We start from the raw sequence: 72,089 nt of genomic DNA, 5'->3' as shown, positions 1-72,089 counted from the left end.
GTATTGGTATTGTGAGTTATGAAATATTTTAATCTATGGCTTTGAGCCAAGTGGGGGAGTCTGCTATTGACAATTTGATTTCATAGTTAGGTGTTAAATTTTAATTTTGGTCTGAGGCATACTTGTGGGTTAGCTATGACTCGCAAAAGTTGAGATCGAAGATGACTCGAATAAGGAAATTCCTGGTTAAGGATTATATTGCACGTATGAGTATATGCAATTCGTGGGATGAGTGAGTTGTTATTGGTGAATGATGTAGTGCACACGGAGTATGAATTTGATATGTGGTGTTAAAGTAGAGTTACTTCTTTGAGTGTTGTGGTGCTAATGGGGCATGTGTTTTTGGCCCATTTGGGCGGTGCAATTGTGAATTTATTTGTGATTTGGGACTACGAGGCGGTATTTCGGGAGTACCCTTGTTGACATTGATTTATGGTCGCAGTTGCCTTTGATTATTTGTTGTGATTTTCTTAAAGTTGAAAGGAAATTTGTTTTGATTCCACGAGATATTATTTGCCATTATTTTGTGTAATTAAATGGTGACATGCTACTTGATTCATTTTCATTGTCATTTTATTTTATTATATTGTTAAACATTTTACCATGAAATTATTATTTTCCAGTAGGGCCTGACCTGACCTCGTCACTACTCTACCGAGGTTAGGCTTGGCACTTACTGGGTACCGCTATGCTGTACTCATACTACACTTCTGCACATCTTTTTGTGCAGATCCAGGTACTCCTTACCAGCCCCGACATCAGTGAGTTACCCGTACACGGAGACTTCGAGGTATATCTGCCAGCGTACGCAGACTCTGGAGTCCCCTTCTATCATTATTATGTTGCTTCCTTATTTTCTTCATACCTTGATATATATAGAGACATTGTAGGATAAAATTGTTAGAAGCTTGTGACTTATCTCTACCAGGTTTTGGGAGTTGCAATTATTTAAAGTTTCAGATTTCTATTTTTATTCCGCATTGATAGGCTTACCTAGTCTTAGAGACTAGGTGCCATCACGACATCCTATGGAGGGAATTTGGGGTCATGACAAGTTGGTATCAGAGATCTGGGTACATAGGTGTTATGAGTCACAAGCAGGTTTAGTAGAGTCTTGCGGATCGGTACGGAGACGTCTGTACTTATCTTCGGGAGGCTATGGAATTGTTAGGAAAATATTCACTTCTTTGATTCCTTATCGTGCGCATTTGTTGATTTCAAAGTTCTAAACCATTGTCTTTCTATTCTCTCACAGATGGTGAGGACACGCACAACTGAATCCGATGATCAGACACTTGCGCCCCCTGTTGGAGCCGCAAGAGGTCGGGGTCAGGGCAGAGGCCGAGGAAGACCACGTGGTGCAGCCAGAGCACCTGCACTAGCTGCTGCACTAGAGCCACCAGTAGCTCCCGTTGGAAAGCAGGCACCTGAGACGCCTGTTACTACTCCTGCACTTCAGGAGACTCTTGCCTAGATTTTGAGCATGTTTGGCACTCTAGCTCAGGCAGGGTTAATTCCACTTGCTCCTGCCATATCTCAAGCCGGGGGAGGAGCACAGGCTCCCACAGCCCGTACTCCAGAGCCACTGGCCCGAGTTGACCATGCCCCAGAGGTTATACCAGTGCAGCCAATTGTCCCAGTTCGGCCTGAGATTAGGACAGCAGTTTCAGAGGGGGAGCAACTCTGGCTCGAGAGGTACAAGAAGTACCACCCTCCCACTCTCAGCGGTTTAGCTTCAGAGGATGCTCAGGGTTTTCTGGAGAAATGTCACTGTATCCTTCGTACTATGGGTATTGTGGATTCCAGTGGGGTTTCTTTCACGACATTCCAGTTTAGAGGAGCACCTTACCAGTGGTGGCGGGCATATGAGTTGGATAGTCCCGCTGAGGCATCTTCACTCACTTGGACTCAATTTTTAGATATGTTCTTAAGGGAGTATGTTCCTCAGAGTCATAGACATGCATGTCGCGCAGATTTTGAGCAACTGCGCCAGGGTTCTATGACCGTGTCAAAGTATACGGTCCGATTTGGTGAGTTGGCTAGGCATACACTAGCCCTAGTTGCTACTGTTCGAGAGTGGGTTTGCAGATTTATTGAGGGTTTCCACCCTAGTATCAGATTCAATATGGCCCGAGAGCTAGATATGGACATCACATACCAACAGGTGGTGTCAATTGCTAGGAGATTGGAAGGTATGCAGACTCGGGAGAGGGAAGAGAGGGAAGCTAAGAGACCCCGAAATTCTGGCACATATAATAATTCTCGTGCCTCAATTGCAGCCCGTCATGGTAGAGGTTATGTGAGCCGTCCTATTCATTCAGCACTTCCAGCTTCCAGTGGTATTTCGGTTACTCCCAGACCTCAGGTTCCATATTATGCACTGCCAGTGTCTACTGTACCTCATGTACGGGGTGCTTTCAGTAGGCAGTCTAGTCGATCAGGCCCGAACCAGTCCCAGCAGCCAAGACCTCCGAGGGCTTATTTTGAGTGTGGTGACACTCGTCATATTATGAGGGATTGCCCCAGATTTAGGAGGGGTGCACCTCCACAGATTTCTCAAGCCATACCTATACCACAGGGCCTTCAGGCTTCTCAGGCTATGATTACTGCACCAGTTTCCACTCCACCTACATAGCCAGCTAGAGGTGGAGGTCAGACAGGTAGAGGTCACCCTAGAGGGGGAGGCCATGCCAGATATTATGTCATTCCTGCTAGGACAGAGGCTGTTGCATCCGATTCTATTATCACAAGTTTTATTCCGGTCTGTCATAGAGATACATCGGTCTTTTTTGATCCAGGCTCCACTTATTCTTATGTGTCATCTTATTTTGCCCCGTATTTGGGCATATCACGTGATTCCTTGAGTTCTTCTATTTATGTATCTACACCCGTAGGTGAATTTATTATTGTGGACCGCGTGTATCAGTCGTGTTTAATCGTTATCAGTGGTTTTAAGACCAGAGCTGATTTATTATTGCTCAGTATGGTAGATGTCGATATTATTTTAGGCATGGACTAGTTATCTCTCTATCATGCTATTCTTGATTGTTACGTCAAGATGGTGACGTTGGCTATGCCAGGTCTACCGCGGCTAGAGTGGAGAGGTACCTCGGATCATATTCCTGCTGGGTTGTTTCATTTCTTAAAGCTCAACGAATGGTTGAGAAGGGGTGTGATGCGTATCTGGCCTATGTGAGAGATGTTAGTGTTGATAATCCTACCATGGAGTCAGTTCCTGTAATAAGGGATTTTCCTGATGTATTTCTAGCGGATCTCCCGGGTATGCCAACCGACAGAGATATTGATTTTGGTATTGATTTGTTACCGGACACTCGGCCATTTCTATTCCACAATATCGTATGGCCCCAGCAGAGTTGAAAGAATTAAAAGAGAAGTTACAAGAGTTGCTTGATAAGGGCTTCATTTGGCCCAGTGTATCGCCTTGGGGTGCTCATGTCTTATTTGTAAAGAAGAAGGATGGTTCTATGCGAATGTGTATTGATTACCGCCAGCTGAACAAGGTTATAGTGAATAACATGTATCCATTACCACATATTGATGACCTATTTGATCAGCTTCAGGGTGCCAGAGTATTTTCTAAGATCGACTTTTGTTCAGGCTATCATCAGTTGAAGATTCGGGATCCAGATATCCTAAAGACTGCTTTTAGGACTCGGTACGATCATTACAAGTTCCTTGTGATGTCTTTTGGACTGACCAATACCCCAGCAGCATTTATGCACTTAATGAATAGTGTATTTCAGCCATATCTTGATTCTTTCATCATTGTATTTATTGATGACACTCTAGTGTATTTCCGGAGTCGGGAAGATCATGAACAGCACCTGAGGACTATGCTTCACACTTTGAGAGAAAAGAAGTTATATGAAAAATTTTCAAAGTGTGAATTCTGGCTTGATTCAGTGGGATTTTTGGGTCATATAGTTTCGTGCGAGGGGATCAAGGTAGATCCGAAGAAGATTGAGGCAATGCAGAGTTGGTCCAGACCGTCCTCAGCTACGGAGATCCGGAGTTTCCTTGGTTTGGCAGGGTATTATCACCGATTTGTAGAGGGTTTCTCTTCTATTGCTGCACCTATGACCAAATTGACCCAAAAGGGTGCTCCGTTCAGGTGGACCGAGGAATGTGAGGAGAGCTTCCAAAAGCTCAAGACAGCTTTGACTACAGCCCTAGTGTTAGTATTACCTATAGGTTCAGGGTCTTATAGTGTGTATTGTGACGCGTCGCATATTGGTCTCGGTGCAGTGTTGATGCAAGATGGTATGGTGATTGCCTACGCGTCCAGACAGTTAAAGGTACATGAGAATAGTTATCCGGTCCATGACCTTGAGTGAGCAACTATTGTTCATGCCTTAAACATTTGGCAGCATTATTTGTACGGTGTCCATTGTGAGGTCTACACCGATCACCGGAGTCTACCGCATCTGTTTAAACAGAAGGATTTTAATTTGCGGCAGCGGAGATGGTTGGAGTTGCTTAAGGATTATGATATCATCATTCTCTATCATCCCGGGAAGGCCAATATAGTGGCCGATGCTCTTGAGTCATAAGGCGGAGAGTTTGGGCATCTTAGCATATTTACCGGTAGCAGAGAGGCCTTTAGCCTTGGATGTTCAGGCCTTGGCCAATCAGTTTGTTAGATTGGATGTTTCCGAGCCGAATCGAATTTTGGCTTGTGTGGTTTTCCAGTCTTCTCTGTATGATCGTATCAGGGAGTGTCAGTACGATGACCCCCATCTGCTTATCCTTAAGGACACAGTTCAGCACGGTGATGCCAAGGAAGTCACTATTGGAGATGACAATGTATTACGGATGCAGGGCAGGCTATGTATGCCTAATGTAAATGGTTTGCGTGAGTTAATTCTCCAGGAGGCTCACAGTCCGCGGTATTCCATTCATTCGGGTGCTGCAAAGATGTATCAGGACTTGAGACAACAATATTGATAGAGGCGGATGAAGAAAGACATAGTGGAGTATGTAGCTCGGTCTAAATTGTCAACAGGTGAAATATGAGCACCAACGGCGGTGGATTGCTTTAGAAGTTAGAGATTCCAGAATGGAAATGGGAGCGAATCACTATGAATTTCGTTGTTGGGCTTCCACGGACTCAGCGAAAGTTTGATGCAGTTTGGGTGATTGTGGATAGGCTGACCAAGTCAGCTCATTTCGTTCTTGTGATGATTACCTACTCTTCCGAGCAGTTGGCTCGAATCTATATTCGCGAGATTGTCAAACTTCACGGCGTACCGATATCTATCATCTCTGACCGGGGTACACAGTTTACATCACGATTTTGGAGGGCAGTACAACGAAAGTTAGGTACTCGGGTAGATTTGAGTACAACATTTCACCCTCAGACGGACGGGCAGTCCGAACGCACTATTCAGATACTGGAGGATATGCTTCGTGCGTATGAGATAGATTTTGGGGGTGCTTGGGACCAATTTTTACCACTTGCGGAGTTTTCTTACAACAATAGTTACCAGTCGAGCATTCAGATGGCTCCGTATGAGGCCTTGTATGGTAGGTGGTACCGGGTAGGTGGTACCGGTCTCCAGTGGGTTGGTTCGAACCGGGTGAAGCTAGGCTATTGGGTACAGACTTGGTTCAGGATGCCTTGGAAAAGGTTAAGTTGATTTAGGATCGATTTCGTATAGCCCAATCTAGATAGAACAATTATGCAGATCGGAAGGTTCGTGATGTTGCATTAATGGTTGGTGAGCGGGTCCTGCTCCAGATTTTGCCTATGAAGGGGGTGATGAGGTTCGGGAAGAAGGGCAAGTTGAGCCCTAGGTATATTGGACCTTTTGAGATTCTTGAGAGAGTTGGAGAGGTGGCTTACAGACTTGCACTACCACCTAGTCTCTCTGCAGTTCATCCGGTATTCCATATTTTTATTCTTCGGAAATATCACGGCGATCCGTCTCATGTGTTAGACTTCAGTTCGGTTCAGTTGGACAAGGATCTATCTTATGTTGAGGAACCAGTGGTCATTTTAGATAGGCAAGTTCGAAAGCTGAGGTCAAAGAACATTGCTTCCGTGAAGGTTCAGTAGAGGGGTCATCCGGTCGAGGAGGCGACTTGGGAGACCAGCATGATATGCGCAACTGTTATCCACACTTATTCACCGGCTCATGTACTTTTTCTAACTCCGTTCGAGGACGAACGTTTGTTTTAGAGGTGGAGAATGTGATGATCCAAACTATAATTTTTAAAGTTAATAATTAATTATGTATTCTAAGACCTCAAAAAGTACTATTTATCATTACTCGACTTGCGTGCATAGCCCGTAAAGTTTTTTGGAAAGTTTTTATGTGAAAAATGAATTAAAATGTGAATTAGAGCTTTAAAACTCAACCGAGTTGACTTTGGTCAATATATTGAGCAAACGAACTCGGATCAGTGTTTTGACAGTTTCGGTAGGTCCATATCGTGATTTAGGACTTGGGCATATTCCCGAAATCAAATTTCGAGGTCCCTAGCCCGAGATATAGAATTTTGATTAAAAAAACTAAAGGTTTTAAAAGCTTAAGTCAAATAGTGACCGGATGTCGAATTATGTGCAAACGACCCCGGAATAGAATTTTGATGATTCCAACAGCTCCGTACGGTAATTTTGGACTTAGGAGCATGATCGGAACTTTATTTGGAAGTCCGTAGAGAAATTAGGCTTGAAATGGCTAAAACGGGAATTTAAGTTTGAAAGTTTGACCGGGGAGTTAACTTTTTGATACTGGAGTCAGAATCCAGTTCCAAAAAATTTTATGGTTCCGTTATGTCATTTATGACTTGTGTGCAAAATTTGAGGTCAATCGGGCTTGATTTGATAGGTTCCGGCGTCGTTTGTAGAAATTGAAAGTTTCAAGTTCATTAGGCTTGAATCTGTGTGATTCGTGTTTTTAGTGTTGTTGGATGTGATTTGAAGACTCGACTAAGTTCGTATGATATTTTAGGACTTGTTGGTATATTTGGTTGAGGTCCCGTGGGGCTCGGATGAGTTTCGGATGGTTAACGGATCAAATCCGGACTTAGAAGAAAAATTTGAAGTTGCTGCCTTCTGGTGTAATCGCTCTTGCGGAACTTAGCTCGCAGGTGCGACCACGTAGAAGCGCAATGGACCTCGCAGGTGCGCAAGGTTCGCAGAAGCAGACATGAAACTCGCACAAGCGAGCTCGCAGGTGCGAGCTGAGATGTGCAAAAGCGGAGGCTGGGCCGGTAACTGTGGAGCGCAGATGCGAAAGGCATCTCACAGGTGCGGACACGCACCTGCGCGTGGGTGATCGCAGAAGAAAAAATTTCACATAAGAGAGGGAAACATCCGCAGAAGCGGTTCAAATTCCGTAGGTGCTAGACTCCTGGACATAATATTAAAAAGTGAGGAGTCCGAGATTTTGTCATTTTTGACATTTCCAAAAGCGGGTGAGGCGATGTTTGAGCGAGAAATCACGAAACATTTTGAGTTAAGTCCCTTATGAGCTTTTCTACTCCATAATATTGAATTATCATCGAATAATCCGACTAGATTACATATTTTTGGGGTGTAAAACCGGGAGTTTGAACTTAAGGATTTGAAAATAAGATTTAAAGATTTGGAGGTTGAGTTGAGGTCGGATTTTGGTAAAATTAGTATGGATAGACTCGTGGTTGAATGGGCGTTCATATTTCGTAACTTTCGCCGGATTTCGAGACATGGGACCCACGGGTCATTTTTGAGTTAATTTCGGATTTTTATTAAAAAATATAGTATTTTCTTATGGAATTGATTCTATAACTTTTGTTGACTGTATCGAATTAATTATGACTAGATTCGAGTCGATCGGAGTCGGAAAGTCGAGTAAAAGGCATACTACTTGGTTAAATTGGAGCAAGTCGAGGTAAGTGACTTGTGTAACCTTGTGTGGGGGAAATCTCCCCTAGGATTGGTATTGAAGTGCTAAATTATAATATGTTGAAAGTCGTGTGCACGAGGTGACGAGTGTGTACACGGGCTAAATGTGAAAGATTATGTTTTAAATTGTGTAGATCACTATTGCGCATTAATTAAACTATTTTATTCTGATATATTCTTCATCATTGATTAAATGTTTATATTTTAAAGTTGCTTGACCTTTTCCTGCTAATTATTTTACCTGTTTAGTTGAAACTTGATTTCTTTTATTCAGTGCATTATTTGAAGTTGATTTTCTTTAAATTAAATATTATTAATATGAAGTATTTGATATTTTTAAAATCTGGTATTTAAGCAACGTATTAAAGTTTTTGAAATATTATTTTGCTGAATTATTTATTCTTGAATATTTTTGTAAGATTTTTGTACTCATTGTGATGGAGCCGTGAGCTCTTTATTGTAGAAAAATATTGTTATTGAAGTATTTTGGCAAGTTAAATTATTTGAACACTTGAGGTACAAATTGTGATATATTGTGATGTTGATACGCATGCGGTGGTATAAGGTCTGGGTATTGAAACGCATGCGGTGAGATAAGGGTGGCTTGATACGCGTGGCTAGTAGGGGGAACTACTAGAAGTCATGCGGTGTGATAAGGATGGCTAAAACGCGGGATGCTATTTCGGGAAGAATATTTTCTTTAAAATAAATTATGAAGACTCCCACTGTGAGTGAAAAAAATGAGATATTGTGAATTTATTTAGAATTTGGGACTACGAGGCGGTACCTCGGGAGTGCCCTTGTTGACATTGATTTATGGCCGCAGTTGCCTTTGATTATTTGTTGTGATTTTCTTAAAGTTTAAAGGAAATTCTGTTTTGATTCCACGAGATATTATTTGCCATTATTTTGTGTAATTAATTGGTGACATGCTACTTGATTCATTTCCATTGTCATTTTATTTTATTTTATTGTTAAACATTTTACCATGAAATTATTATTTTCCAGTAGGGCCTGACCTGACCTTGTCACTACTCTACCGAGGTTAGGCTTGGCACTTACTGGGTACCGCTGTGGTGTACTCATACTACGCTTCTGTACATATTTTTGTGCAGATCCAGGTACTCCTTACCAGCCCCGACATCAGTGAGTTACCTGTACACGGAGACTTCGAGGTATATCTGTCAGCGTCCTCAGACTTCGGAGTCCCATTCTATCATTATTATATTGCTTCCTTATTTTCTTCAGACCTTGATATATATAGAGACATTGGGGATAAAATTCTTAGAAACTTGTGACTTATCTCTACCAGGTTTTGGGAGTTGTAATTATTTAAAGTTTCAGATTTCTATTTTTATTCCATATTGATAGGCTTACCTAGTCTTAGAGACTAGGTGCCATCACGATATCCTACGGAGGGAATTTGGGGTCGTGACAGAGAATATATTAAAAATAGAGGTAGTGTGAGGATACTTATTATTATATCTCGTACTTTATTATTAGGATGAGTCGTAGTAATCCATATGAGCTTGAAGGGATTAAGACCATTCATGAGGTTATAGAGGATTTGTGACTATGTTATTATAAGACCCCGTAAGTTTAACAACCTTGATACTGTTATATACATTTGATATGGTATTTTGAATTGAACATTTTTTGTAAAAGAAGGTTTGAAAAATATGATTTTATATAGTTATTAATATTACTACTTTCGAATATGCTTTAAATTATACACATAATATAAAAGTTTATGAGATTTTCTTTATTGTAAAGATAGAAATTATTTTCTTACAAGAAAAGAAGGTTATCTTTTACCATTTTAAGAATTAAGCGTACAAAAATTTGTACTCTTTATATGAGATTAGGAAACTTAGAAGTTGAGAAAATATGTATTTTTACACAGATGTTTTAATGAAATAATAGTATATGTATTGATTTTATATGGTACCGCATGACCATGATAGTAGGATACATAAAGTGTGTTAAAAGTGAGTAGTATTTTAAGTAATTTAAGATAATTCTTAATTGTATGGATAATTGGATAATTATTGGATTAGTGGGGGATTAATAAGTTAATTAAGGAAAAGGGATGAAAGTTTGGATATGTTTAAGGAGGCTTAACGTGGCACCCTCCCCCCCCTCCCAATTCAAAACAATTACACTTAAGTCTTGCATATATGTCACATTTTGGAGGATTTAAAGTGGCTTAGTCATCCACTAAGTGGGCCACACCCACTAAAGATTTCTTAAAACTAGTGAGATGCTTATTCCTTAGTAACAAAGGACTAAACATCAAGAATTGAAATGAATCTCTTAGGGAGTGGGCTGATCGTGAGTTGCCATCTTGCTACAATTGGTTTGCTTCAGGTTTCTTCAATAGGAATTCATGTGTGCCTTAAAACCCAATTGAATCTCTTATAGAGAGTGGTTGGTCGTGAGTTCTTTAAAGAGCAAAACAATTCCATACCAAATATAGATAACGTTGGTTATTGATTCTGTAAAGCGTGAATTGCAAATTCTAAGAGAATCGATTCAGGTATGTTAAGGTTGTCCCTTTTTTTTTTTGGCATGATCCAAGTAACGATACATAAACATACTGCTATTCCATAAGTGGTTCTACTCTTAGCAGTTAAGGATGTTTATATTATTCATTCCTGTAAAGTTATATTCAAGTATGTCTAATTACTTTCCTAAGTCTCTATTGAGGTATATGATAAAGACGGTAATGTTTATAATATAGTGATACATGCATTTACCCCCGTGCTACGGCCGGTTGGGCAGACATGCATATTCATTTACCACGGTGCTATGGCCGGTTAGGCAGTTACGTATTTACCATCATGCTACGGCCGGTTGGGCAGACATACATATTCATTTACCACTATATTACGGCCGGTTGGGCAGTTACGCATTTACCACCGTGCTACAGACGGTTGGGTAGACATGCATATTCATTTACCATTGTGCTACGGCCGGTTGGGCAGTCATGCATATTCATTTACCACCGTTCTACGGCCGGTTGGGCAGTCATGCATTTACCACCGAGCTACGGCCGGTTGGGCAGTTACTCATTTACCACCGAGCTATAGCCGGTCGGGCAGTCATGTATTTACCACCGCGCTACGGTCGGTCGGGCAGTTACCATTGATCAGTTGGGTAGTCAGGCATCATACGATATGGATAATAGAAATAGTCTAAAAGAGAAGCACTATATATGTAAGTATAATAAGTATGCATATACGATGGCACTTCAGAAATTCAGGTTGATGCTTATATGTCTTTAGTTAATGTCAAATTATTGTTATGTTTCAGTTCCGTCTTACATACTTAGTATATTATTCGTACTGACGTCATTTTGTTGGGGACGCTGCATTCATGCCTGCAGGTATAGATAATCAGATTGACGAGCTCTCGTAGTAGATGAGGTTAGCATTCAGCGAAGGATCGGTAAGACTCCACCTCATTCGGAGTGCAGCCGAGTCTATCAGTCATCGTGTTAGAGTTTTACTACAGACTTATGGGTAGGCCGGTACCCTATCCCAATTGATGTCAAATAATCTTATAGGCTTTGTAGACAAAGGTTCATTTTGTACAGTATGTCAGAGGCCTTGATGGCCCATATGTATTCATGTTTTAAGAACGATGGTTCATTGATACAAGCTTGCCCACTTACAGTTGTACATTATGAGTTGTGGTCATGTTGGCCCATGATAGTTAGAAAAGGAATGAGTTCGACCAACTCGACCTATGTATGTTCTAGTTTTGGTCGAATGATCATGAGTTACAGAGTGGTTCGCTCGGGCCAGTGCGGCACCGAGTGCCAGCCACGCCTCCCTAGGTTTGGGGTATGACAAAGTGGTATCAGAGCTGGTCGTGTCCTAGAAAGTCTATAAAGGTATGCCTAGTAGAGTCTCAGTTGTGGGTGTGTTGCACGCCATATTTATAATTGAGAGGCTATAGGGCATTTGGTAAATGTTACCCTTCTTTTGTTTCCAGATCGTGCCATAGAGATGAGTCGTAAGAAGTCAGTATGAAGCTTTCACCAGATTTTGTATGCACTAGAGGTGCAGGTATCACAGTAGAGCTTTAAGGCGTAATTTCCACATATGTGGAAGGAAGGTTATGAAAGAAACAAAAGATACGATGCGATATTGAAAAGTAAGTAAGGTAAAGGTAAAGAAAATACGAGATACTCAAGTACAAAAGGTTGTGAATAGTCGAGACTTTAGACAGAGGTTGGGTTTTAGTTTAATTTATAGAGGAGGCCCTAGCGAAAGTTTTATAAATCTCTAAGAGTTAACATTCGAGGACGAATGTTTCTAAAGGGGGGAAGGATATTACATCTTGTACTTTATTATTAGGATGAGTCGTAGTAATCCATATGTGCTTGAAGGGATTAAAACCATTCATGAGGTTATAGAGGATTTGTGACTATGTTATTGTAAGACCCCGTAAGTTTAACAACCTTGATACCGTTATATACATTTGATATGGTATTTTGAATGGAACATTTTTGTAAAAGAAGGTTTGAAAAATATGATTTTATATAGTTATTAATATTACTACTTTTGAATATGCTTTAAATTATACACAGAATATAAGAAGTTTATGAGATTTTCTTTATTGTAAAGATAGAAATTATTTTCTTTCAAGAAAAGAAGGTTATCTTTTACCATTTTAAGAATTAAGCGTACGAAAATTTGTACTCTTTATATGAGATCTAGAAAATTAGAAGTTGAGAAAATATATATTTTTACATAGATGTTTTAATAAAATAATAGTGTATGTATTGATTTTATATGGTACGACATGACCATGATAGTAGGGTACATAAAGTGTGTTAAAAGTGAATAGTATTTTAAGTAATTTGAGATAATTCTTAATTATGTGGATAATTGGATAATTACTGGATTAATGGGGGATTAATAAGTTAATTAAGGAAAAGGAGTGAAAATTTAGATATGTTTAAGGAGGCTTAACGTCCCCCCCCCCCCCCCCCATAATTTCAAAACAATGACACTTAAGTCTTGCATAGATGTCACATTTTGGAGGATTTAAAGTGGCTTAGTCATCCACTAAGTGGGCCACACCCACTAAAGATTTCTTTAACTCTAGTGAGATGCTTATTCCTTAGTAACAAAGGACTAAAGATCAAGAATTGAATTGAATCTCTTAGGGAATGGGCTTATCGTGAGTTGCCATCTTACTACAATTAATTTGCTTCAGGTTTCTTCAATAGGAATTCATGTGTGCCTTAAAACCCAATTGAATCTCTTATAAAGAGTGGCTGGTCGTGAGTTCTTCAAAGAGCAAAACAATTCCATACCAAATATAGATAACATTAGTTATTGATTCTGTAAAGCGTGAATTGCAAATTCTAAGAGAATCGGTTCAGGTATGTTAAGGCTATCCCTTTTTTTCTTTTTGGCATGATCTAAGTAACAATACGTAAATGTACTGCTATTCCATAAGTGGTTCTACTCTTAGCAGTTAAGGATGCTTATGTTATTCATTCATGTAAAGTTATATTCAAGTATGTCTAATTACTTTTCTAAGTCTCTATTGAGGTATATGATAAAGATGTTAATGTTTATAATATAGTGATACATGAATCTTCATGCATTTACCACCGTGCTACGGCCGGTTGGGCAGACATGCATATTTATTTACCACTGTGCTACGGCCGGTTGGGCAGTTATGCATTTACCATCGTGCTACGGTCAGTTGGGTAGATATGCATATTCATTTACCACCGTGCTACGGCCAGTTAGGCAGTCATGCATATTCATTTACCACAGTGCTACGGCCGGTCGGGCAGTCATGCATTTATTACCGAGCTACAGCTGGTAGGGCAGTTACACATTTACCACCGAGCTACGGCCGGTCGGGCAGTCATGCATCATACGATATGGATAATCTAAATAGTCTAAAATATTAAATAAAATAATTAAATTATATTTAAAAATATTACTGATAAATTTAAATGATTAAAATATTCTTAATAAAAGGATACAAGCATAAAAATATACCAAATTTCAAGAATAAAATATTTATATCTATTAAATACTATTAAAAGGATAATAAGCAAGACATTAATTTAATTATAAGCTAATAAAAAATTATATGATAGTATAATAATATTAAATAATAAATAATTCAATAACTATAAGAAAAGAACAAAAAGAAAAAAGAATTTACGTAAAAATGATGTGATGAATAGACATATTTGACTTTCAGATAAAAATAAAGTGATAGGAAAATATTTGTTAAAATAATATGATCTAATGTGCCCGAACTAGACAGATCACAATATGACATGTTTAGTATTCTTTAATATTGACAGCAAAACGAAATGCAAGTACTAAAATCAAGGGGATAGGTTGCTACAAATATAAATTAAAAAGAAAGTTGTCTACTACGAGATTTGAATAATAATTTTATATCCTGCTTCATAATTAAATTCTCATTATATATATTTTTTATCTGTAAGGTTTATATTTTAAGGTTATTTGCACATGATTCAAACAACCTACATCGCACTTTGACATGATTTGTTCGCGCATCGCGTGGGTACTAATACTAGTCTATATTATATTAAAAGGAGGGTAGTATGCATTGTGGTTAAGCCAAGTGGCAAGCTGAAAAGAAGTCATTTCGCAATTTTAGGACAACATTAATAATTAGGAATTATAAATGGAACATAATTAATAGAAGCAGTTGAATGAAAAAGATCTTAGACATAATCTAAATATATCTTGTACAAATCTAATATATATATATATATATATATATATATATATATATATATATATATATATATATATATATATATATATATATATATATATATATATATATATATTTATCTATATATTGATCCACTCATAGATATTTTTCTATATTAGCTAGAAATATAGAGGTAACGAATTAACTAAAAAATTATAATAGAAAAAAATAAAAAAATATAGAAAGATGTAAATTGAGATAAACTATGACTATTTATACTTTGGAGTAAGTTAAAATATAAAATAAAACTAAAATTTTCTTAAGATATTAAAGATTTGGTAACTTTAAAATATAAAAACTTCAAGCACCAAAATAAGATCTTACATAAACTATACAAATTATTTATAAGGTACAAAAAAAATTAAATAATCATTAAAAATATTTTAATAACAAAAATAATAATGTCATATTAATATTGAAAAATCAAGCAAATGAATATTTTATACGTAAATAAATATTTTTATATAATTAAAATATCTAAACTAATGATTCTAACAAGAATTAATTTTTGGGGTAAGAAAAAATCTTAACCACTCGGAAAAATGGCAAATGGATTACTATGCGAAAGAATATACATAAAGTATAACTAATTTCGCTTCTTATATATATGCTTAAATTTAAATTTAAATAGTGAGAGAATATAAATATCTATATCTATATCTATATTATATTAAAAGGAGGGTAGTCAATATTAAGCTAAGTGGATTACTAAAAAAAATGACTTGGTACTTTTAGGACAAAATGTAAAAATATTTAGACAAAATTTAATAAGAATTAAGGCAAATCAATTTAATTTAAAGTTGTAAATCAATTTAGATTCACTCCTATTTTTATTGTAAATAGATTCCAAAACTTAAAAAATAAGAATTTCTATTTTAATAATTATTTACTAACTACATGATTTGTTTTCTTCCATTTCATAATTTGTTTTATTTTTAGAAACATTATGTAAAAAGAATGATAGTGGAACTATTGTTGTAAATATTTGAGATAATACCTTTTTCTAAAAATGATTATGATAAGAAAAATCATACTTTGAAATTTGAGTTGTTGAGTCAAAGTGACTATTGATATAATTTTTATTTTTATTTTTATTTATTTGTATTAGAATGAGTATGATAAAAATGAATATTAAATTTAAACAAGCTAATGAAACGTCACATGATGATATAATAATATTAAGTGTTTTGAATAATATAATAGCAACACCAAGGAACAAATAGAGAACAAAATCAAAAATTTCATCATACAAAAGAAGAAGGATAAAACTTATTTAAATTTGATATGAGAAAATTTTGTTTAAATATGATAATAAATGACATGCATGTGGATAGTTTAAAAATGAAATAAATATTGAATAATAAAATAAATTAGATATAATGTGAGGATATTTATACTAAGAATTACTTTTGAAAATAAAATAAATTAGTATACACAACTTAACAATATTATTAAAATTTTAAGTAATTTAAGAATTTCAATCAATAGTTTAAAAATGAAATAAATATTTAATTTAATGTTACAAAATTACATATCTATCTATATTATATTAAAAATAGTAGTAGATAAAAATATTAAATAAAGTCAAAAGTTAATAAAAACTCATATGAAAACATAATAATTACATATTAAAGTTATCTATCTATTTGGACTTGCGATTATAAAGTTTTTAAAGTTATGATGAGAATGCTCAAAATACAGATATGACAACAAAATTAAAGTCTTGATAGATAAAGAAAAATAAAAAATTGATACCATATTAAAAATTTAAGTATACTAAATAAATATAGCATGTAGGTAATTTTACTAATGGAAAAAAGCCAAATTTATTTCTAAAAACTAAAGAGAAAAATAATTAATTATATGTATTACAAAAAATAATTATAAGACATTTCAATAGATTTGAAACATTATAAAATAGCTTATGTATTAATTTTTAGACTAATTCAAAGTTATATTTTAAAATAAAACGTGATATTATTTTGAGTATAGGTAAAATATTTATGTAAAAAGCTAATTAAAATTTCTTAGTAGGGAAAAGAATGTATAAAGAGGAAAATAGAGATAGTACATACTTATATTTTAAATTTATTTAAAAATAAATAAATTAAATTATTGATAATATTCAAAAATATTATTGGTAGATTTAATGATAAAAGAGTTTCGAGTATGAGGATAATAGTGTAAAAATATATTAAATTTCAAGAATAGAAAAAATTATATTTATTGATTATTATTAAAAGGGTAATAAGTAAGACATTAAGTCAATTCATAAGCTAATAAAAGATCACATTACAGTAACAATATTAAGTTATAAATAATGCAAAAACTATAAGCAAGGAACAATAAAGAGAAAAACAAATGTCTAAAAATGTAGAAGGATAAGATTTATTTGAATTTGAGATGAAAAACAAAGTGGTAGTAATAATTATTTTTTAAATAATATGATTTAATATGCTCAAACTAGACAGATCACAATATTATATGTTTAGTATTCTTTAATATTGACCGTAAAGCAAAATACAAATGCCAAAATCAAGGGGTTGGGTTATTACGGATATAAAAAAAAAAGGTTATCCACTATGAGATTTAAAAAATGGTTTCATGTCGTGCTTCTTAATTAATATCTAATAATCATTTATAATTTCTATATCGAAGGTTTAATTTTAAGGTTATTTGCACATAATTCAAATAACCCAAATCATAATTGGACATGGTTCATATCCGCGCATCGCGCAGGTATTAATACTAATTGTTTTAAATTTTAATTATGTTCAAAAGACAAATTAATGTATCAACTTAAACACTTGTATATGATACAGATATTTTCCTGTGGATTTTCAAAACTTACTATGATTTGGTATGCAGTTGATGACCAAATTAAAAGATTATCAAAGTAGAATATATATGGATTTCATAAATATCCTATTTTCTAGTATGCAAGGAATAGTTGAGATATGATTCTTACCCCTTATGTTTGTAAAACCACAAGAAACGTTTTCAAAACATTAAGCAAAATCATTTTTTTTTTTAACTTTAAAGTATAGAACTTCGCTGGTTAGATTATCTAGAATAGTACACTCATTCGACTATCTTTAGGAAATCAAAACGCTTTTTTTTTCACTGCTAATGATTTTGTGACTATAACTAGGAATATCTTTCCGCCTAACAACTACTAGAAATCCAAAATTGGAACTATTTTGGCCTGAAAATTGGAAACCTAGGTTGTCTCAAGTAAGGAAACCAAACTCTATAAATTATCACCCTTGCGCACCATTGTATATTATCACCTGCTTTTCTCCATCGACAATTTCTAGCTATAGACTCTCATGGATTCTACTCAAAAGTCCTCTGAATATCTTGATAAGTCTGAGAATAGTAGTAATGATTTTTCTGCATTGGAATCAAACCTGCCCTCTATAGAGCCTGAAGAGGAGAAATCATGTGAAGATTTTGACAAATCTGAGTATAGCGGTAACGATTTTCCTGCATTAGTATCAAATCGTCCCTCTATAGAACACGAAGATGAGAAATCAGTCGTTAATACTCATCAAGAAGCACCAAAGTTTTCCTATGCAGCCATGTTAGCTAATAAGACAAGCAATTCTCCTAGTAGTACATTAGTGAAAAGGGTTGTTAGGGTTGCACCAAGTGATAATGAATCACATCCTCGTACTGGTTCAAACAACGTTGTTGTTGGTCCTAAGGAAAAGATTGTCTGTGTTAGGGGCTTACCAAAAAAGATAAAAGTTGTGGAATTGATTCAGGCACTTAAGAAATTTGGACCTGTCAAACTTGACAGCCTTCAAATTAAAAAATTTGATTTGGGAGGTTGGTCTGGGAGTTTGGAATTTCAATCACCTGATTCAGCTCGTGCAGCAGTTGAGGCTGGGAAAATCAAGTTTGGAGAGCATGTGGGATTTGTTTCATTCAAGAGTGCGCCACTGAGGTAAGGAACAGACATGAATTGGAGCAGAAAAAGATAGAGAATCGAGCCCACAACTATTGCGCGAAAGACTCTCGTCGATACCACTAGATTAAAAATATTGGCGGTGTATTACTGTTATTTTCATTTTTTGTTATAGTATTTTCTTTTCCTCTAATAGTTTTGTATGTTTTTCTCTTGACTTGCTATTTAAGTATGAAAATTCGGCCAATCATTTTGTTTGAGTACCCAGATAATGCTTTACGTACAAACTGGATGATGAGGACAGAGATTTGAGTTTATAATCTTATTCTTTTCCTAACGTAAACAAGTCAAATTGATTTTGTAACGAGCTCATCTAACTTTGTTCCAGGAAAAAAAAAAAGGACACACTTCATTGCAGATATGGTAATGTTCGATCCATTTGAGCAACTTGAGTTGATACTAATGACCAGATTATTCTACGAGTGATATCAAGTCTGAAAAATTGTAAAATTGGGAAACAAATTAAAGACTTACTTGAAACGCAGCCCGCAGGTGCTAGCAACTAGGTGTGGTTACGGAAGAAAAAATGTTGGTAGTAGGTAACATATATATTGTTTGGACAAATTCAGGTTGAGAGTAATTCTTACCATAATAACTACCCTACCCAAATTCAAAACTACCCAAAAATAAAATATCTACCGAAAAAGGCTCAAATACCATTTTAATTCAAAAACAATTCAATTAATGTCGGTTATTAAAGCATCCATTATTTTTATTACGTATTCATTTGAACAATATATTTAACATGGTTTCAAACACAATTATTAACACATATCTATTTTACGAAACATTAGGTAAAAACTTTTGGGGCACTGAACTTGAGCACTATTGCGATGTTCTAATTCTTTTCAGTTGAAATTGAGAGCTTCGAGCACCTTAATTCGATTTAAAAATTACTATTAAATGTTAGTTTGTCAAATGGGGTGGAAGGATTAAACTAAAAATGTCATGGACAGCCATTGAAGCTTGCTTAAGCTTGAATTCAAAAATTTTGGTTTTCAAAATTGGAATTTATTTCGATTGGGTGTTATTGGAATAAATTGGGTACATTTTGATGAGTGTAAATCTCAATTTTGGGACGATTTGTGGGAGATTTTAGGTGGTTTGAATTGAAATTTGAGCCAAATTCGAAGTATATAAGATGAACATGGAAAAAGATGATATATGTTTGATACATATGTCTTAGAAAAAATTTTAAACTCGATTTGAACTACGCATTTTGACTCAAAACTAATCCAAATCATCTCCAATCTTCCTCAAATTTTATATATTGACGCATCTATATGTTTTCAATGAATTTCAACCATACTCATTGAAAAAGATTTCTTTTTGCTTACGTTTTTTTGAATGTCATATATCTTTTTTTCTTTGTATTTTATCACCTTGTTTGCTATATTGTCCATGAAATTTCCTTTTTGTCTTGCATCTAATATATCCATTAAAAGTATTTAAGTTCTGTCGATGTGTTAGGCAATGACCACCTAATATAACACCTTCGCGCGTGTTTTTGGGATGGAAGAATCGCTATTTTTTCTAGGTTTAGGTTTGTGCATACGCTTTGCAACTTTTGGTGGCTACTTTTGGTAAACAACAGCTGATGGCTAAATGTTGGTAATGTTTGTGTAATTTTGGCACATTCCTGTACTTTTCTCTAATCGGAATCCTTCTTAATTTATTAGGTTGAAAGGAATCCTTACCATAATAGGAAGCCTTATATATTTATTTTGTGGACTTTGTTTTGTCTGAGTTAAATAAAGATTTTAAGAAGCTATTACTTGGTTGAAAAGAAATATTAGTTAACCTGATTAGCAAGAAACAAATTTCTATATATTTGGGTTTCTCCAACAAATAACAAAAGTTCTAGAAATAGCCCACACAAGTTTGAGTCCGGCGATTATTCGGATCATATAACATAAGATCGCAAGAGAGAGACTTGATTTTCGTGGGTGTTTTCTAGCTTCAAGAGGTATGTATATTTTTTGTTTGATTAAATTTTGTTTTTGTGTTATATATATTACATAGAAAATTATTTTGTATGCTTCCACGTTATACCATCCCATCACATATATGAGTTCATCGTAATCAAGAAGTATTCTCTTTTTTCAACCCGTAATCAAATAGTATGATTAATCTTTTCTAGGGAAATATGGTTTTTCCTTTTATATGCACGATTTTTTCTTTTGTTTATGCCTTTCAATTTGTTACACTTATAACCATACTGATAGCCTGGCTAAAGACGTGTTAGTACTTTGTACGTATAACATGAAGTGTACAAATTGAGAATTCGAACTTTTTTAAAGACTAGTATATATTGAGATATCCCACTAAGTAAGAAATTTATCACAAACTAGATACTATTAATCCATAAGGTTATTGGTGATTGCATAAGATTTTGTTATTCGGAGAAAGAAAAACCATCCTTAACCCCAAGATTATTTGTTTACTTCAATCGAATTAGAGCCATAATACACTCCAATTATTTTTCTCTTCATAAAACCAAAATGGTTATAGATATAGGCTTAATCTGCGAGGAGAATAGAGTGCATTGCCGCGGGGATTTTTTTTGTTGAGAAATGACATTGTATAGCCGCTCTCAAAATAATAATCGAAAAAATATATTTTATTTTTTATATATTTTTGTGTATATATATATATATATATATATATATATATATATATATATATATATATATATATTCTGTATGTTATATACAAAAAATATATAAATTTTATATATTTTTTCGGCTATCGAACGTAAATAATTTCTAGCCCGAGCTAAAAGTAAAAAAAGCCCAAAACAATTAGAGTTCATTGGATCATGTACTATTAGGCTCTAGCCCATGAAGCCCAATACAGTTGCTGCTTGGGCTCATTGCAAAATCAAGTGATACCTTCGTTCAACTTTTAGTTTGGTGAAATTCAAAATTAGCCAGATTTACAAGTGTTAATTGAAAAATAGTCACAGTTTCAAAAGTAATCGAAATTTAGCCATTTTTCATGTAAATATAAATCTAAACGAAAACACTCTTCAAAATTCGTAAAATATTCCAGCATAATATACTGGAGTTCTAATTTTTTACATGTGAACTTCCAGCATAACATACTGGAGTTCCAGCATAATATATTGGTCCAGCAATAATATGCTAGAAATTCATACACATGTGCTCCAATCTCCAGTATATTATGCTGGAACTTTTCGTGTGGTGGAGTTCCCGCATAATATGTTGGAAGTTCATACACATGTGCACCAATCTCCAGTATATTAGGCTGTAACTTTTCGTGTTGCAGCAAAAAGTGATTATTTTTCAATTACCAGTCCGAAAACTGGCTAGCGCGTGCTATTTTTACCTTTTAGTTGGTATTGATGGCCCAATTATTGGAGTAGTACTTAAAAGGGATCTTTACATAAATAGTCAGTCGGATTCACTATTTATTTATTTTCGCCGCGATACATAAATTATACCCTAATTAGACATGATTATACACATAATATATATGAATATACATGTGTCGACTATTTTTAGTTTAATCGGTTGGGTGAGCGGTTATTTAGGTCAATTCTTTTACTTCTTCTAATAATGTTTGGTTAGAAAATAAGTGATCTCCGTTAAAGACTTAAAAGTGATATATGATCTCCAATTTTATTTCTATACTAAGTTTTATAAATAAAATTGTGTATATTTTATTTTTGATTTGCTTTAAAATTTGTTTTGTTTCGGTTTAGCATAAATACTAAGTCATGGTGGAACCAACTTGAAATCTATCATTAACTTGTCTTCACAATTATTTTTCTTTGTAATAATTTGTATAGGATTGGTTTGTTTAGTACATATATGTTTATTCCCGACTTTTTTGTAGTTTGTTTAGGTTTCGTTTTATGGTTTGTGATACTAACACATGTATTTACCAGTATTAAATAGCTGGTGATCTTTCTATGTGTTGATTTTGGTGTATTTTGTATTTGAATGCGGCATTAATCCGTCTTCATGCTTTAGAATTGGGAAGATTTCGTATTTATTATTATAATAGTTGGTCGCACTTATAACTATTAATTTAAAATTGAGGATAACATCTTCAATATATAATGGTCTTCCTCTTGATTTTCATTTTTTTGGATTTGGGAGAATCTTCATATGACTTAATGTACAGATTTTTTACAAATTGTTTGGATCATCGCAATTTGTAACAAAAAATTAGTTAGATATTTGATCAAAATTATTTTACTCTGAGTTTCCTAACTGTTACTATTGCTATGCTAACTGAAGTTGCATATTTTGAAAAGGGAGAAGGGCCTAATATACGAGCTGCTTTAGAATATTGTCTGCATTTAACTTTCGTTATATTATTCCGTTAAATTTACCCTTACCGTTATATTATCTGGTCAAATTTACCCCTACCATCAGAAACTTTTTAGAAATTACCCCTCAGTCCGTCAGGTGATCCAGAATCTCCCAAGTCATTTTAATTAAGTCAGTTATTCTTCTTCTTGATCCACTATTTTCGAAATAATTAGCATTTACCTGCTTTCCTAATGAGGAAAAAGTAAGAGAAAGAAATATTAAAATAATACAACGATTTTTAAACAAAGTATAGTAAATTAAAGAATCTTAGTTAGGTAGTTTGTCTAAATTCTAAAAGTATTTACAACACTCCAATTTTAATGAATTCGTTGCCCAAAGGTATGGAGACTTTGCAAGTACTAGTGAAAAATTGAAGTTCTTTGGAAACTTTACATTGTCGAATTCAATTTTGCTTTAATCAAATGCATACGCATTGTGTACTCTTAAGTTAGTTAATTGAACTTTACACTAATCAGGCAATAACAAAATATATTTAAATATACATGCACATACATGATGAGCAGCTGCTTATAATACACAATATTTAGACCCACTGAATCCTACAGTGTGTATATGGTTAATAAATAAATTTTAAACTAATTTCAAACACATTATCACAAGAAGAGAAGTGAGTGCATTGGTAACTAAAAATATTCATGAATAATTTGTATAGTCTAGTACATCAATATTAATTTCTGAAAATAGTGGAGTAAGAAGAACAACAAGTGATTTAAATAGAAGAAAATTGAAATTAGGAGATTTTGGATTACTTAACAGATCAATGGGTAATTTTTAAAAGTTTGTTGATGGTAGGAGTAAATTTGGCCGTATAGTATAAGGGTAAGAGTAAATTTGACCGAATAGTATACCGGAGGTTAAATATTGACAATATTCTAAAGTAGGTGGGTATGTTTGGCCGTTTTGCCCTTTTGAAAATAATAATAAAGAAGATTGACTTCTAATTGAGTGTATTGCTGGTACTACATGGTTTCAAAACTGTGGGGACTAATATGACATCCTTGCATATAACCAACCTTTCGATAGTTCTACCGTTGTAGTTTGACATTCTTGTCCCATGATATTGCTCCTGTGAACGCTTTATTTCAAGCAATCTTGCATGACAACTGAAATAGAATTGAAAATCAATGCATACCAATTAAAAATTTAAGAAGATATGATTTTCAATGGATAATACGAGTCGTAGTTATTCAAAGAGACTTAGTAGAGAAACAAATAAAGGCCTTCCATACTCCTCAAAGGCCTTGATTTGTTTCATCTTTAAAGTCTTTTACTATCCTATTCGAATCACTAAGGCCTCATTTTATTTTATTTTTAATATTAAGACGTCTGAATCTGAATACATATCTGAATATCAAAATGTGTATTAAGATTAAGATATTTGAATCTTAATACATATTTGAATATTAAGATGTGTTTTAAGATCTGAATGATAAATGATTAAGACTGTTTGTTTTTTAAACATCTGAATATATAAAATTTATCTTTATTTAAAAATTAATAAACATAAATTCAAATAAAATATATATATAGTTGGTGATGGTGATAGCTAACGAAGGTGCTTGTGAGTGCCGACTAGAGGCGGTGGTGATTTTGGTTTATGGTGATGGTTATGGGCAGTAGCTAGTGGTGATTGGTAGCATTAGAGATTATGGTTGAGGATGTGGTAGTGGGTGATGATAATTAATAATGGTGGGTGGTGGTGGTGGTGGTGGTTGTGATTGAGGAAGGTGATGATACGTGGTCGTTTATAATGGTGGGCGGTGCCGGCTATGCTTATTGATGGTGATGGGGTGGTAATTGAGGTGGGTGAGTGTGTGGTTATGGTTGAGGATGATGGTGGTGGGTGATGGTGTGTGGTGGTAATGGTGGAAGTGGTGGCGGTTATGATTGAGGATGGTGGTGGTAGCGATGGTGGTAGTTGATAATGGTCGGCGATGGCGGCATTTGATAATGAATGTGGGTGATAACACCTTAATGAAATTAAGTCTTTGTTATAGATCTTAGTCATACAGACTTATTCAGACTCATTAAGTGGTTGTGAGGTAAAAAAAAAAAATACTTAATGATTAAAATCTGAATGATTAAGATTCAGATTTTAAAATCAAATGCACTTAATATTTGAGATCTGAATGATTAAGATTCAGACATCATTAAGTGCAAACAAATGAGGCCTAAGACTCTTATTACCCATTGAGAATCAAATCTTCTTAAATTTTTAATTCACAGTTTATATATTAGTTTGCCTGCTTTGTTTTAGTTGTCATTGCAAGTATACCTGAAAAAAGTATACACGAGTATTAAAAGCAAAAAAACACAGGAATATCACATGACAATATATTGTACTACTATAATAACAAAGTAATTCTATAGTGACCAATTTTATAACTCAAGGAGAATTGTTTACTGAATTAATGAAATTGTTTGAAATTCTAGTTTGATGGCACCTCAGTATCTATTCTTAAGTAATATAATTTTAAACGATGTAGTTGCAATAATAATTGTTTACCCGAAAAATCGGATAGAGTTAAATTTGTACATGGTTCTAAGGACACGTGATATATCTTGATATAAATTGTAGAGTGAAATGCAAAAATCTCTATTCTTGGCAAATGGAATAAAATATAAGACAGAGAAAAGGAAAATGTTCAAGAACCAGGTCCGCCTTCAATGTGCCAACCTCCTCCTCTTATATTGGGGGATCCTACTTTATCTATAATAATAATATATAGTGGAGGACCCACGATGAATTGTCTTTTTCTCGATTTTCGCCAAGATTCTCTCCCATAATGCGGTTGTAACGGCTCTTGTCTGCGAGCTCGATACTGGCCCGAGCTCGATATTGGATCGAGCCTTCGGCCTTGGTTTGAGCTCGATTCTGACTTGGGGTCTCGATGTTCGGGGTGAGTGTTGGTCGGTCTATGCATCTTCGATAATCTCCGCTTTGCCTCGTAGTTCGATTTGGATATGAGCTCGATAATGATACCGAGCTTTTCATTGATCGGTCTTAGAGCTCGAAGCTCGACGCCCTTACTTCGGACCTCGACCGAGCTTGTCATGCAAATACCCTTTGATCGAAGCATTATCGTCTCGACCAGTCCATACGACTGACTCAATCGGTTTTAACCATATACAAATAATCCCCTCGTTTCTCGGAAAAGGATGTGGCGAGAAACGATATGATTTCCCAATAGCTCGATCACATATATACTGACGTTTACATCGATCCCAACTATGACGTATGTGATAGCTGTCCCATCGGTTCGATTTTACCAAGGCATTTAATGTGTGTCAGACGGTGGTCGGCCACCTCTGATATTGAACCGTTATTGCTTCAATCTATAAATAGCCTTTCCTTCCACCATTCATCACTTTTACATCTTCAATCTTCCAATTTTCTGAGTTCTTTCTCGTCTTTTCTGAGTTTTCTACCTGTAAATCTGCAAATTTTACTGCAAACTCTTTCTTAAAACACCAAATACCTTCGTTCTTTGTTCACGGAATTTTAAATGGAAAAAACGTCTAAAACTGTTCCGCAAAAATAGACAGCTTCTTCATCTCGATCTGCTGGTGGCGAGGATGTAGAAGAGCCCCGCCCTGAGGAATTCATTCCGGTAGGGTGTTCGACTATAGGCGATTTTAAAATTGAAAGGCCTTCTCTGATACCGGGTCGGTGTGAGCCGATGTCGAGGTACCAATGTTCAATTACCGAAAAAGTTCTCGATAAAGTCATACAAGAATGCAACTGGGATAATAAACTCGTAGTAATCCCATCGCCTGATGAATCGATTACTACCCACGTCGAAGGATTCTTAAGTATTTACACTTATCCTTTCACGTTGGGACCTCTAGACCTATCATTGTTGCCTTTTGTAAGAGGTACGATATGACCTCGGCCAAATCCACCCTTCCTTTTGGATAATAGTGATTCTTCTTCGATTTTTCTCGAGCAAGGTCGAGGGGCGTATCTTCACCCTCGATCATCTTATGCGCCTTTACAATCACCGACTTTATCGAGGAGGGTTGATCAAGCTTGCTCGCCGAGCAACCAAAGCGCCATTCTCGAGCATAGACGAGACCCGGGATCGGGGTTGGATGGGCCGTTTTGTTCGAATCAAAACCTCGGACTTGATCCCTGCCGATGACTTGCCATTTCCCGAGAGATGGAATATGAGCCGTGAGTAAACGTTTCTCTTTGCCCGTTTTAATTTTGTGATTGCCTTTTATTTTGTTGATCCATTTTTCTTTCCTTATCACAACTGTAGCTCGAATGCCGGAACCGATCCCGGATCTTAGATAATGGGTCAAAAATCTGGTGTTGCAGAGACCGTACTCCGAGTGTGCTTGGGTCAAATTATCAAAGGGTCGATGGGAGGCCCGCAGTCATGGTAAATCCTTTTGTCGATTTGTCTCTTCATCGGTTTGTATGGTAAATCTCCCTCTTCCCTTTTGTAGGACTCAGGAAAGATGTAGTCATGAGGCCCCCATCTAGTGGCAAAGAAGTTCCTGCCCTGAAGCAGGTAAAAGAAAGGAAGAAAAAAGGGCTCCCCGAGCTTGGAAAAGAAGAAACCGGCTAAGAGACCTCGAAAGCCGAAGGAGGGCTCTGGTGTTATGTCTTCGGAAGTGGCCCGCCATTTAAGGGACGAGCCCGAAGAAGGAGGTGAAAATTTAGCCTGCGTACGGGCTAATGTTGTGATTCAATAGTCTTCCAATTTGGTGGAAGCAAATCAGGGAACCTTGGCCATAATCCCAGAACAAGAAGAAGCCGAGATTATCCCTTCTCGAGCTAAGATGATTGAAAGGGATACCAAGGGTGGATCTTCTCGGACAATAGAAGATATTTCAAAGGATGAGCTCGGGATAGTTGATATTGGCGGATCCCCTTAGATTTCGGATGCCATGATTCGAGAGGCCGTCATGTTGGAGGATCGGTCCTATGATGGTATTCAGGAGTCAGCTGATATCCATGGTTTTCTGGAGGGGCTTGAGTCAGGTGCCTCGGAGGAGGTTACCGGTTTTGGTGGAATGCCGGTACCCAAAAAAATGTCGTGGTCAGGTTCTACCGAGCCTTCATCGATTCATAAATTGGTGGACCGATTTTCGGCCCCGAGTATCGATCCCGACCGAAGGCGGAAGATAGTGCTCTCTGTACCTGCGGATACCCGAATTTTTTCTTCCCCTGTAGGGATTGCTAGTTACTATTGGTCCTTGGTGACCGAAGAAGATCAATCAGTGATGAATGCGGTGGGGCCCGCCTGTCTCTTCAACGAGGCCCAACATGCTTTGAATCGGGTAACTCTGATGGCGTTTTTGCCATTTCTTTTACACATAGAATTGTAGGTAATTCTAATGTTTCTCCTTTTGTTTGCAGGCTTCGGTGTTGCATCACGAGGCCTTTCTTCGAATCCGGGAGGAGCATGATGCCGAGGTTCGGAGCCTCACTAAGAAGAGTGACTCGTACAAGCTCCTTAATGGAAAACTTCGCGCAGATTTGACAGCGGCTCGGGAAGAGCATGAGGAGATGGCTGAGCAGGTATTCCGAATGTTCCATGATAGTGAAGATGAAAAAGAGATAACCACTAACGATCCGATTCTGCAGGTTCGGCAGAGGATCAAGCAGATTGGAATGCTTAACTCACAGGTAGATGCGCTACTGGCTGAGGCAGAAGAATTTAAAAAGTATATGGATATCCTTGCCTCGAAAAAGGAAGTCATTCAAGCTCAGTTGAAGTTGTCTTATGCCCAGCTTCGATCTGCGAAAGAAAATACTTCGGGGCTGATCGAAAAGATGAAAGAGCTTCAGCATTGGTTGGATTTGGCCACTTCAGATAAAGCAGATTTGGCTAAAGAACTTGAAGTGGCCAGATTTGAGGTGATCGAGGCCAATAAGAGAGCTGATGCCAAAGTGGCTCAATTCAGGATCGATGTCGAGGTTAACCAAGCCAAAGCTGAGAGCATAGTTGAACATGCAAAATGGAAAGCTCGGAGAGCAGCTCTCGAGGAGGTCAGAGCTCAGGGATTCAATATTGGGGCCGAGATTGAAGTTGCCAGGTCGGATGAGAACAAAGCTCGAAGGTTGGCCTTTCCTGAGAAGGACTCCGATGACTCGGGGGAGTCTGAAGATGAGGACGATGCCGAGAATACGGCCTCTGATGAAGATTGAGTCATTTAGGGCCTTAGGTCGTTTGCTGTGTTCTTTTGATACCGCTTTCGGTTTTTGTATAGAGAACTTCCTTTCGGCAGAGTAGCCGTCTCTGTACAAAAAAATTGTAAATATAAATCTTTCTTCCTTTTGAAGCAAAATAGCCTTTTAAGCAAAATAGATAGTTTGAATTTTAATCTTTGTTGCCTTCAGGCCTTGTGGGTAGTCCCCTTTGCTTTATCGGGCTCGAACATCCTTCAGCCTTAAATAGTCAAGCGTTCGTTTGAATTCGAAGAAATGGGTAATTTTACTCGAAGTAATGTAGCCCGTAGGCGTAATGGTCGAGTGAGTGCTTGCTCGAACTCGAAATAAAAGTAGCTCGTAGGCTTAGTAGTCGAGTGAATGATTCGAACTCGATGTAATGTAGCCCGTAGGCGTTATGGTCGAATGAGTGCTTGCTCGAACTCAAAATAAAAGTAGCATGTAGGCTTAGTAGTCGAGTGAATGATTCGAACTCGATGCAATGTAGCCCGTAGGCATAATGGTCGAGTGAGTGCTTGCTCGAACTCGAAATAAAAGTAGCACGTAGGCTTAGTAGTCGAGTGAATGATTCGAGTCGAGTGAATGATTCGAACTCGATGTAATGTAGCCCATAGGCATAATGGTCGAGTGAGTGGTTGCTCAAACTCGAAATAAAAGTAGCACGTAGGCTTAGTAGTCGAGTGAATGATTCGAACTCGATGTAATATAGCCCGTAGGCATAATGGTCGAGTGAGTGCTTGCTCGAACTTAAAATAAAAGTAGCCCGTAGGCTTAGTAGTCGAGTGAATTATTCGAACTCGATATAATATAGCCCGTAGGTGTAATGGTCGAGTGAGTGCTTGCTCGAACTCGAAATAAAATTAGCCCGTAGGATTAGTAGTCGAGTGAATGATTCGAACTCGATATAATGTAGCCCGTAGGCGTAATGGTCGAGTGAGTGGTTGCTCGAACTCGAAATAAAAGTAGCCTGTAGGCTTAGTAGTCGAGTGAATGATTCGAACTCGATGTAATGTAGCCCGTAGGCATAATGGTCGAGTAAGTGGTTGCTCGAAGTCGAAATTAAAGTAGCTTGTAGGCTTAGTGATCGAGTGAGTGCTTGCTCGAACTCGATCCTATTTTCATAATAAATCTCGAACATAGAATATCGTTAAAGAAGAGGGATTTCTTTGCAAGTCATTATACATGTGTTCATGTTTTGCGTCAGGGCTCGGGCCAACTACATAAGCATGGTTCGTTTTGACCATTTGGCTCTTACAACATTTCCTATCGAGACACTGTTTGTCATAAAATAACGAAGTAACTTCCTTTGCACCAAACTTGATAATCATCACAGATACGTTCAATGATAAAGCCCACCCCCCCAGTATACGAGGTTGATTTTAAAGAGGCCTCGGATACTCAGCAGTAGTATCGTTTTAGGCGTTACACGTTCCAATTGCTTGGTAGTTGACTGCCATTTTATCAAACCGTATTTGGAGGATTTCTGCTATATGGCCGGTATCGATCTCTGGTCAACCTTTGCTTGGTAGTTCTTTTGATAACGGACCTAGAAATCGACTGGTCATCTTCGACTCTTATTTTGGATTGATATCGATTGTGCACATCGGTCCATGTAATAGCTGGGTACTCGATCAGATTTTGCTTCAGCCGCCGTGAAACCATCGAGCTCCACTCGTTTAGACCTTGAGTGAAATCTTGAACAGCCCAATCGTCTGTGACTGGTGCCAGGTCCATTCGTTCCATTTGAAAACGAGATACGAACTCCCGTAGCATCTCGTTATCCTTTTGTATTACCTTGAACAAGTCCGACTTTCTGGTTTCGACCTTTATGGCTCCGGCATGTGCCTTTACGAAGAAATCTACAAGCATAGCAAAAGAATCAATAGAGTTAGATGGTAAATAATGATACCATACCATTGCCCCATTTGACATGGTTTCACCGAATATTTTCAATAATACAGATTTGATCTCATCATCTTCCAAATCATTGCCCTTGATGGCACACGTGTAAGAAGTGACGTGCTCGTTGGGGTCGGTCGTTCCGTTATATTTGGGTATTTCGGGCATACGGAATTTTTTGGGGATTGGTTTTGGGGCTGCACTCGAAGGAAAAGGCTTTTAAATGAATTTTTTCGAATCCAGCCTTTTTATCATTGGTGGAGCTCCCGGGATCTGATCGACCCTGAAATTATATGTTTCTACTTTTTTATCGTTGACTTCGACTCGTTTTGTGAGTTCCTCGAGCAATTTAGTAATTTCGGGAGTAGTCCCCGATTCTTGCTCGTTTGACTTCACTATGGCTAGCTCCGTTCTGTGGGTGATTTCTCGAAGCGGATCGGGCTCCGTCCTGCTTTGTACTTGAGTTTGGCTCTGCAACTGGGCTATTGTTATTTGCTGGGTTTGTAACATCTCGAAGATCATCCGTAAGCTGGCTCCGATCTCCTCCACGTTATGGGCGACTCGAGCTATGGATCGAGTACCGCCCTGAATGCTTTTTTCCGGTTCGGAATGTTGGTTCGTCTCAGGAGCCACTTGTGAATTGACATCTAGCGGTACTTCGACTCGAGCTTCAGTGACATCGTTAAGTGGCCTTCCTGCCCTGTGTATCAAGTTGTTGGTTTCATCCTGAAGGTCGGCTTCATGGTTGATAGGTAAAGCCATGAATCTAGGGTTTGCCATTGCTAATTCGGAGTTGTAAACTGGTGCGTATTGCGGATTTGTATCAAACAACCACTGTTATCCTTAGCCCCACGGTGGACTCCAAACTGTTTACCCGAAAAAATAGATAGAGTTAAATTTGTACATGGTTCTAAGGACACGTGATATATCTTGATACAAATTGTAGAGTGAAATGCAAAAATCTCTATTCTTGGCAAATGGAATAAAATATAAGACAGAGAAAGGAAAATGTTCAAGAACCAGGTCCGCCTTCAATGTGCCAACCTCCCCCTCTTATATTGGGGGATCCTACTTTATCTATAATAATAATATATAGTGGAGGACCCACGATGAATTGTCTTTTTCTCGATTTCCGCCAAGATTCTCTCCCATAATGCGGTTGCAACGGCTCTTGTCTGCGAGCTCGATACTGGCCCGAGCTCGGTATTGGATCGAGCCTTCGGCCTTGGTTCGAGCTCGATTCTGACTTGGGGTCTCGATATTCGGGGTGAGTGTTGGTCGGTCTATGCATCTTCGATAATCTCCGCTTTGCCTCGTAGTTCGATTTGGATATGAGCTCGATAATGATACCGAGCTTGTCATTAATCGGTCTTAGAGCTCGGAAACTCGACGCCCTTACTTCGGACCTCGACCGAGCTTGTCATGCAAATACCCTTTGATCGAAGCATTATCGTCTTGACCAATCCGTACAACTGACTCAATCGGTTTTGACCATACACAATAACTTAATTAAAAGAGACGATCTAATTTATTGCTCTTTTTGTTGTAAAAATAAAAAAATAGAACCAATTTGTGTTGGCATCACAATTAGTAAAGTTAACTATAAAACGAAGGGTAAAAATAATCTTGATCTGATGTCTAACCTAAATCATTAAAGAAAGTTGTTTTTCCTTCCATACTAGTACAAGGCTTATTTGGTAGCCACAAGAGTTAGGGGACTTGTGGTGGAGCGATAATTATTCATTCATTTTTAATTATATGTTTCGGGTTTGAGTCATGGATATGAAGTCTTCTTTATTAGAGAGTATTCCATCATCAATATGAGATTTTTCTGCGCAAAAATAAATTTAGTCGGGACCAATGTGAATTCTACGTCCGACACCCAAAAGAAAAAAAAAAAGAAAAAAAAAGAAGGAAGACAAGGCTTATTAGGTGAAGTACATTTATGTAAAATTTGACTGAACGTGGACTCTTTTGGACGCTCCTGTGAGCATATTCTTGAAATGTTCCAGAATAAATGCATATACCCGAATAAACTATTCAAATGGAATACAGAAATGCCTAAAAAATGGAATGCAGAAATGCCTATCTTCTTCCTGAGGTAAACAATTGCTTCATCTCTTGAGCTGTTTCAGAAGAAGGTCTACTCCATGTTTCAACAGGTAAAGCTGTAATCTCCTTTTTTTTTCCAATATTCGTGACAATCGCTAGCTGGTCATTTTGAAGTAGATACATATTTTTTCATTTTAATTATAGTTTAATTTGTCATATTACGTTGCTTAGTATTTTTAATTGTTTATGAATTAATGCTTATCATATATGCTACGTGTAATTACCTAATAAGTGACATAACAGTACAAATATTTTTTTTAATAAAATATAAAAGCTAAACCCACATGCTCTAAAATTGGATAAAGTGGGAAGCCACGTTGGGATTATCAAGACACCAAAATCAATTGTTAGGTCTCCTGCTTTCCTAATTCCTACTGCTGTTTTGTTTTGTCATTACAAATTAACAACCCATGATCTAGAAAAGGCAAGTCTTTTACAATTCTAAGGTTCATACTGAGGCGATAGCTTTAGTAAGTCAGACCAGAGACCAAGAAATCTTGTCAGACCTCAAAAGCCTATTTTCATTCTTCCCCCTTTCGTCTCATTCAAAACAAAACAATTCTACCTACCAAAAAGAGTTGTTTGGTCCAATTTATTTGGGATAAGTTGCGCTACAATACAAAACAAAGAGTACATTCCTGAAACTGCCCGATCAGAGTTGTAATCGACCTGCCCATTGAGGGATGTCGAGTGGGGTATCAACTTAAAGAAAAATAGTAAGCCACAAATCAAATGGCTTTAGGGACTTAGCATTTGTTTACTTTTTAAACATTGTTAATAGAGGGTAGGGGAATTTGGGAGGGAGGGGTTGTGGGGGGGGGGGGGGGGAATTGATGGCAGGGGAATGGAATGGACCATAAAAGAGCGGAATGAATAAGAAGTATTTATGTAACTGCTCTAGCTAATATAGGATTGAAGAGTTGAAGTATAATTAACTCGTTGACTGGTTGACAGTTAATAATTGTTAAGAGTTCACTTCAAATTCTATGGAGACATATTTTTTTAACCGCTAGGTGGTTTCAGTAAGGGATGTGTGAAACGGATGAATCTCTCTATCTTTAATTAGAGGTCTTGATTCTCGAGACCTTTCTAATAAGAATGTTTCCCTCTTAAATGGATCATACTTGGTGCAAATATATATTTGTTTAGGCAGTTGGTTTTCAATATAGCCGATGGTTTTAAAAAAAAAAACTCTTATGTCATCCCTCTGAGACATTATGGTGTAGGATCATCCAAGGTACTTTAGACATAAAAATGGCAAAATTCAAGTTAAGAGTGCAAGGCCAAGACGGCATCGCAATTTCCCTTTTAGAATTTCGTCCTATTTTACTACTTTGTTCACCTCAATTGACTGGTTAACAATTAACAATTGTCAAGAGTTCACTTTAAACTCTATGGAGGCATGTTTTTTTAACCTCTAGCTAGGTGGTTCCAACAAGGGATGTGTATGATGGATAAATTTCCCGTCTTTAACTAGAGATCTTGAGTTTGAACCTTGAGAATGAAAAACTTTTTGATATGAGCACTTTCCCCTAACGAATTTGAATTAGTTAGGTCATTAGCTCGAGACATTGTGGTGTAGGATTATCCAAGGTACATTAGACATAAAAAAAAATGACAAAATTCAAGTTAAGAGTGCAAGACGGCATCGCAATTTTCCTTTTAGAAAATCGGCCTATTTTACTACTTTGCTCACCTTAAATGGCATGAGCTTTTAGAACTAAGATTAAAAATGTAATTGATCATTTTTCGCTATTTAAAACTTGTTCTGGTCCTCCTTCTAGTTGCATAGCATAGCACACAAGATTGGAGAGTTGAAAAAATTGCTACCATGTGAATGAAGAAAATCTGTAGGACTACAATAATGCAAAATTCAAGAATTGCTTTCTTTCATGTGAACGGAACAAACATGTATATAGGAATTAGGACAAAAAATATTTATGTTATTCTTTTGCCCAATGGATTGTTTATCTTATGTTTGACCCCAATACATACTAATTATGATGATCAGTCGTGTTCTTTGAACGTGGATTCGCAGTTGCACATTTCTTTTCTTTTAAAATTCCTATTCCCATGGGCAAAATAAATACTATGACTTATTTAATAATATAGTAAGGGACGTTTATTTCAAAATATAACATAGAGTATTACTTTATCAATTATAATTTTTAAATTATATGACGCATTTCTTAATTTGAGACGTGTTGGAGACTTGGAGGTTTAGACATACTCCCATTAATAATGTTATTTAATACAATCAAATTTATTCAAATAGTCATACTTAGTCGTCTCATCAAATTAACATTGCAACCAAATTTCAGTATCCTTTTACATTACAATACGTAATATTTAAGTCAAAATAAAAAATTCTAAACTCAATGTTCCTTCAAATAGTACCATGTAAAAGTAGACGGAGAGAGTAAATTATGAAGCAAAAGTTGCAATAGGTATAAACTTTTAATTACCTTAAAATAAGTTTATTGAAAATTAAAAAATTTAACATATGTAAATAAATTTCTCGACTAAAACTCAAGGACCAAGGAGTTTCTACAGTTAAGATGACTCTAGGTACACACTGATGTATGAACCTACTTAAAAAATAATTAATAGAAAGGGTAACATGTTCGACCTTTTCTGGAGAAAAAAAGAGGTAAAGAATAAAATTTTTCGCTACGGAAACTAATACATTCTCTAACTAAAAGGTTATAAAATATGTATATTTTTTTATATACGATACACATATACACAAATATATATATATATATACCAAAGTCGTCGGTTTAGTCGGCCCAACTAATTTGGATGCCACTATTGCTTGAAGCCCAGCCATTATTCCTGGCCCACCAATCTTTCGTAATGCTCCATTTATGCGCACCCACGTGTCGACATATTCCAAATTTACCGGAAAAGGGCCGGGAGCAGCGCCCATTCCGCGTTGTGCAGTCACGTAGAATAGACGACAACTTGACGCCGTCAAGGGAGGGGCTGTCCGGAAGATTCTCAAGCCGTTAAATCCGACGTCTTCCGTTTATCCTCGAATACATCAACTGAGATAGAATTTTTTTTTTTAGCGGACACCAGCTCTTTATCGATTTCCGTTATTTTGCCGAACCACTTGGTTCGGAAACCGAGCCTCAGGTTCGAAATCACGCTCTTTAAGCCTTTCGATATTTTCCCTCTTTCCGCACACTTGCGAGCGTAAGGAAAGCAGTCACTCAAAAAGCAAAAAAAAAATCCCCAATTGCCGGCGGCAAACGACTGTTAGATCGGAGTACAGGATGGCCGATCACGCCGGCGAGCACGAATCAGTCGTTGAATCGGTGATGGATAAGATCAACGATAAGTTGCACCACGATTCATCCTCATCGGATTCCGAAGATGAGAAGGAGAAAATATCGCCGGTCGAGGCTGTCAAGGCTAAGATCTATCGTCTCTTTGGTAGGGAAAGACCCGTCCATAAGGTTCTCGGCGGTGGAAAACGTACATCTCTCAAATCTCTTTCTCTCTCTAAATATCTACTTTTTTCTTTTTTCAATATAGATTTGTGTATAAAGATATATGTGATACAGTTTGTCCTTGATTCAGAATGCATTTTCATTATACTTTAAAATTTGTTTAAGATTTTCGGAGTTTGAATTACTTTAGATTTATTTGGCATTGGTGTTGAGATGCGCTTTAATTCTTTTTTTCCTTTTCAAAATTCTGAAATTGGAGATCTATTGCAACAGTTGGAGCCGCATTTCATTCGTTTATATGTAGCTACATACATTTGGATCCACGCTAGTGTCTCTGTTGTTTTCCTTTTCTGATACAATATTGTTCATTGGCTTCGCATGTATCTGTGGTTGGCTGGTTGTGTTGTTATCTTTCCGATTCATGCAGTGTATAATATTTTCGAAATTGGTTCATAGCGAGATCAAATTCTTGAGAAGGTTGCATTGTGAATATACTGCCTGTAAATAAACTAGAAGCTCGCATGCTTCGTTGTTACTCATATCCATTAACTGAAGAATTATTTTTTATCTGAAGGTTTATTGGGCAATTTTGACTTTTTTAATGTAACATGTATATTTGATATACAATCTACTTTAGCAGCATGGTTTACGTGAGATGTAGAATTACATCCATGATGTGTGTCTGATGTGCAGTTACACGGTTTTCTTTTATAGCTGCATGATTTTATGTATCTAATTATTCAATTCGATTGGGCAGCTGCTGACATTTTCCTGTGGAGGGACAAAAAAATTACTGCCGGCGTGCTTGGGTTTGCCACTGCAATTTGGGTGCTTTTTGAGTTGCTCGAGTACCACTTGCTCACACTTGTGTGCCATATTCTGATCCTTGCCTTAGCTGTCCTTTTCCTCTGGTCCAATGCATCCACCTTCATCAACAAGTAAGTATATTCTTACCTTCTTTAGTAATTTTCTATCCAGATTTACCTGAGAATTGACCTTGAAATATCATGCACCAGGTCTCCACCCCAAATTCCGGAAGTCATTTTGCCCGAGGATATTGTCCTGGGTGTTGCTTCTGCCCTCAGGATTGAAATCAACAGAGCTCTTGAAATCCTTCGGGATATTGCCTCTGGAAAGGAATTGAAGAAATTCCTTGCTGTATGTTTTTGTGTCCATTAGTTGTGTAATTTGAGTCCATTATTTTGATAGAATAAGCTTGAGCATAACTTCTTGTTGGTTCTTCGTTATTTAAATTTCATCTTCTCCAAGTTTTGATACAAAAATTACATGCAGGTTATTGCTGGCTTATGGGTACTTTCAATATTGGGGAATTGCTGGAACTTCCTCACCTTGTTCTACATATGTAAGCGATTTTATCCTGTTCTTTACTGGAATGCATAGATCTAATGCGTATGATTTAGTTTAGTTCTGATAGTGCGCCTTTTCCCTTCTCTTTGCAAACAGGCTTTGTATTGCTCCATACCGTCCCTGTACTTTATGAGAAGTATGAGGACCAGGTTGATGCTTTTGCTGAGAAGGCTGAGGCAGAGATCAAAAAGCAGTATGCTGTTTTTAACGTCAAGGTTCTAAGCAAAATTCCAAGAGGTCCACTGAAAGACAAAAAGCTCCTATAGACACGAATAGGTGGCACCCCTTAGGTTCACAGAGTCGTTTCTCCAGATATTGTGATTCAGTTATGCTAGAAGACCTTTGTTTACTGGTTTTGCTTTGTTATTTTGGCGTTTTTTTGTGGTAGTTTTTGAGATCCAGATATGATTTTCTTTGTTGTTAAATTTTGAAAGATTGCTGTATGAATATTGGCAGTCGTCATGGTGACAGTACACATCAATATGCAAGTGAGCATTTCCTCCAATTATAAATCAGATAATGGAAACACATTTGAATTTTGCTTGACAGCAATGTCTCTTTGTATGGCTACTTTTAAGTGTGGAATGATGCGAATTACGTTTCACAGCTTAATTCAATATGTTATGTATCAGTTTTGCTGCATAATTTGCTGCCGTGCAACGTACTTGCTAATTTTGCTGTGGCTCTATAATACCTATAGAATTTGTCTCCTCCGCAGCGACTCTTGCCATTGCGTCATATCTTGTTGCTTACAGTTCAATTGGTGTTCATTACAGTTCACGGACATGGCTAAGTTCAAGGTTATGTTTTGGAAGACTTAACCTTTAGAAAAAATTGAAACTTGCACTTGTTCCAACAACAAATCCAATGTAATCTCAGAAGTGGGATCTGAAGAGGGTAGTGTCTTTGCAGACCTTAGTGCCTTGAGAAGGTAGAGAGTAATAAAAACAACAAATAGTAATAAAAATTAACTTGCACTTGTTCCAATAGGTAAAAATGTAAGTTAGGCGGTTTCAACGAATAGTTGCAATCTGCGTGAGAACCCAATCCAATATGTATTTACACTGATGAGATTTTCATTTCTATAACTCTCGACGTAGAAAGGATGTAATTCGACCATTTCAAATTAACCATGTCTTTGTTACCAGAAGCAACAAAAAGGACAAAACAACCGAGAAGGCTAATTAATTGTCACATTTGATTGATATTTGAACGTGCACTAATTACAATCTTTTACCTCATTGTTTCAGTCCCCAGCAAACACTGTTTATATCTCGATATATTAACAAGGATCTTCTATATGCTACCACATCCGGCATGCGGCTCGCCAAATCTCGTGGGATACGCCCACAGCTTGAAGAGTGAGCCATCAACTGAGTCATCTGAATCACTATCACTATCTGAGGAAGGTATGGATTCCTCTATTACGTAGTCCACAATCTGGCAAAGGCAAAAGACAACTTCAGAAAACCTTGCAGGACTAGCTATGAGCTGCTTAAGATGGTGAAAAAACAATGTTGTATTGAACTAAGAAAATCTGAAGAGACAGGAACATTTCTTTTCTCCTTACAGTGCTAAGGAGATAGCATTCACAAACCTGTTTAATTGACACAGGCATGATCTGATGTTCATCAGAAATTTTCCCAAAGCATTCATTGGAACACTTGGAATTACTCAGCCAAACAATTGAATTGCACTGCTTGCAAAAGCCCCTCTGGGATGTTATCTTTCTTGAAATTCCTGAGTCAAAACAGCTAGGGTGTATGAAAAAAAAATGACAAAAAAATTTGTTAAGAAAAAAGAAAACAAGCAGATAGAGTAAAGACCTCTCTGAATGAAGACAAATGATAATGCTAGAATAGTCCAAGTGGTCTATAAACTCACACAACATGGATAAAAACAATGAAACATAGCCGGAATATTATTCTGCCTTATCAAAGTGGGATAGCAGCCAATGGGAATACCTCTATAAGCTCGCTTGAAAGCATCTCTCCAGTCAACACTAGCTGTGGTGGTATTTCCCGGAGTAAAAGTAACTCTCTCCACACCATAGGTAAGCCTGATAATATTTGGGTTGTCACTTGGCCTTCCGAAAAAGTTAATATGCATCAACTGCCACAGATGGTTGTCACTAGCTGCCACACTCCACGACCTGCAAAAGTAGACACCTTTTGATATATCATTCTGATATGGTAAATTGGTAATTGATTAAATCAGACAGAGGACTAGGTCCTATGTTCAAGAGATGCCTACACTGAATTTAATTGACGCAACCACTTAAGTTGATAAGGAAAGACTCATACCTGCAGACTAAAGAGGCAGTGACAAGAGACGTTAAATCTAAGAAGCCAAATATGTGTACAAGAACATCCTGAGGAAGTTGGCTCCTACCTGGAATGCAAAGAAGCAATACAAAATTAGAATGCAGTGAGCAGATACAGAAGTATTGAGCAATATTTTAGAAAAAGGACACCATATTGAATGTTAACGTCTCTACAACTGGTTAGCAATTTGCTTTACCATTCCTTATGAAATCTACATTAGCTGAAGTTCAGTTGTGGCATGAGGGTCGGTGGAGGCACTATAAATTCGAGATTTAACTGTTAACTGGAGGATGATCTTTTGCCTTACCAAGTAGTATATTATGCTGTCCATTTCTCCACTAATGTTTTTCCCTTTACTGGGAAGAAGAGGTGGAGGAATGTTCTCAACTAAAGTCTCTAAGGACTCTGACACACACAAACATATCTTTCTTTCTTATTTGTGTGTGTGTGTGTGTGTGTGTGGGGGGGGGGGGGGGGAGGGGGCATTTCCAGAGTTCTGGAAATAACTCTCCTTTGAAGCTGTCCACTCCATTCTTGCAGACATGGCTGCAAGTTGACATTTAAAAAATGGCCTTGCAGGAATATGCCACTATGGCTGGATATCAAAGGCAATAAAGCTACAGGTGTCCTAATCCGCAGGGTTTGACAAAAAGGTATTCCATACTGAAAGCACTAAATGTCTATAGTGACCTTTTTCATTGAAAAGAAATGTTAAATTAAAACTACCTTCTACCATTGGTTGGACCTTCCGTCGCCTCCTTTGAGCAACCATAGCCTGTTTAAATTCAGATGCAGCTAAAACTTTTTTTTGTTTAGGTAATGCAGCCTCGATGCTGTGAAGCAGACCATTTGCTGCTGATATGGCTGCTTGTGTCTGCATTCTGAAGTGAAAACTTTAATATTAAGGTTCCTTTTACTTGAAATAGAAACATATCACTAAATACGGATCAACAACAAACAATTTCATGAACAAGAAATATGTGAACATTATTATGTTCTTAATGTCAGCAAATTAGGTTGTCTATAAGATCTTTTGATTCAGGGACCTCAAAGTAGAAAGGATTGGATCTCTCCTTCAACATGGCATGGCTCCATCAAGCCCTTATTACCAGCAAATGCTTATCATTAAGAAAGCAGAAAAAAGATGAAAATGTAGTAGCTAGGGTGTCTTTTATAAGGTTAACCAACATGTTAGCACAAGTGCTAAGCCCCACGGAAAGTGTTGATCAATTTCTAAACTTGCAAATTTTACTAAATGCTTCTCCAGTTCTTTATATGCACACCGGAAACTTCGATTCTCAAATGTAATAATCAACAATTTGCTAGTGAGTGAAAAGGAACATATATCAATCAGATTAAACATTCTAAATCGTATTAATCCATCAGTCAATTATGCTGCAATTACTGTTTTCCAATCTACCTTGGACGAACTATGCTTTTATATACACGGAGTTAAATTTCTATTAATCGAATCAAAGAAAATACAAGGACAAACCTATTAACTCCTCAGGTAGATTATGCAGTAGTAATTTCTAAAAAAAATCGAAGGAGGAGGAGGAGTGACTTACTGAGGGAGGAGGCGAAAGGCGGCGAGGGAATCCTGAAAGATGAGAGTTTGCAAATTTTTGGGAATTTTAGAATATGCATTTCTTAGAATACAGCTAAGCTCTTCACAAGCAATTGGGTAATGATAGGCTCGACTCAACGACTCCTTTAACCCTAGCTTTTCATACCTCTCCACCATTAAACCTCCCATCTCTACTCTACGATCCAAGCCCACACATGTTCGCTGTGTGTTTCAATGGCCGATTGAAGATCCAAATATGTGCGTGTTGCGTAAAGAGGAGATGGTCGGTTTTTCTGGTTTCGAATTTTTTGTGCTGTTCTGCAGTTTTCTTAGCTCCTGATTCCTGACTTTGCTTGTCATTAACATGTCAAATTATTGGGAAAATTGCTATACTAATTAGTACTGTAGTATAAACCATCAGCTTAAGTTGACATATATAAAGTACCAAGGAAATCTAGTATGGCAAAAATTAGTTTTTTATTTTATCTTTTATTCTTAATGAGAATATATAGTCACACAAATATTATAATATATTTAAAAATATAAGTTTCAAAAGTTATTTTTATTTTTTAATTCACTTGAAAGGGAAAGAAGTAATTCTTTATAATGATAATATATTGATTAAATTCTGTTGTAAAACAATAAGAGAAGAAGAAAAGTAATGCAAAGAAAAGCAAAGAGAGAATTCTTATTGATTTGGGGTGAATTACAATGGAATAGAACCCCTTTATTTATAGAGAAAAATGTCACGCCCCGACCTTTGGGAGCGCGACCGGCGCTCAACCAAAATACCCCGGCCAAGCAAGCGTTTACAATGCCTTCTACCCAACTCGCCCATGGATAAAGATAAGATATATTTATATCATTTATTAAATATTAAGTAGATTCCGTGAACAATGTCAATTCCATTACCATAAGTCGCTTCATTTTATAGTCTCAAAATACATACACAATCATAGTTAAAGTGTACAAGTGATTCAAATACAACAAGGCTAGTTTGACTTTCCCAACACCCATATACAACCCACATTGTGTCTACGGAGCCTCTACGGATACAAAATACTATGATGATGCCGGCAACAAGGTCCCGACTATACCTCAAAATATAATACACGTGGGACAAAAGATACACGACCCCGAATGAAGTGAGGCTCACCAAATCTACTGAGAAGATGGTGTACTGCTATCAATGATCAATGCCACCTGGTGCGAAACCACCTGCATCCATTAAAGATGCAGCGCTCCGGGCAAAAGGGACGTTAGTACGTATGAAATAGTACTAGTATGGATGACTAAACACCCTCTCAATAGAACAAATGATAGCATAAGTAAGGACAATAATAAAATCAATAGGAGCCTCAAACAATACCAAAATATCAAATTAGGAGCAAGACAAGTTTTCAAGTAAATTTCCATATTTTAAGTTTGGAGAGATCTTAGCACCGATATACCATGATCTTGGGCACAGAGTCCGATCACAGCCCGATCGGCTAGGTCGCCTCACCCAAAGACATCAACCACGATCACAATCACAATCATTATCTCAGTCTCAATCATTGTTTTATTCGTAATCTCAAGCACAATCACCACCATGTATGCGGCATGGCATCCGATCACGACCCGACCGGCTAGGCTGTCTCACCACAATGCCGTGTGGATCGACATCACCCTTTTCTAGCAAACATCTCATCCCAATAAAGGGAAATATTTTCTTCACATCAATCTTATCCCCATAAAGGGGTACAATCACACTTCGCTCCTACACCGGCACGTGTAGTTTCGGGGTTAGGTTATTTCAACCTACCCTTCCTCGATGACTAACGACACTCCCAGGGTGTTTATTTATTTAAAGGATTGACAACTCATTTCATTATCTTTTATATACCATTCGCTTCATTGGCACCAATGGCTATAACACAATGTCACTCTTGGCACGTGTCACGACCCATTTTCTGAACAATCCATGACCGGCACCCGATCGGTAAATTCGACCGAGTGAACCATTTATGCTTATCAAAACTATTATAGCTCAAACTTTATATGCAACAAGGCAATACTTTAATCAAATACTTTTAATTAATTTGAATATCTAAAATAAACCAACTCCAAAACGTTATTCGTAGTAACTACTGAAATACTACAAATTTATTATCAAAAACACTTGAATCTTAACCCACCGACTATGTCTATGAAGCCTCTACTGATAAACTGACGCACTGTTCAGGACATGAGATTTCCTAGCCAGTTCTCCAAGTAAACAAAGAAATATCTAAATAATGACGACTCAAAGGAATACTCCACGGACAAAAGCGGAGCTCACCAATAGCACTGGAAGTGAGGGAAGTCCTAACATGTAGCATGCTTGCCTGCAAAACCGGTTCCTACGTTGTACCACACCAACGCAGGTTCCCAAAAGAGAACGTCAATACCATCCATTGTACTCAGTGAGTCTCAACGACAGGGGACGAAACCTTAATAAAATATACATTACAAGCAAAGTTTCTAAATGCATGAAAAACGTCAAGCTTTGTAGAACAATTCTAAAATAATTGCATAACAGTAGTTTAAGAATATTCTAAAAGAAATTCTTTTCTTTTCTTTTTCTTTCAAAAAAATAATATTTTACTTCATACTTCGGGAGTTCCAACTATCCTGACTTATTTTTGTCTTAGTCATCGTGTGATCGGCGCAGGTTCGATCCCAACCTGATCGAATAGGCCCAATCCACGAGGTGCCACTTGCTTCATGGTTCTCAGCGCTCATGTATCATAACTTATTATGGCCAGGCAAATTCTCAGCAACAAGACCCTCAACTCGTATGCTCCCTACTTTGGCATAAGTACTTCCAGGAAGTCACGCCTTGGTCAGGACCCTCGGCCTGGACGATGACCCCTTCTCAGAATAGAGGATACTCCCAAAAATCTTTCTTTCTAAAACTTTTTCTTGTGACTTTTCAAATCTAAATCTTGTTTGAAAGTGATCTATCAATATTCATAATAATATTCTTGAGTGTATACATAACATACGCATGAAATAAAGTTACTCAAAGTATCTTTACAAGTTCTATCTAACTCTTGAAACTTTAACATGTAAGATCACGTAATAAAGCATAAAAATATGAAAAATAGACGATTATACTTCTCGAGAAAAATATATAAGCTTTAATGATGGTAGGCTATAATCTCGTATTTTAGTCGCTTATTGCACTCTAATTCACTGCGCTTTAATTAATAATGCTTTGCAATTATTATGTGTTTTATGCTGTGTAGGAGTGATTTCGAGTTATTTAGATGTTGCGGAGCAAATTCGAGCTAATTGGAGCTTTGAAGTCTGAGTAAAAGCTCAAGGGATTAAACCGGGATAGCGTTCGGGGGTCGAGTACCAAGTCCGGATGTCAAAAACTGGAAAAATGAATTACTCTACAAAAAATGCACTGCCGCGCCGCATGGGGCGGCGCGGCAGTGCAAAATGTGCCTAGAATCAAAGTTGCAAATCATACTGAAAATTACCACTAGCGCGGCGCATGCCGCGGCACGGCATGCGACGCGGTAGTGCAAAAATATTAGAGTATGTTTTCAATTTCGCTAAAATAGGGTATTTTCGTCCGGAGTTTATTTGGGGGATAGTTAAATACACGAAAAAAATACCATTTCTGGACTTTTGACATACCTTAGACCTAAGGAAGTTAAGGAGAAGCAAGAGAACAAGGATTTCATCCTTCCTTCCTCACTCAAGATCCGGGTTTGAATTGTATTTATGTTTTCCTATATTTTAGTTATATTTGTGAAGAACTTCTCTATGTCTATGGAGTAGATCCATTTGGATTTTGATGGATTTGGTGTATTTATGGTTATTCGTGGATTATAGCTCTATTTTTATGTATTTGAATCGTTTTGGGAAGATTAAATTATTGCATCTATGTTCACTTGTTCTTATAATCGAGAGACGCATAACTTGTGATATATTTACACTATATTGTTGGTTGAGTTCATAGATTCTTATAAGTAATCGAAAGAGGCTAGTTGAATCCTTGATTAAACCTAGTTAGGAGTATAATTGAAAGAGGTTCTCCTAAAAATCAATCCATTACGAATTCTTGCATATCTTCACCGATCTTAAATTGGTTCATATTGTGAGGTTGAGACTTAATCGAGAGAGGAGTTTCTACTAAACAATTGTACTGATAATTAAGTGCATTTGAGAGACTCACTTGAACATTAGAAGTGAATTATCTAGAGTTAGATCCCGAACAATTATCTTGCACCTATCCTATCAACCCATATTTTCTCCCATTGATAACTTCTTTGCTTACCTTTGTTACGATTGCCATTAGTCAATAGCGGTATATTTTAGATTATTAATTATATAAATCCCCATTGTTGATCCTCCTGGATAGCAATCTAGCTACAAACTACGATAATACTGTTTAAATCCAATCCCCATGGATACGATAATTATACAATACTATCTTTGACTAGCGAGCATAAATTAAATTTGTGTTTTGCGTTCGTCATTTAACTAGAATATACTAAGTCAACATGTATTCACACGTTCCAATTAAGCACATGTTGACTCTTTAAAACATTTTATCAAATACTTTGTGGGCGTGTTTTTGTGAGTAGAACCACTTTAGTAAAGGGTTATATCCACTCACCTCAATTTCTCCTTTCAAGCAACAATGTAAGTTCCAATTCTTGTAATCAACTCAACGATCAAATACTACAACAATAAGTCACAATAAGTATCCAACTTTCCCAAAGTATTAATCTTTTCTCAACTCTAAGAATTTTAGGTTCAACTTCTAAATTTTTAAGTTTTGGAGTGAGGTCTTGTTCTAACAATTCTTACCGACTACTACTGTAGGATAATTGAGAATAGAAAATTATATATACATGAGTTCAAGAATTAGTGATTTGTAAAGAAACCTAGAATTTTCCGTTGCATGCTTGAGTATTTCGCAGGAACGTGCTTCTGTTTCTTATTCGTATAAGTCTGTTGCTTTGCTTTCTTTGGACCCATTTTTCGTCCAAGTCTTAAGGCTTTAAGCCTTTTGCTTTTTAACGGCCCTTTATGGGCTTTAGGCTTGTCCCCCCACTTTTTTTTGTTATTTTGTTATTTTTTTTACTTAACTAATAATTAATGATACCCACTTTTAATAATTAATAATATTAAAATTATTAATATTCTTCTAATTGTATATTTAATTATTTATAAATAGAGAAGTAACTCAAAAGTCAATCACAAGGGTTTAAATCCGTAATAGAAGTATAATTTTTATGCACTTAAGGCAAGATAAAAGAAATTAAATTCTATATTTAGCATGTATTGAAACTTTTATACCTTTGAGGAGTGTTATAATCTCCCCTCCTTAAAAACTTTTATCCTCAAATGTTGCTAGGGCCTTATTCTTAAGCTAACAATCATTCCTTAAGTCCTTGAACTTCTTAAGTTTTCTTAGCACCACTCACTTTCCCAAGGGACTCTAAATTTTGGCTAACTCCCTAAATTTTCAAAAATTTTAGCAGAGTCTCCCCTATAAATTGGACTATCCAAAAAGATTTCACTGTCACCAATACCACAACTACACCAACAACAACTAAATATACCATAACAGGCCATTCATAGGCACTATACACAATTAATAAACTAATTACTCACACTCCGGCAAGGAGGTACCACAATAACCAACCAAAATCTAAAGCACAACACTTCAGCAAAAGTAAATCACTTTAATGAATTAAATGTACTCTGGCATGATACTAAATTATTTAATAACTAAATATACTCTGACAGAAACTAAATTACTTCAACAACTAAGTATAATCTAGTAGGGACATAAACACTTGCTAACTTGTATTTAATAAATGAACTATAAATGTCATGCAAAACCTAGGTTCACATACCTTATTCCTCAAATAAATAAGGATACTTCTTCCTCATATCTTCCTCGACCTCCCACGTAGCCTCTTTTGAATCATGATTACTCCACAAAACTTTTACCGATGCTCTATCTTTTGTTCTCAACTTTCTTACTTGCCTATCGAGAATTTTTATAGGTACCTCTTCATAAGTCAAGCCTTCTTTAATTTCTATGGCGTCGGCAGGTATTATATGCGACTTATCATGAATGTATTTTCTAATCATAGACACATGAAAGACAGGATGAACAAGGGACAACTCAATGGGCAACGCTAGCTCATAAGCCACGTTTCCCTTCTTTTCTATAATTTCATAAGGTCCGATAAATCTAGGACTAAGTTTCCCTTTCTTACCAAACATCATAACTCTTTTCATTGGTGAAACTTTCAAAAATACCTTATCACCAACCATGAACTCTAAGTCACGATGCCTCTTGTGAGAATAAGACTTTTGACGACTCTGAGTCGCTTTTAGTCTTTCTCTGATTAGCTCGACTTTCTCTAAGGCCTAACAAACAAACTCTGGACCAATCAACGACACCTCTGCTGGTTCAAACCAACCCACTGGAGACCTACATCTTCGCCCATACAACGCTTCATAAGGAGCCATACTAATGCTGGCCTAATAGCTATTATTGTAAGAAAATTCTATCAGTGGAAAGTGATCATCCCAATTACCTCCAAAATCTATAACACATGCTCGCAACATATCTTCGAGAGTCTGAATGGTCCTTTCTGCCTGACCATCGGTCTGTGGATGGAAAGCGGTACTCAAATTGACCTTGGTACCTAATCTTTTCTGAAATGCCTGCCAAAAATGCGTCGTGAACTGAGGGCCTCTGTCAGATATTATTGAAACTGGAGTACCATGCAATTGGACTATTTCTTTGATGTACAACTGCGTATACTGCTCTACGGAATCTGTCGTCTTTACTGGTAGGAAATGAGAGGACTTTGTTAGTCGGTCTACAATAACCTAAATTGAATCATGCTTACATTATGTGCAAGGCATATCTACTACGAAATCCATATTAATCATCTCCCATTTCCACTATGGTATCTCTATATATTGAGCTAGGCCACCAGGCCTCTGATGCTCGGCTTTGACTTGCTGGCAATTCAAATATTTGGCCACATGATCTGCTACTTGCTTCTTCATGCCTTTCCACCAATACAACTCTTTCAAGTCCAAATACATTTTGGTAGCACCTGGGTGGATAGAGTACCTTGAACTGTGAGCTTCTTCCATTATGGCCTTCCTAAGCCCATCTACATCCGGCACACATAATCGATCATTCAACTTCAAAACTCTATCACTTCCTAGAGTGAAAGTAGTGATTTCTTTATTTCTGAATCCTTCTTTTAACTTCACTAAGTACGGATCTTCGTCTTGCTTAGCCTTAACATGCGCAACAAGAGAGGATTGCGCTAAGGCATAAGCAATTATACCTCCTTCTTCGGTCTCATCCAATCTAATTCCATCATTTTCTAGTTTTTGAATTTCTCGACCCAAAGTTCGCCTTTGTACTACAAGATGGGCCAGGACACCCATTGACTTCCTACTAAGTGCATCTGCTACCACATTAGCTTTGACCGGGTGATAAAGGATATTGATGTCATAATCCTTCAATAGCTCGAGCCACCTTCTCTGTCTCAAATTTAACTCTTTCTGCTTGAAAATGTACTGGAGGATTTTGTGATCTGTAAATACTTCACAATGCTCGCCATATAGGTAGTGTTGCTATATCTTTAATTCAAACACCACTGTTGCAAGCTCCAAGTCGTGTGTGGGGTAGTTCTTCTCATGATTCTTTAACTGCCTGGAAACCGCAAGTCATGTGTGGGGTACTTGAACCCCCTTTGTGGATTTACCCTTCCTTTTCTGAGTTGAAGCCTTCTTAGTTCTACTTTGAGCCACAATAGTAGCAATAGTTTCTTGAGTAGCATCTTGAGTGTCGGTGTCAGAGTTGCGAATACGAGCCATTTTTGCAAGTTTTGGAGAAACGAATACATTAGATAATTTCTTAGAGGTAGGCTCTACTGCACGATCTAAAGTATGAAAAAAAAATAAGACTTTTCTTAAATGTTTGTAGCCTCTTACTTATAAGTATGGCGCGCTTCATACCTATAAATAAGACTCTACTGATACGGTTTTATAGACCCCTAGGATTCTATAAACCTGACGCTCTGATACCAAGTTTGTCACGACCCATTTTCTGAACAAGCCATGACCGGCACCCGATCGGTAAATTTGACCGAGCGAACCATCTACGCTTATCAAAACTATTATAGCTTCAAACTTTATATGCAGCAAGGCAATACTTTAATCAAATACTTTTAATTAATTTGAATATTTAAAATAAACCAACTCCAAAACTTTATTCGTAGTAACTACTGACATACTACCAAGTTATTATCAAAAACACTTGAATCTTAACCCACCGATTGTGTCTATGAAGCCTCTACTGATAAACTGACGCGCTACTCAAGACATGAGATTTCCTAGCCAGTTCTCCAAGTAAACAAAGAAATAGCTAAATAATGACGACCCAAAGGAATACTCCACGAACAAAAGCGGAGCTCACCAATAGCACTAGAAGTGAGGGAAGTCCTAACATGTAGCCTGCTCGCCTGCAAAATCGGTTCCTACGTTATACCGTAGACCAACGCAGGCTCCCAAAAGAGAACGCCAGTACCATCCATTGTACTCAGTGAGTCTCAATAACGGGGGACAAAATCTTAATAAAATATACATTACAAGCAAAGATTCTAAATGCATGAAAAACGTCAAGCTTTGAAGAACAATTCTAAAATAATGGCATAACAGCAGATTATGAATATTCTAAAAGAAATTCTTTTCTTTTTCTTTCAAAAGAAATACTTCACTTCATACTTCGGGAGTTCCAACTATCCTGACTTATTTTTATCTTAGTCATAGTGTGATTGGCACGGGTTCGATCCCAACCTAATCGAATAGGCCCAATCCACGAGGTGCCACTCGCTTCATGGTTCTCAGCGCTCATGTATCATAACTTAGCCTGGCTAGGCAAATTTTCAGCAACAAGAGCCTCGGCTCATATGCTCCCTACTACTGTAGGATAATTGAGAATAGGAAATTGTATATACCTGAGTTCAAGAACTAGTGATTTGTAAAGAAATCTAGAATTTTCTGTTACCTGCATGAGTATTTCGCTGGAACGTGCTTCTGTTTCTTATTCGTATAAGTCCGTTGCTTTGCTTTCTTTGGACCCCTTTTTCATCCAATGATACCCACTTTTAATAATTAATAATATTAAAATTATTAATATTCTCCTAATTGTATATTTAATTATTTATAAATAGAGAAGTAATACAAAAGTCAATCACAAGGGTTTAAATCCGTAATAGAAGTTTATTTTTTATGCGCTCAAGGCAAGATAAAAACAATTAAATTCTATATTTAGCATGTGTTAAAACTTTTATAGCTTTGAGGAGTGTTACAGCACATTGGCCGTATTTCATACTTCATATTCATCTCTTTCACTTTCAAACCTTATCACGGATCATCAACAACAAAGCATTTTTATTCAAGACTTTAAGTCCACATATTGAGCAAATAAGAATGTTAAACACATTGAGATTTCTTACACAATTTGGTATAATAGCCTTCATTTGAATCACGACTTAAAGATATAACCTTTGGTTATGCAACTCATGCCTCGAGCACATTTTCAGATAGAATATAACATAACAAGAATATTGGAATACATATTGAATATATATCTTTCAATACAAGGCTTATTCGGAACAATCAATTCATAATGAACAATTCGGGACTTACAAGGATATTGTGGGGTTCAATTCTAAGAGATGAGTTTAGCCAACATACCTCGCCTTAAGCATTTTAAATTACTACAATGTTCCGGAATTCTTAGCCTTTTTGATTTATTTAGAAATATAGCAAATTAAATACAAATTAGGAGAGAGTTATGGTTCCAGCTCATTTGAGCATTTTATCAAACACTAGGTGGGTATTATGATTTTAAGGTCCTCCTATGGTGGATTCCTCCATCTCACTACCCAAAGTCTACCCAATTTAGCTCAACATTTTTTTCCCATCCTTGATAGTACATGCATGCATAATGGACAACTCCCAGACCCAAGAATTGCTTTTCTTATTACCTATTTTCCGTAAAATCACGAAATTGAGGGCTATGGAGTAGATTCTTACCTCTAGGATGAAGACCTAGTGGATTTTCTTGTGAATTCTTCAACTTGGAGCAAGAGTTAATGATCAATAAGCTTAGTAACTTCTCCTCCCACTCTATGGTAACCCCTCTCTCTAGAAATATCAGATTTTTGCTTCAAAAGTGACCCTTTGCCTCAATATATCGAAATAGGGTCGGGTTAAAAAAAAAATTAAAAAGAAGCCTCGAAGCAGATCTGCGGTCGCATATGCGACCGCATAATACTTCTGTGGTCCGCAAAATAGACCGCATAATGTCCCTCCGGAACTGGGCACTCCTGCCTCACTCTGTGACCGGTCTGCAGTCCGCAGACCTATTATGCAGTCGCATAATGCGCCGCAGAACTTCCCTCCGAAAATTTTTGTGTTGGATTTGCGGCGAGTTGTGCGGCCCGCAAAATGATTATGCGGCCACATAATGGTCCAAAACTTTGCCCATATTTCTGCTTCAGTCTGCGACAGATCTGCGGTTCGCATATCAGTTTTGCGACCGCAGAAATGCCCTGCACTTTCAAAAATTTTCATCAACTCCCCAATCAACCCAAAAAGTCCGAACCGCGGTGAGCAAGCTCGCCGCGAAGAATCTCTACAATCATCAACACATAGGTCTATCTCGGCACCACGAGACCCCGAATTTTAGGTAAAAATTTCACGGGGCCTTACAGAAAAGTGACTTAGCCACAACGTAACAAACCCTAAAATCTCTCTAAAATATAGATATTCACCTTAAATACAATTCTATTTATAACACTCCCCCTTGAATATCTATTCAACAGATAATGTGTCTCGTTAAAATCTTAACTAAAATAAAATCCAGTGGGAAAAAATTCTAGAGAAGTAAAAAGAGTACACATGTTTAGAAATACGCCTTTTAGTTGCCTCATTAAAAAACTTTGCAAGAAAAACCCAGTGAGACAAAACCTTGTAAGGAAAAAAAAGAGTACAACGCATATTAACTCCCTCTGATAAGAACACTAATTCAGATATTTGAGTCTTTGCATTCCAATCTTGTGCACCATCTTTAAAAGATCGTTAGTAGAGATTTGATAAGCAAATCACCTATATTAACTTGAATGAATATGTTGCACCTTGAAATCGAAATTCTTGATAGATATGTAATGTCTTCATAAAATGTTGTGGAATGGCCTTTTCAATATCTCCATAGAGGTAAAATTCGCTATCATATTATCATGCTTATAGTTATAGCAAGATACATATGTGCACAATTACACTTAGGATGTGGTACTTCATGACCAAAAATTCTATATGCTTTAACCAATTTAAATCCTTTAGGGATTGTCATATAAGTTAAGCCATATAAGCCATATGAATGGACTTTAGATGTATATCAAGTTTTTATGTCATGCTAGACATATAAGATAGATAAAAATAATTACACATACCATTGACTTTATACTTTTAAGTGTTTGAACTACATGTCCAAATCTACATGTCTTTCATATGAAACCAATTTTATTCGAACTTTGTCTCTTCCATTTGGCCGATATTTTGTGTCTTTATTCGACAGACTTAAGATCCTCATCTATACTTAGCGCTATCATAGATATCGCCGACTAACATTATATATCGGTTACAATATTTTTTCATAAAGACATAACATAGAGATCTCTTCTAAAACTCTAATGAGATTTTATGAAGTGTTATGTCATGTGATCTTCTAGATCACTTGCCTCCTTATTATGATCATTTTGATCATTTGCTCATCTTCTTTTTCAAGAATTTTATTTAAAACCAATTTGTCTATATGCTTTAAGCGTACCATAGGCTTTGTCCTTCTAGGACTTATTTTAATAGGAACATTTACAATGAGAATATAGTTACTTTCTTTGGGTCAACAAATGCGTCTGACATGCTTTGCAATATATTGCAGATGAATTATCTTTTTATGAATTTCAAGTTCATATTATCTTATTTGAGGATCTAGATGTACAAATGATAATTCATTCCACGTAATTTTTTGTCAACTATTTATCTTGTCTGCCCCTCATGTTAGAAAAACTAACTTGCTTCCTCAACTTTGAAAATCCACCTTTGTCCATTATGGTGTTAATCAAAATATACATCGCACATTAATAATAATAAGATAGAATTATTTGGTTCTTGATCTTGTACCACTTGTGCGGGGAGAATATCATATACTTTCGTATATAATGTATATCAAATTAATACAGATAACTTTGTTCTCATAAGCAATCGTTTAGCTATTAAGTGGAGACACTCAATGAATTATTTTGCTAAACCAACTATAATGTAAACCAACTTATCAAGATGAACTGTCTTGAATAGAAAATCTGGAATATGCTCTGAATTAAATTATTGAGCAAGTTATCTCGTAAACACCAGGTTGCAGCTTAATAATAATCGCACATGTAACCATCTCATAGATGCATATTATATGGTATACATAGAAGGTGAATGTGCCCATATTCACCTTTGATATTTTCAGCATTCATGGGATTCAATCCCAAATTTAGTTGGTCTATTAATTAATGAGAACAAGCAACATAAGAGAATTCGTAAAGAACTTTCTAGTTCTTAATATTTATCCATGTGAATTTTCTTCTTCTTCTTTTTGCACATCATACTTAAATTAACATGGCTAAACTAATTATGCTAACTAAATAAATTATCAATATTGATTAACTTCAGGTTTATACCATAACGTGTACAATTATTAATAAACTCCAAGTTTATTATGATACAAGTTTTTATATCAATAAACTTCTACTTTATTGTGGCAATCTTTTATTTGTGTAGTACAAACTGGAGAATAAAGCGGGTAGCTTTTCACATATATATTATGCCGAGATATTAAATCTTTCCTTTATTTATAGTCTCAATATAACCAACCGCTTTCGCGATACTTTAGAAAGTCAATAAGTTTCTTTGAGACTTACTACGACACAAGAACCTTATTGATAATCAATTTTATTTCTCCAAAATAGTATAATTGGCTCTTCCAGAGCTTTCAATTAATTTTGCACTACCACATATTCATCAACATCCATATGGTGAATATCTCTTTCACGGAGAAAGTTATATAATTATGGTTATGATCAAAGTAATTATAGGCAAGATATGTTGCTTTCATTACTTTTGCCCTGTAATAATCACATTGCCATAATATTTTGGCATAATCACAATAGGTACGTGATTAATGATCATTCATGCTAATATAATAAAATTATTTTCTTATTTCATCTCAAACCTCCTTCTAGGGGTAAGCGTGGTATATTCACCACCACTAGCGCGTTCATGTTCTTTCAAGAATGAATATGTATTCATAAATCACATGTTGTCACATTCACATAATGAATAGACTATAATCATCTATATGTGATTTATAAAATTTCATGTCAAATCGATGACAAACATTACTTTCACAAAATGAAGTATTATTTTGAGAATCATTATTGTTCTCATTACCACAATGATGCCGATTATAATTTCGTCTATTGCCACATGCACATCCATTGATACCTTCACGCTAATAATTTTGTCTTATTTCAGACTTATCACATACTGCTACCACATTCTTTTAAGGGAATGAGAATGAAGCAAATTCAATGGGACGAGTTTCCACTTCTTGTGCTCACAAGCATACTTGAATTTGATCATGGTAAGACATAGAAATTTTACCACTTCGGGTTGTTATAATTTCTTACAAACTCTAGTAGAGTTATAATTAAAATTTATTATCTTTGCTTGTATTTAAAATCAAATTATAGAATTTCTACAATTTAAAAGAGAAAATAAAATAAAATACTTACATTAAATCCAGAATTTATTCGTAAAGAAAATTGAGCAACATGCATGTATCCCAAAGCCAGTTGACTAAAGAAGATGCCTAGTATATGAATATCAATGCATTCACGCAGGAGCCTCACGCAAATTCCTATATCTTCTCTCCACGGGTGGTTTAATTTCTCAAACATTAGATAACTAATTAATAGTATATCTACAAATTAAAACAACCGCCCTCTACTCAATTGGTTAGAATCTCGTGCTGATAACATGTTATAAAACAATAAGAGAAAGAAGTATTGCAGAGAAAAGTAGAGACAAAATTTTTATTGATTTGGGATGAATTACAATGGAATAAAACCCTTATATTTATCGGCGAAAAATAACTTAGCTACAAAATAACAAACCCTAAAATCTCTCTAAAATATATACATTCACTTTAAATACAATTCTATTTATAACAAATTCATTTTAGTTACACCGACGTCATCCTAATGAGCTTTTCACAAACAACTATGCAAGTGTAAACTCATTCAAGAGCTCATAAAAATCATCACTCAACAATTTCTATTGATAATTAATTTATAGGTGTACTCCAAGGTTTCTCACAAATTTCAGTCACCTAAAGATTAGTTATGCTCAAGTTTTGCCTGTCTTTACCAGACGGTTAAACGAGTTTTCTCTTCTCCCCCCCTCTTCTTCTTTTTTTTAATTGGTTTTTTTGCTTCTGTTCAAATTCCCCTTTCTATAGACAAAACATTAAATCATATAATCTTCTTGAGGGAAGTCAACCAACAAAATTTAATCAGGTCAATTCTTAATCTTAACTCAGTGGTTGCAACCAATCTCCCATAGATCATCGATCGAAGGATAAAGGAAGATGGTAGAACTCTTACTAAATCTTGATTAACAAAATTCCTTCTCAACTCTCATGATTCAACAAATCCAATCTATACCTAAAATTTGATTTCACTTTCCTTCTTTTTCCTTTCCTTTAATCTCTAAATAATAAGCTAGAGGCGCATATACTTTAGAACTGAATAGCAACTTTGTGAAGTTTTAAAGTGAAACCTGAAAAAGAGAAGACTTCAATTATAGAATCTTGTAATCCCTAGGTAACTCATTTAAGCTTATAACATGTTTTCAAATGCTTGCACTTAGCTACTTATAAAAAAATCTTCCCTCCAGACCAGTTATGAAGCAAGTTCAAAATTCAACGCGCACGAATTAAGTTGTTTGATAAAGTGATTGTAAATGAGCCTGTGAAAAATCCGTCTTGTGAAACAGAATGTCCTGAAGCCGTTTTGTTTAGGCTCAAGCTCTAAGATATTTAAGAAAGAGTTGCATGGCAACAAGTCGCACAAACTACATTCATATTAAAATGACTTCCCAAATTTCAAAAGAAAATCAAACCTGTGCTGTAAAGTGTCCAAATGAAGAATATATTAGTCCGAGGAAACTCTTTGAACAGAAGTTGATAAATTACACTATAGCATTAACTGTAAACAAGACTAATTTACAATACACTATTACATGGAATAACTATAGATGAACAAAATCATAACTTGCTGTGACATTTCCGAGTCCATGTGCCATTCCAGTTGCCACGCAGAGATCATCTTTGATATCCTACAAGACTGCTATGGGCTAACCGTAGCTCTGAGCAGAAACAGACTGAATTCTCCTTCCTTCTGCAACCATCCACATACAAACACAAGCAAGCATTTGACAAGCACATTTCATGCATATTCATGTCACACTCTCAGAAGTGGAGACCAGTTTGGCACAGGGTTCGAGTATCTCTTCCTTAGATTCAGGAGAATGCGATTTTGATTCTGAAGGTTGTAGCGATCACAGTTATCACCCCTTTCACGAAAAATAATGCTGACAATCATTTCTTGATGCATATATTTGACGACCTAAAGGAAATAAGATAACTGCTGCTTCTTTCTAGAACCTCCTTCTCCATAAAGGTCATTCCACTGCTTCAGCTCACTCATTACGGATCCCTCAGAAGCAAAGCTAGCAGCAACCTAACAAAAAAAAGTGATTCATGAAGATGTGTGTGTATGCCAAATTGAATACAACAACAGCACTGAAGGAAATAAGTCCTTTGCATGCATATTTGTTAGTATTGATTTCCAGGTTCTTTGATTCCACAAAAGAAAGACTACAAAGTGGCCAACTGCTTGATATTCCATGCATTAATCTATACAATAAAATTCTCGGTTCGTATTGCACTTTTGTGTTAGAAAAACACAATCCTACAATCAGCCATAATATCATCACTAATAATAAAGCAGAGCTGCAGCTAATTACAACTTCTGTGGAATAAACAGCAAACATGAAATTTCATTTTCAAAACCAAGGAGATACTGTAATGTCATGATAGTGCAAAGAACCAATTTTTATGATATTAGTCCATCCAAGAAATTGTGTACCAAAAACTACAATTTCCTATCCAAGATGGCCAAAGAGTAGCTTTGGGAGCAAATGCTAGGACAAAGAAAAAATTAATGAAAGAACTAAATGCTTCAGATGGTCCAATAAAAGGAGAACAGAAGTATCTTTATAATCTGGATTAGGATCTTTTTGGTTTTAGACATTAAGCCTCATGGACCCAATATAAGAAATGGATTACCTGATTCTTTGCCTGTTTCATGTCTTCCATGTTTAGAGGCCTCAAAGCAATTACTCTTTCTTCTGTGGCTTCTTCTTTCTCATCTGAGTGATCTTCTGTACTCTGCCCTTCGTCAGCTCTCTGCTTCTTTTTCTATGAGGAAGAAGAATCAATAAGAGAACACGAAGAATACACAATAAAGCAGATAGATAAAAAAGGTTACGTTGGCGAGAACAATAGGGAGCTAGAAGCTTGCAGTATTACCATATCTTTCTTTCTCTCTTGTTGTATTAGCTCTCTGACAGGCCGATAAGCTGCTGTTGTGCACAAGTTCTGTTGTTGGAAATTAATGCTTTCAGTTATTTCAAGATAATAATAATAGGCATATTCTTATATCATTTTGGAAATAGAACATTACCAACCTTAAGATCACTTCCACTATATCCTTCGGTCATGGCTGCGAGCTCTTTAAAATCAAGATCTTCTACCTTCTCCTTTGCTAGAAGAGTTTTCAAAATCTTCTCTCTATTCTCAGCTGCAGGTAAACCGACCATAATTCTGGCGAACACGAAAACCAAATTTGAGCATTTATTCATTTTGCTATATCATCATTAACTGAAAAAGGTCTTGAAGTTTATAAATGTTTCCTTAACGTCAGAGTATCAATAGGAACCATTGCACAGAGTAAAATATCTGCAAAACTAACTGCCTATTAAGCCTTCAGAAGATAAGGCAAGAGCTAACAAAATCATTACGATGAGCAACATACCTCTGATGACAGAAGACTTTTTGTCACCAGAAAATTAAGAATCGTGCAACTAGTCTAGCAGAAAATAATGTAAAACTAACAGAAACACATAACAAATGCATGAATAATATTTTTTTCGTTCTTCATATTTATGCTCAAAAGAGAAAGACTATAAGTAGATATTTCTATGAAGATTACTATAAGAAATAGATCTTCATCCTAGAGTGGAGAAGCTTAAGGGCATCAGCATTTAGTTCAAGCCACCAGAGAAGAAGATCTAACTTGCTTTCTGCCTCTCTTTTTTTCTTCCTCTTTTTACAAAGCTTCTTTGAGATGTAGAGGATTAGCAGTAAAGTGTCGAAATGCATAACATACTGGTGAAAATGAATTCACACGACTGGAGAACACAATTAAGCTAAGTAAATGATTGGTGTCGAGCTATAGAAGTACCTGCGCTCAAACCGCCTGATTATTGCTTCATCGAGGTCGAAAGGTCTGTTGGTTGCAGCAAGAACAAGAATACGCTCACCTGGTTTAGTCAATAAACCGTCCCAGTGAGTCATAAACTCATTCTTAATTTTTCGCATAGCCTCGTGCTCTCCAACTCTTGTCCGCTGCCCGAGCATGCTATCAACCTCATCCACAAAAATGATCGTAGGAGAAACCTTCGCTGCAAGTGTGAAAAGAGCTCTGACATTCTTTTCATCTTCCCCAAACCATTTTGAAGTAATGGTTGACATTGAGACATTTATAAAGCTCGCTCCAGCTTCGTTGGCTATTGCTTTGGCCAGCATCGTTTTCCCAGTGCCAGGTGGACCAAAGAGTAGTATACCTCTGCAAGGCTTCAGCAGTCCACCGTTGAAGAGGTCAGGTCTTCTAAGAGGAAGCATGACCAGCTCCTGAAGTGATTCTTTTGTTTCATCTAGAGCACCAATATCTGCAAATGTCACTCCAATTTCATTTGAAGGTATAACCTCTGGTCTTATCCGCTTCTCAAATTCATTGTCAGGAAGAACTTCCTGTAGATATCATATTACACATTAAAGCAAATGGAAGAAACACCAAATGAAGATTGAATTAACAAACAAAAAATCAAGTTGGACCAAATAGTCAAAATATATACTAAGATGCAAATCAGAGAGTAAAAAATGTAAGCGCACAGTGTGACAAGACATTGTTGAAACCAGTAAATCAGCATTAATTTTTTCAGAGGAATATAAAGACATCCTATAAAAAGTGTCAACATGACATTTGAGAAGAAAAAGAAAGAATACAGCTCTCAAGACCAACTACTACCAACTGAAAGGTTTAGTAGAGAAGGTTGCTAAAACGATTCTATCAGGTGCTGCACTTACCGGGGCCTTAATCTCTCCATCCTTTTTTGCTGAAGGAACTGATTTTTCAGCCTCGCCCTTACTCTCAGATGTTGGGTTCTCAGACTTTGTTTCAGGCTTTAACCCAGTATCCTATTTTTGTTTGAAAAAAGAAAATAGAATTAATTTCGTCTGAGATAATTCCCCAAGGTTCAACAGAAACACCAAAATGCAAAAGAACCTTGGACGTTTCAGCATTTGCCTCCATTTTGAGGGAGTCTCTGCAACCACTCTTTCCGTCCTGGAAGACACTTAATCCATGGGACAAACTACACCAGACGAAGCATAGTACGTACATAAACATCAAGTAAGAAAAATAAATGAAGCTAAACTACTCAAACAAATTGGAAATCTGGCATCTACCTGTTGGATGATATGAGGAGCTTCCCATTTCGATATTCTGGATCCTTGCTGTTCATCAAATGATATGATATAGCAGAGATAACAATTTCCTCTATGTAATTACTCAGCACCACTGTGTCAGCTCGACAGATTGATCCTAGATCATCACATTCGAGGTCATTTGCTGCAAGCACCTCTGCAATGTGATTCTTGTTGTCCTGAAACTGAATCATCTTCATGTCCTCTTCCAGTTGTGTTTTCCAGTCTGTAAGATGTGTCTCATCTTCAGGGGGCCTGATTTCAATACTGTAAGGAAATAGAAGACCGAGTTTCTCATCTACTTCCTCACAATCATCTTCATGCTCAAACATCCTGGAGCCTAGAACCAACACCGATCCCGACAGCTTCTTCAGCATTCGATCAAAGAGTTTATAAACTCTGGGAGGTTGAAGATGTCTGTCAACATCCCTGATGTAGAGAATAACACGGCTGTTTTCAGAGACCGACACTAAAACCTGCAAGTAACCTCCTTTGTTAGTAAGATTTAAGATGAAACAATCATAACGTGAAAGATACTGAGAAGATCATATGGAATAACGACACAGATACAAGTTTGAAATTAAGAGAAAATTTAATACCTTGTAAAGTGACTGTAATAAAGCCTTTTCATCTATTGACCAGCTGTTCACCCGCTTGGTTGGAGCTAATGAAAATGAAGAAGCAAGAACTGATCAGAAGATAATCTTCAATCATATGATTATCCCTCATAGGTTACTCAAAATTCAACATTATGAAATTGATAGATGCAACTTATGCAAGAGATGAATCTAGAAATCCGTTGCAAGTACAGTACATCCGGTAAAGCTGGTTGATGGTTAGATGGGAAATTTGGTGAGATCCTTCAATAAAAAAACATAAAGATAGCAGAGCCATGGCAAGTAAATCAATTCCCTACAAGCATCCCACCTGGATTTGAAGAACAGGAGTCAGAGCTGATGCTACTTATATCAGAAGAAACAGAGGCGGTCCTGCGATGCTTTAGAGAGTTGCTTGCACCTTCCCTATTCCTGTATATCCCAAGGCTAAGGGTTAAAATGAAATATCAACTCCAAAGACCTGCATTAATATCTGAATGAGGAAGAAAACTAATATACCTTGATTTGGCATCAAACGCAGTGGTTTGCCTTGAAAAGGTACCTACAAAAAAAGAATAAAAACTGTATATGAAGAGCATCTGGAGATGTAAAACAACATGAAAGTATCAAGCCTGAGATTTTAAGTTCTAAAATTCTGATTAGGTCTAGATCGAAATCAGAACCATCAGCATACCAGCTGCTGAGCTCCACGTGAAAGATGGATGTTGAACTTGAGCAATTACTTGAACTTTACATTTCTTGTTTTCTGATCAATAGTTTTAACTTTACACTTAGCAGCCTCTGAAAAGTTCTCACGATAAATTAATTCCATCTTAGGACTTATGAAATTAGAATCAGGCTTGATTGCTTTTACTCTTCGGGTACAGGACAAAAACAACTTGCTGGTGTTAATGTGGAAATTGCATCACTTCCCACAAGATAAACGTACTGTTAAAGCTGGAGTATTATACGACAACTAATATTTTGTAACTTCATAAACATCTAGAACCTCCTTTAAATATAACCTACGCGTAAACGAAATCAGCAGATCTGGAGATCAAATAGTTTGTGATTCATATTCTTATATTTAAGTTCAGATATATTCATGAATTTACATAAACAGACACAAATACAATTAAGTGTACCAAATAGTGAAGAACTATGGCCTTTCTTCATATACCTCCATTATTCTCTCTTGCTGGAAGAATTGAGAATGAACCAATCAAACTGGACCAACGTCCCAACATAGACTCTGAGGTTGACCTCTTGAAAGCCTACAAAAGTAAGATGCTGAATCAGGTAATATTCCACTAGGGGCGAAATGATTCCTTTTACTTATAGTGGAAGTGAATTTAGATTCAACAGTTAAGGAAATATGAAATGGGCCTGAAGACAACAATATTTTGACCAAATAAGAATATAATTCTTCAAAGATAGTAAAAATTAGTACTTACCGATTCTTTCTTGAAGATTCCATACTTGCTCTGCATCTGCAACGATTGACCATGAAATAGAATGAATACAAGTATCAGCAGAAGATATGCTAAAGTACGGTAAAAAGAGGCCTTACACAATACCTTTAGAGTGAAGTCAGTTAGATCCAAAAGCAGCAGCTTAGCATCAAAATGATGCGCCAAAGCCTTCGCTAGAGTTTGCTGGTAAAGTTCTGCATTATAAGTATCTAGCATAGTTAAAGCGCTAAATGCAGATAACATATCAACTTGGAACAGACTTTAAATGCGAAAGCCATACCAGCAGGCCCTGAAAGCAGTATGGCCCTGCTTGCAGGAGAAAGATTTCTTGTATGTTTAGACACATCTAAGTGATTCAGATGAACGTATGCTGCACTTGTTAATAACACGCGCGTCCGTTCACTGTCAAAGCCATCACATTTGAAGGAGATTAATAAGTGTGAACGGAAACCGTCCTCAACATATAGTCGTAGAGATTACCAGAGATAAAATGGGAATACAACAAGTTGGAAGTGAACATATATTTTCAAAATTATCAACTTTTACCAAGATCCTAACTGGAGCCACCACAATGAAATTTAGCATAACTCTCCAACAACAGAACATTAGGTGAAGGAGTGAGAACTTTTGGTGCAAGTGTCAAGGGATAACCAGTACTTGAATTTTGTCAAACAAAAAGCTGTTACATTCTTCTGCTTATTTTGATTCCGCATTCAACAACTTTGCTGTATTGAGAAGAACTCCGGACATGCAACCCATAAAATTCACAGGTTGCAAGCATTAGTGGGTGGCTGGTTATTATTACTCCATGCTTTTCAATTTAAATGTCTTATGTTCCTTTTTAGTCTGTTTAAAAAAAGAATGCCACATTTCTATTTTGTAATTCCAATATACTCATTTTACCTTTAATAACACTTTCTTATGGGAGTGACGTGACATGTATAAGACAACAAAATTCAAAGAGTTTTTTTCGCATGTTACACGCATACCTTTAATTTAAAACCACAAGTTTCAAAAAATTTCTTTACATTCTTAAACTTTGTGTCGATCAAACTAAGACATATAAACCAGAGGAATTATTGTACTTTGATAAGTTAGGTTGTCTATTAATTAGATAACAACAGGTAAGAGTAAGAAATACACATAGATGATGCACCCAAGGTGTGGTTGGCAGTCAATTAAGTAAAATAAAAATAATAAGAGACCAGAATTCAAATTATAGGGAGGCAAAAAGCATTAGGTGATTAATTCTCCTTTGCTTAAGCTTTAGTGGAAGGAGTTACCCATTGCCTTTGCTATTGATATGTAACAGGTACATGGTATAATACTTCTCTTTTTTTTTGAAGAATGAAACTGTTTAAAATAAATACTTCTTCTGTCTCATTTTTATGTGACAATACTTTCCTTTTTAGTTATTCCAAAAAGAATGAACTTTTTTTAATTGGAAACGTTTGAGATTTAAACTTCCTATTTTACCCTTAATAAAACGATTTATTGGTATAAAATATTTATTAAGGATATTTAAGACCACAAATTTCAAAAGTGTTCGTTTATTTCTTAAACTTTGTGCCGAGTAAAACACAACCAAATAAATTGGGACGGAGGGAGTAAACTTTAGTTGCAATATCTAGCCGCTAGCCACTGTCTTAGTATCAGCAATTCCAACTAGAAGCAGACCATAAACTAGTGTTTGAAAGTGCCAGATCATTTTGGGCTTAAGATTTACCACGACCAACAATTTTGAAATCACCAGTTTCACCTAATTCATAAAATTTGGAGATTCAAGTAGTAGTTGCAAGCCTGCAAGTGCATGTTATTACTAATGGACCTTTGAGCACCAGAGTAGTTTGCTTACTCAAGGGCCAATTTTGAAAAACCATACATCATCAGAGTAAATAAGTTACGAACAAAGTAAAATTATAAATAAAAAAATCGTTGATTTATCTAAAAAGCAGCTGTTTTTATTGAAGGACTAAAAACTGACGGGAACAGAGACCAAAAAAAAAAAAAAAAAAGAAACAAACTTTCAATAAGAAAATTAAAAGAAAAATTACAGAGAACTCCCAACTTGAAGATTCCAAACCCGAAAATAAGCATCGATGGTGCGCGCAATGCATTGCAGGGGACAGGATGATTACATAACGTAGGCTTAACCCAATTAGATCATGAGATCCAGGGAATTTATATAAAATGATCATTTAAGAAAGACAATAGAAAAAGAAATTGAAATATAAGGGAATTATTTGTATAGCAGTGAGAGCTTTTTTACGTATATGCATTTGACAGATATTAAGCAAATTATCAAAAAAAAACCTGAAGATAGAAAGAATGGCGGCTTTGTGAAAAAACTGTTACCTGAGAAAATAAGGGAAGTCAGCAAAGGAGACTTTGGTATGCTTGCCGTCAACGAAGAGGCGTCGAAGTTCCTGCTCGATTTGGTCGGCCGTTATCCCTTCCGCCGCCGAATTACCACCGGTCCATTTATTAACAGCCTGTCCTGACGCCAATCCAAGCCCTACTCCAACCCCTACGCTCAATGCCGATAACAATACGTGCTTCTGTTCCATATTCAAGCCAAAGATAGATCTGTTTTTGTGATCCTCTGCTCTATGAATAAATAATACTTCCAAAATGTTGAAACAAGTTGAACGTATATTTCTTTTATATAAATGTCAATATCAAATAAGCAATAATGGGGAAAATGTGAAATAATAATGTACGGGAATGGAGAAAATGATGGAGAGAGAGAAAATTGGAAATGGGTCGTATATAGGAAAGGAAGGAGACGTTGGTGGATTCTGCCTTAATAATAATGACAGGTAATGAAAAACAATTAACAACTTGATCAATTGATCGATCCCACTGCGACTGCGCGCTCTTTTTCTCTCTCTTTAATTTGTTTCTTCTTACACGCTTGCCTTGCAGTCTTGTCTCAATTTATAGAGTTAGGAGAGATGAAATCGGAGCCCCATTTGAAAGCTTTTTTCACCTTTTGACTCAATGCTCCAACCTTTTTCTTTTCTTTTTTTTTAAAAAAAAATTGTTCAAAAAGATTAGTTCGGTACACAAAATATTTCGCGTTAATACATGGTTCCGGGAAGAACCACAATCAAGAAGTGTGATGTAGAATATCTACTCCAATGAAAGTATTAGTGGTTGCTTCTACAACTTGAACCTCTGACCTATAGGTTATACAAAGATAAAATTACCGTTGCTCCAAGAATCTTTCTTCTTTTTTTAAAAAAATTGTTTATTTCTTGTTTTTGGACTACTCTCTTACTTTTCTTAAGAACGTTATTCATCGTTGCTTTTCCAATGCCCTTTCCCTCCGTTTTTTCCCTAGCACATGCTCAAAATAACACATTTGCTTCTTCTTTTTTTCTTCAAAAACTTATTTTTTTCGTTACCGAAATAGTGAGAAATATTTTGTCTTTTTCGTTTTTCATTTGGCACTTCCTTCGTCCAGTTATGATTTTCATTGTTTGACTCAGCATGACTATTCAGAGTTGAGTTGAAAATGTAAGTTGTTTGGGGTGTATTGGGTGTAAAATATAGTTATACGTTGACTTTTGTCTTATTAAAATAGAAAAAAAGTTTCTTTAATATACAATTATGTTGAAACACTTTCCTTCAGAAGAAAATGGACAGCATTTTGTTGCTGATTAAAAGGAGAAAAAATGAGCTATATTTTTTGTCGGACAGGGAGAGTACTATACAGAAGGTAGTACTTGTGATATAAATTTTCACTACTCAATATGCTTTTATATCGATTTTTATGTTTTAAAATTATTCTTAAAAAATTTCGTAATTAAGAGCTTCAATGAAATGACTTCTCTCTGTCTGCTTTCAGCAATTCTTTTTCAGATTTTATTCGTGTCTAATGAAAGTAATCCTAGGGCTACCAAACTTAAGTAAACTCAAATTGAATAAGCTGAAGTATACATTTTTATCCAAATTAATTTTATATTCCACGTACGGCCGCCTCTATCAATATTATGTTAGATTTTAATTTATCCTTCAAATTTAAATATTTGATTCTTTTCTTCTTTTTATTTTTGAGAAAATACATTTTACTGCCTCCTGAACCTTTTTTCGGATAATATTCCATTACTACGTTTCTTATTATGTTTCCTTCAATAGAGGTAGTAGACCTTTTCATGTATAAGTCAACCTACTCTTAAGATATTTGGGAGAGTTGAATGGTTTAAAGTAGTAATATACTAACAAAAAAATATTCACAAATGATAAATAATCTAAGTTGGTTACTTCAATAGACAAAAATTGTTAGCTAAACATAAAGTAGATGAACAATTGTGATTCCCACCAATATATTGTTTCCAAAATGATGGAACAAAAAATTTCGATTTGATAATTAAGAATTAGTAAGACGTGGTAACATGAACGAGGTACAAACTTTCTCCATATATCACGTTTTTAGAAACTTCTACCATACAAATTATAATCATTCTAAATTTAGCATTGAGAATTAGAAACGTCAATTTAGAAACTAGTTTTCGTTTACTTATTGGTTAATAGCACCGTAAGCCAATGACTAAATTCATTTAATTAATTATTATTATTAAGCCGCCATTACTTTACGTGGACGGTTGCAAAAGCTGATTGGCACATGCATTGCTTCTCATAACTTTATTCCTTTTCTTTTGGACCTTTCCACATAGGAGACGACTTGCAATTGCATTCACTGCTACAACCGTGTAACTTGTAGTAATAAATTAAAATTGTTTATGTATAATCGGCTTTTGGGAAGGGTATCAACATTTTCCTTTCATAAATTTCCACCATAAAATGTTTTCTACTCTATATATTTCTCTATTAGCTGAATATACCATTAGAAATTGTTGAGTTGTAATATAATTGTGTCGCTTTTAGCTCATTTTAGTGATTGTACTACCCTCTAATATTTATAATTAAGACCAATGATTAATTATATGCGCATTAATAAGTTCGCGGTCCTAACATTTCCGCTCATAATATATAGTACTGCAATTTGAGAGTCCAATTATTGAAAAATATTGACCTTTTACTTCATTATATACGTTTGCTTAGCAAACAAGTAAAAAGAGAAAGAAACATTCATGTCTGAACTCCATCATTTTTTATTACATGGACAAAGTCATTTTCCTGGCATTTTCTCAAAGTAAAGCAATTAAGATCACTTACATGTGAGAAAAGAGATACAAGTAAATATTCGCATACTAGATTTGTGTTGTCCACGTTGGTTGATTGCAGAAACGGAGCTGGAATTTTGAATGTACGAAATTTTATTCTAAAAAGTTATTTTATTGAGTTTTAGATAAACTATTTACACATATTAAGTAGATTCCTTTAGCATAAATATAGGATATGGATTGAAGCTATTGGGTTTTGCTGAACAATAAGCACCACTTTAATTCCGCCCCTGGTTGAGGGAATAAATTGACGTCTTCGTATACAGTTATGAACAATATGCTCATTTCAAAAGCTAGCTTTTGCACTACTAGAAAACTACGAAAAACCGCTCAAGAATACCGACCGAAATCGGTCGGAAAGCTGGAAAAATTGACTAATTTTCGATCGACTTTAATCCGTCGAAATAAGTCTGATCGATAATATATAGCGACCGAAGTCGGTCGCAATTTCCGATCGATTTCGATCGGTCAATTAAATTTCACAAACGACCAAAAAATGAAAACATCTGCCGAAAAAATCGACCGAAGTCAGCCGGTATTTAATTATGTAATTAAAAAATGCACCATCTGAAAATCAAATCGGGGTCTGTAATGTGGCAGGATACTATTCTACCATTAGACCATTAGTATATTTTGGTTTAAGACTTTATTTTATTTTATTTGTACTCTTTAATTGCATTTTTGCGCGAAAATAACCGACCGATTTCTATTAAAAATATAAAATTACTGACCGAAATCGGTTGAATTTTTAAAATGACCGACCGAAATAACCGACCGATTTCGGTCGGTTTTTTAAATAATAATTTTAATTTATTTTACATGAAAAAACGACCAAAGTTGGTCGGTTTCTTAAAAAATAAATTTCGCGGGACGCCAAAATAGTTTCCCGCATTTTTGTACCCAATAAACCGACCGAAGTTGGTCGGTTTCGTTAAAAAAAATTGATAAATAAAATATTTTGAAAAAACGATCAATTTCGACCGATTTTTCGGCCGATTTTTTTAGCGACCGAAGTCGATTGGTCGTCTACGGTCGATTTTGGCCGAATTTTTTAATAGTTTTAGGGGTTAAGTTAAGCCTACTTAGGTCTATTCTATTAGCATGAAACTCAAGTAAATGTTGTTCTAAGATACATTTATAGAGTATTATGCTTAGCAAGATAGCTTAGTGACATCTTGGAATAGAGGAAACCGACGCAAAGAAAATGACAAAGGTGGGCGACAAAATAATAAAAATGGTTGGTGTTTGCCACTTGACAACATAAAACATGTCCAATAGCCAATAAGAACAGGAATATAACTATGGCTGTGGAATATTTAATTGGCAGCTGCTAGCTCCAAGTAAATGGTGGCTAACTGTTAACTGTGACAGTTCGATTGTGAGCTGGTGCTGAGATCTGATGTTTGAACCAATATGTATGAGTTGTAACTTTTTTTTCTACGAGATATTTTAACTTTAGTTACCTCGCGTGACAGCTGCCTCATTCAAGCATTTAATATAATTTCTTTTCGTTTAAATAGATCGAGATGTCCACCTAGACTGTTAGATGTAAATATGCAAAAAAGTATTTTTTACTTAGCAATTTTCTCTTTTTTTTTTTGTTAAAAATCATTTCCCCCCTCTAATTTAATGCTTTGTTTGGATCATTGTTACCCATCGTTTTATAATGTATCGTATTGTCCTGTATTATATTGTATCGTATCGTTTTATGAATACAATATTTGGATAAACTGTATTGTTTATTGTTGTTAAATACTTCCCATGTTCCAATTTATGTGAACATGTTTGATTGGGCACGGAGTTTAAGAAAAAATGAAGACTTTTGAAATTTGTGGTCCTAAACAAATCAAAAAGAGCCCCAGAGTATTTGTGTGGTTATAAAAGCTTCTAGTTAAGGGTAGAATTGTAAGTTTAAGCAAAATTGTTTCCAAATTTAGAAAGGGACCATTCTTTTTAGAACGGACCAAAAAGGAAATATGTTCACATAAATTGAAACGGAGGGAGTAACATTTTGATATTTGGTTTGACTGTATCGTATTGTACAGTAACTGATAAGTTTACTAAAATATCCTCAATTATTTTAAATATTTAATTTATCAAGAATTACACATAAAAATTATTTAAGAAAACTACTTTCTACTAATTTATCACCAATTATGTCTTATATATAAGTTAAGCAATTAAATTCATGCAAATCCTATCAAAATTAGTGGAACAAGTTAATAATATTAAAAATAATAATAAGTACACTATGTTCATAATTAGATCATAATAATAATAAAATAAAATAAAATATTAAGTAGACTCCATTTAGAATTTAGATCATAATTAATATTTCTTAACAACCAATATCATAAATCTAATTGGAGATAAAGTAATTAGAATTGGAATAACAAATCAAAGTAGAAGAAAGAATAAAACAAAAGTTAGGGAAAACCTATATCTGAAGAGTTTGGAAGCGGCAGAAGCAACGAGATTTTTACGTTATTAGACTTCACGTATATAGCTTATATTTGAGATGCTGTCTTTGAGAATTTATATAGGTTATTAGACTTCAAGTAGAATTCTATTATAAAATTATATGAGAAAGAGACTTTGCTATTATTTAAAATAAAAAAAAAGGTAAAGGGTAAAATAGAATTATAAAGTAATAAGTTAGGGCATAATTAGAAAGAAAAATAGGAAACGATCCCACCACACCAAATCGGTTGTTTCAAAAAATGGGACTTTTCATTGTTCCGGAACAATGGATTTAACAATACAATACAACCAATTTTAACTAAACAATCAAAACAAGCATTGTTTTGGAAAAATAATACAATACGATACAATGGGTAACAACGATCCAAACAAGCTGTAAATGGTAAGCATCCCTGACTTCTAACCTTCACAAAATTATAAACTTTTGCTATTTAAATAGCCTTTGACAAGCCAAATTAATAGGCTAACATCCTTTTTAATAGTATCATGCCATTGTATATGATAAACTATGTTCATATTAAATGTTCGCATGATAAAGTGACACATGGAGCCGAAGACATAAGACAATCAGGTTTGAAGACAATGATCTCGTTTGTTACTGGAGAGAATGATGCCCATAAAGGCGAAATAAATACATGCCACCTACTAGCATTTAATGGAGAATATTCTATAGCATTAAGTATATGGTTTGTTACAAAGAATATGGCATTCAATCTCTACCATTACACATTCTTCAATAGCCCTCATAATTATCATTTAAGAGAGGCTTGATCCTAGGACCTTATTCCCTATGTGCAACTATAAACAGTGAGCTTTATAACCTACACGAATTTTCTGACAAACATATATTATACTCTGTTAAAAGCTAAATACTATTTTATCTTCTTGCTTATTAATACTGTCACTATTGCCTCTGAAAGTTCTGCTCCCGGAACCAGGATTTCTGATATTTTATCTCGATTTCGCTAAGTCCTATATTCTTCAATTTATTTATCATTTTAGGATCAAATCGATTTACTTGTCTATAAACCACGTATAAATTTGACTGTACTGTTTTACGGGTAAATAATTTGGCGCCCATCATGAGGCTTAGACAATTGTGTAATTGAGTTGATCCTTGCATCTATTTCTAACCTGTTTGATTCTTTGTTCTTAGCAAAAATCACAAAAATGGTAGATAACGATGTTAACATCGCACACAACTGGAGGCGAGGGAAATCAGCCTCAACACGGAGATTCAATCGGTGATACCCGCAACGAGGGGGATGAGACCACGCTGGTTCATGGCAGGAAATATTCGCAACATGTTCGAGAGGCAACTCCTGATGATGCTGAAGACGAGCACGTCATTGAAACTATAAGGATCTTGAGGGAGCAACAAAAGGCCAT

At 35.9% G+C, this 72,089-nt stretch overlaps 3 protein-coding genes across 4 annotated transcripts; 1 reads left to right on the top strand and 2 right to left on the bottom strand.

Annotated features, from left to right (window-relative positions):
* Positions 1–36,295: 36,295 nt before the first annotated feature.
* On the top strand, positions 36,296–38,587 carry LOC104117174 (reticulon-like protein B2). Its single transcript, XM_009628185.4, has 5 exons — positions 36,296–36,698; positions 37,431–37,611; positions 37,690–37,831; positions 37,967–38,036; positions 38,138–38,587. The coding sequence occupies exons 1-5, from the start codon at positions 36,497–36,499 to the stop codon at positions 38,305–38,307; spliced, it is 765 nt and encodes a 254-aa protein (XP_009626480.1). The 5' UTR covers positions 36,296–36,496; the 3' UTR covers positions 38,308–38,587.
* Positions 38,588–39,138: 551 nt separating this feature from the next.
* On the bottom strand, positions 39,139–42,338 carry LOC104117173 (F-box protein At5g52880). Its single transcript, XM_009628184.4, has 6 exons — positions 41,934–42,338; positions 41,092–41,246; positions 40,345–40,432; positions 40,006–40,193; positions 39,639–39,781; positions 39,139–39,481 (listed from the first exon to the last, which is right to left on the bottom strand). The coding sequence occupies exons 1-6, from the start codon at positions 42,119–42,121 to the stop codon at positions 39,338–39,340; spliced, it is 906 nt and encodes a 301-aa protein (XP_009626479.1). The 5' UTR covers positions 42,122–42,338; the 3' UTR covers positions 39,139–39,337.
* Positions 42,339–57,266: 14,928 nt separating this feature from the next.
* Positions 57,267–65,942, bottom strand: LOC104117172 (uncharacterized). Of its 2 annotated transcripts, none has more exons than XM_009628183.4 (16): positions 65,386–65,942; positions 63,311–63,432; positions 63,136–63,224; positions 63,013–63,048; positions 62,739–62,832; positions 62,078–62,120; positions 61,890–61,990; positions 61,562–61,626; positions 60,945–61,438; positions 60,763–60,850; positions 60,564–60,674; positions 59,659–60,227; positions 58,883–59,018; positions 58,725–58,793; positions 58,482–58,613; positions 57,267–57,873 (listed from the first exon to the last, which is right to left on the bottom strand). In XM_009628183.4, the coding sequence occupies exons 1-16, from the start codon at positions 65,595–65,597 to the stop codon at positions 57,760–57,762; spliced, it is 2,475 nt and encodes an 824-aa protein (XP_009626478.1). In that variant the 5' UTR covers positions 65,598–65,942; the 3' UTR covers positions 57,267–57,759. The 2 variants fall into 2 exon arrangements, with proteins under 2 accessions (XP_009626478.1, XP_070053322.1); XM_070197221.1 differs by having other exon boundaries at positions 60,564–60,659; positions 60,739–60,850; positions 65,386–65,940.
* Positions 65,943–72,089: the final 6,147 nt, after the last annotated feature.

Source organism: Nicotiana tomentosiformis, chromosome 3 (assembly GCF_000390325.3).
Source record: "Nicotiana tomentosiformis chromosome 3, ASM39032v3, whole genome shotgun sequence".
Classification (NCBI taxonomy): domain Eukaryota; kingdom Viridiplantae; phylum Streptophyta; class Magnoliopsida; order Solanales; family Solanaceae; genus Nicotiana; species Nicotiana tomentosiformis.
Note: the sequence above shows the minus strand (reverse complement) of the source record. Positions and strands in the feature narration are given on the sequence as shown.

Bases quoted from the DNA above. Each gene is read 5' to 3' on its own strand.
- LOC104117174 (XM_009628185.4), top strand. From the start codon at position 36,497: ATGGCCGATCACGCCGGCGAGCACGAATCAGTCGTTGAATCGGTGATG. The intron at 36,699-37,430 runs GTACATCTCTCA...TCGATTGGGCAG, and splicing joins GGTTCTCGGCGGTGGAAAAC to CTGCTGACATTTTCCTGTGG. The intron at 37,612-37,689 runs GTAAGTATATTC...ATCATGCACCAG, and splicing joins GCATCCACCTTCATCAACAA to GTCTCCACCCCAAATTCCGG.
- LOC104117173 (XM_009628184.4), bottom strand. From the start codon at position 42,121: ATGGGAGGTTTAATGGTGGAGAGGTATGAAAAGCTAGGGTTAAAGGAG. The intron at 41,247-41,933 runs GTAAGTCACTCC...TTTTCACTTCAG, and splicing joins GCCTTTCGCCTCCTCCCTCA to AATGCAGACACAAGCAGCCA. The intron at 39,782-40,005 runs GTATTCCCATTG...GTTTTGACTCAG, and splicing joins TTTCAAGCGAGCTTATAGAG to GAATTTCAAGAAAGATAACA.
- LOC104117172 (XM_070197221.1), bottom strand. From the start codon at position 65,597: ATGGAACAGAAGCACGTATTGTTATCGGCATTGAGCGTAGGGGTTGGA. The intron at 58,614-58,724 runs GTAATACTGCAA...TCTTCCTCATAG, and splicing joins AAGAGAGAAAGAAAGATATG to AAAAAGAAGCAGAGAGCTGA. The intron at 57,874-58,481 runs GTAATCCATTTC...TTTTTTTGTTAG, and splicing joins TGAAACAGGCAAAGAATCAG to GTTGCTGCTAGCTTTGCTTC.